This window comes from Gadus morhua, chromosome 10, assembly GCF_902167405.1.
Source record: "Gadus morhua chromosome 10, gadMor3.0, whole genome shotgun sequence".
In the NCBI taxonomy this organism is placed as follows: Eukaryota; Metazoa; Chordata; class Actinopteri; order Gadiformes; family Gadidae; genus Gadus; species Gadus morhua.
Window position 1 is genome coordinate 9,259,291 of NC_044057.1, and position 71,004 is coordinate 9,330,294.

A 71,004-nucleotide genomic window follows, 5' to 3' on the forward strand; every position below is an offset into this window, starting at 1 on the left:
TCTGGAGGTTCAGTTTGTTGGCGATGCAAGTGTAGCAGTAGCAGAGAACTGCAGGGGAAATGATGGTATGGCTGCTGAAGTGAGCGTCAAATATCAAATATTCCACGTTTTCCGAACAGGATTTGGAAATAATCCTGCAGTCCGTGCACCAGGAGTGTTTGACGTAGATGACCGTTCCACCTCCCCGGGTTTTATCGCTATCCCTAGCGCTCCGGTCCCCCCTGAAGACCGTATATCCGTCCAGTGTCACAGCCTCGTCAGGTGACTTTTCCCCAGCCATGTCTCGCAGAAACACAACAAGGTGCAATCCCGGAAGTCCTTCTGCGTGGATATCCTTCCTCCCTATGCTGGCCAAACGCCCGAGCCTTCGCTGCACTCCTCCCCATCCACCGCGTCTCCGCTACGGGCAGTTGGGTGGGAGAGCTGCCTGTTGCAAGTGTATGTGCATGGAAGAATACACGGAGTCAGGCTGAGTCTCTTAAGCATGTATTGAACGCGTTGTCACATAACAAGACTGGCACGTGTTGACTGCCCGAGTCCATACACACACAAGCCCACTAGGGGGAGCTGTCGGCTTGCATAACATTAGCCTACAACATCTCCCTTTCTTTAGTATAACAAAATACAAAACAATAACCTGGATAGTATCAGTCATTAGAACATTAGTGCTCATATCCACATATCAAAATAGTGCAATAGAAATAGTGTATAAAGACGAGACAGTAAGTCAATATGAACCAGGACCTTTGCAGAACTATAACCACAAAATAGCAGTATCAAAGCATGCACAAAACAACCGAATAAGAACATTCGAAGTAACCATCTTATTTTTATTTTTTTATTTTTTTTTAAACAATAAACCACTGTCCCGCATGTGTGTGTGTGTGTGTGTGTGTGTGTCAGCTCAGTGTATGACCTAAAGGTCAAGTCTGTCCGGAGGCTTAATATGCCTCCCGCTCCGGGAGCAGGCCTGGCCCTGTAACGCACGGCATGGTGTGGACACAGCCCGTGAGGGAGATGGCGGTGACCTCAGGGCTGATAACCTTGGAGACGTTGCAGGGCTGCTGACGACTTCCTCTGCATTGGCCCCGCCTGCATGGCCCCCGTCAGCTACACCCACGTCCACAGGCTGCTCAGGTGGCCGTCCTTCGTGAGCTGCTGGCTGTGGGGGGTCGACCTCTGCTGGTCGGAGATCGATCCTGTTGCGACGATACGCGGCTCCCTCTACGTTGACGAGATAGGACCGAGGTCCCACCTGCTGTAAGCATACACCTCTCCTCCATCGGCCCGTCCTGTCACCCGGGAGTGGTTTCATCCTGATGGGCTGGCCGACGTTCAACTCCGGCAGATCCCACGCCGATCTGTCGTAAGTCAGCTTCGTTGCTTGACGCTTCACTCTCAGCCTGTCTGTGACCCCAGTGGTGACCTGAGGCTCTAGCAGCTGGTCGGCCACAGGGAGAAGAGTTCTCAGCCTCCGTGACATCAGTCGCTGTGCTGGGCTGCTGTGCATGCCCTCAGTGGGCGTGTTCCTCCAGTGCAGAAAGGCCTTCCAGGGGTCCTCGTCGGCACGGTCTGCTTTTCTGCATAGGCTCTTCGCAATCTTCACTGCAGACTCTGCCTTGCCATTAGCCTTTGGGTGTCTCGGGGAGGACATGACATGTTCGAAGCCCCACTCCCTCGCAAACACCCGAAACTCTCCACAGTCAAACTGACCTCCACAGTCTGAAATGACCCGGTCAGGGATGCCGTACCTTGCAAACTGCGCTTTGCACCTTCTGATGGCCGTACCAGCAGACAGGTCTGGAAGTAGATCGATCTCCCAGAAGTCAGAATAGTGATCGACCATGAGCAGGAAATCCTGCCTTGCGTAGCTGAAAAGGTCCATGCTCACCAGCTGCCAGGGACGTGTGGGGAGCGGGTGTGACATCATAGTCTCCTTCTGTTGCTCGTGTGCATACTCGTTACACACTGAACACTGTTGTACATAGTCTTTGATTTCTCCCTGCATGTTTGGCCAGTAGAGAGTATCGCGGGCCCGTCTGAAACAAGCCTCACCCCCCACGTGGTTGTAGTGGATCCGTCTCAGCATCTCTGGGCGCATAGATTTCGGAATGATGACTCGCTGGCTCCTAAAAAGCACACCGTCCTGTGCGCTTATCTCATCTCTGATGGCCCAGTAATCTCTGATGGCCATGGGGCTCTCCTCTTTGTGTTCTGGCCATCCACCCAGCACGACTGACTTCAGTGTTTGAAGGCACACATCCTCCTCTGTGTGTTTCCGTATCTGTGCAAGGCGTTGGCAAGTGACGTTGAGGTAGTCTGCTTGCTGAATGGCTGCTGTGTCACACTGCTCCTGCTGCATACTGCAGACCATTTCACGTCTGTACTGAATGTCCATTCTCTGTGGTGGGGTGGGAGCCCTGCTGAGCGTGTCACTTATGTACATTTCAGGGCCTGGCTTGTACACCACTGTGAGGCAGTAGTTCTGAAGTGTAAGGAGCATGCTCTGCAGGCGCTTTGGTGCACTGAGAAGGGGCTTAGAGAAGATTGACACTAGCGGGCGGTGGTCGGTCTCTGCAGTCACATCGCCCCTCCCATATAGGTAGTAGTGGAAGCGTTGACAAGCGAATACGATGCCCAAGCACTCCTTCTCAATCTGTGCATAGTTTTGCTCGGTCTGGTTTAGCGCTCGGGAGGCGAACGCGACCGGCTGCCCCCCTTGAAGCAGGCAGCAGCCCAACCCGGTCTGACTGGAGTCACTCTGTATGGTGACTGGCTTGCTGACATCGTAATAACGTAGTACTGGCACCGCCGTGACCAGCGTCTTGATCTCCGTCATAGCAGCATCATGTTTGGGCAACCAGTGCCACGGCACCTCTTTGTCCAGCAACCTTCTCAGCGGTTCACACACCTCTGATAAGCGGGGCATGAACCTCGATAAGTAGTTGACGAAGCCGACACACCGCTGAACGCCCTTTGCATCCGTGGGGTTTGGCATGTCGAGGACCGCCCTGACCTTCTCGGGGTCAGCTTTGAGGCCCTCCGCCGACAGTACGTGGCCGTGGAAGCGGACCTCCCTCACACGAAACTGCAGCTTTTTGATGCTCAGCCTCAGCTTCACTTCCCTGCATCTTTCCATGAGAGCAATGAGGTTTGCGTCGCGGTCTTGTACAGCCTCCTCCTCTGTGTCCCCACAGCCGACCACAAGGATGTCATCCGCTATAGGCTCAATCCCTTTCAAACCGGCCAGCAGCTCATGTTGTTTCCTCTGATATAGCTCCGGTGCGACTGACACACCGAAAGGGAGCTTCAGCCATCACTTTCTACCCCACGGCGTCCAGAACGTTGTCATCAGGCTGCTCTCCTCATCCAAGCGACACTGCAGGAATGCGTCGCGCGCATCCACCAGGGTGAAGACGCGCGCCTTTGGCAGCTTGTACAGCACGTCATCTAAAGTGGGCATGAGGTAATGGGACCTCTTCAGGGCTCGGTTAAGGGGCTTAGGGTCGATGCAAAGCCTCAATTTGTCTGGCTTCTTCACTATGACTAGATTGCTTATCCAGTCTGTGGGCTCAGTGACTGTGGTTAAGTGTCCATCCTTTTCGTACTGGTCCAGCTGCGCCTTAACAGCCGCCTTGAGGGCCACCGGGACATTCCTTGGTGCGCACTGTACGGGCACAACAGTGCTGTCCAACATGAAGTGAATATCACCCGGCAGTGACTCGACTGGGCTGGTGAACACGTCATTGTAAGTGTTGATAAGACAGTCTCTGGTCAGCTCACCTGCCTTGCAGTGCTCCACTTTGTTCAGCTCTTCGGGAATGGTGAAACGCATCAGGCCCAGTCTCTCACATGTCTCCCATGAAAGCAAAGGCTTCTGGCTGGTACACACAACCTCAAAATCCAGTCTGTGTGTCTTGCCCCTGATGACACACTGTGTGCTGTACACGCCAATTGAGCTCATCCACTCACTGTTGTAAAGCCTCAGTCTGGCAAGACTTTTCTGAAGAGGAGCTTTAGGTGCCAGTCTCATCTCGTCTTTCATGCTCATCACGTTGCAGGTGGCTCCAGAGTCAAGCTGGCACCTCTGGACCCCTCTGTGGAGTGGCAGGTTTACAAACCACTTTTTCCTCTGAGTGTTCACAGCCCCCAAGCTCTCCGCCGTGTACACATCTCTCTCATCGCGGCCGTAGTCCTCCGGGTCCCCCAGCGACGGCTCATCCACAGCGTTCAACTGACGTGCTTGCTGGCCTCCTTTCATGCAAACTTTGGCAAAGTGATTAGCAGTGCTGCACAAGCGACATGTCTTTCCAAATGCGGGGCACAGGTCTCGCCCCCGTCTGTGTGGTGTGCCACAGTACTTGCATCCACCTGTGCCTCTCTGTGGCTGTGCTGATGTGCTGGCGGACTCGGATGGCCTGCCTGTAGGTCTCCGTCCTGGTCGCTGTCCATATGCTACATTGATGCTCTCCCCAGGCACAGAGCTGCTAAGTGACATGGATTTTAACTTATTGTCCAACACCTCCACTGCACGGACAATGTCAATAGCCCCCTCCAACTTAAGGTCCTTTTCTCTTAGCATGCGTCGTCTGGCGCCCTCATCAGTTATTCCCAGAACAAGCCTGTCCCTTATGAGCTCATCTCTTAAGGTACGGCCACACCAAAAGCGTTACCCGCGTATCACGCGTATAAAATCGGCAATTTTTCCATAGGGAACCATTGGTTTACACGCGTATGAGACGCGTACACGCGTTACATGCGTATAAGCAACATTTTACTCGCATTAGGGGCGTATGAGGCGCGTATATATACGCGCGTACATATACGCGCGTACATATACGCGCGTACATATACGCGCGTACGAGGAGTTCAAAAAATTGAACTTTTTACGCTCATACGCGCCGCAATAGCCAATCAGCGTTGAGCTTGACCCGACGTCACTGGCAGAGAGTAGTGAGCTTGGACAGAAGCATACGGCCGACATCTTTCTTTATTCTGTGTGGAAATAGTAACATAGTTACGCCATTAAATGCTTTTATGGAAACATTTTTAGCGAGAAATGTGCATTTTACTTTCATAATGTTCGCTCGGTGAATGTGAAGGATGTTTGGTTTGATAGTTATGACGAAGAGGGAACGCTCCGTTCACTTGCATGGACAGAGTCTCTGGTTACTAAGCAACCTCAACGTCTTGGCGGACTATATATCTGCTGATCAACACTACGAATGCTGGAAACACACCAGACAGACCATGTGAAGTTATTTAAGCCGATTATTGTTATTTATATCCGAGATTATTTAATCTAACCCGATCTAAACTCTATCACCCAAACACGGCGGCGTTTGGGTTTCCTACCTCGGACTCCAGCGCAGCCATGTCCATGGCAGCCACGGCCGGCAACTTTCTTTATTCTGGGTGGAAATAGTAACATAGTTACGCCATTAAATGCGTTTATGGAAACATTTCTAGCGAGAAATGTGCATTTTACTTTCATAAGGTTCGCTCGGTGAATGTGAAGGATGTTTGGTTTGATAGTTATGACGAAGAGTGAACGCTCCGTTCACTTGCATGGACAGAGTCTCTGATTGCTAAGCAACCTCAACGTCTTGGCGGACTATTTCTCTGCTGATCAACACTACGAATGCTGGAAACACAGCAGACACACCATGTGAAGTTATTCAACCCGATTATTATTATTTATATCCGAGATTATTTAATCTAACCCGATCCAAGCTCTATCATCCACCCAAACACGGCGGGCGTTTGGGTTTCCTTCCTCGGACTCCTAAATCCAGCGCAGCCACAGGCTGGGGGGGGGGGAGTTTTGGGCGGTCTCATCTACGCGCGTTACGCGCGTATCTGACCATTTTTGACACAAGATGGTCAAGCAACATTTTAGCTGCGTTACGCGCGTACATGGTACGCGAGGTACGCGCTTGGTGTGTTCGCGGCTTTAAAGCTCCATATTCACATGTGGCAGCTTTCTCTCTCAGTCTTGTGACAAAAGCATCCACTGACTCCCCATCCTCTTGTTTAAGGTTTCCAAAAACATACCTCTCAAAGATCACATTTTTGCTGGGTGTGAAGTATTGCCCCAGTTTGTCGAGTATCGCACCTGCGTCTTTCTGCTCTTCCTCCGTGAGTCCCAGATTGTGCTTGTAAACATGGTGGCAATCCTTCCCCATCAGCCTCCTGAGCGTTGCTGCCTGCACCGGCTTCTCTGCCTTGTCGATCCCGGTTGCAAGCAGATAATCCTCAAACTCTGAACGAAAGCTAGCCCAGTGGCAGTGAAGATCCCCAGTCATCTTCATGGGCTCCGGTGGCGGAATGTTTGAAGCCATCTTCCCCACGCGGCGCTAACGCTAACAGGCTAACTGAAACTTCTAACTACGTCTAGCAAAACCAATAAACGCACTCTGTAACATTTACAGGCAACTCAAGCCGCGAACACACCAAGCGCGTATCTCGCGTACCATGTACGCGCGTAACGCTCCTAAAATGTTGCTTGACCATTTTGTGTCAAAAATGGTCAGATACGCGCGTAACGCGCGTAGATGAGACCCCCCCCCCCCCCCCCAGCCTGTGGCTGCGCTGGATTTAGGAGTCCGAGGAAGGAAACCCAAACACCGCCGTGTTTGGGTGGATGATAGAGCTTGGATCGGGTTAGATTAAATAATCTCGGATATAAATAACAATAATCGGGTTAAATAACTTCACATGGTGTGTCTGGTGTGTTTCCAGCATTCGTAGTGTTGATCAGCAGAGAAATAGTCCGCCAAGACGTTGAGGTTGCTTAGCAATCAGAGACTCTGTCCATGCAAGTGAACGGAGCGTTCACTCTTCGTCATAACTATCAAACCAAACATCCTTCACATTCACCGAGCGAACCTTATGAAAGTAAAATGCACATTTCTCGCTAGAAATGTTTCCATAAACGCATTTATTGGCGTAACTATGTTACTATTTCCACCCAGAATAAAGAAAGTTGCCGGCCGTGGCTGCCATGGACATGGCTGCGCTGGAGTCCGAGGTAGGAAACCCAAACGCCGCCGTGTTTGGGTGATAGAGTTTAGATCGGGTTAGATTAAATAATCTCGGATATAAATAACAATAATCGTTTTAAATAACTAACCGTATGCTTCTGTCCAAGCTCACTACTCTCTGCCAGTGACGTCGGGTCAAGCTCAACGCTGATTGGCTATTGCGGCGCGTATGAGCGTTACTCGCGTAAAAAGTTCAATTTTTTGAACTCCTCGTACGCGCGTATATGTACGCGCGTATATATACGCGCCTCATACGCACCTAACGCGAGTAAAATGTTGCTTATACGCATGTAACGCTCGTACGCGTCTCATACGCGCGTAAACCAATGGTTCCCTATGGAAAAATTGCCGATTTTATACGCGTGATACGCGGGTAACGCTTTTGGTGTGGCCGTACCGATGTTCTCTGGGTTCCAAAACCACTTCTGACACCATGTTGCAAGTGTATGTGCATGGAAGAATACACGGAGTCAGGCTGAGTCTCTTAAGCATGTATTGAACGCGTTGTCACATAACAAGACTGGCACGTGTTGACTGCCCGAGTCCATACACACACAAGCCCACTAGGGGGAGCTGTCGGCTTGCATAACATCAGCCTACAACACTGCCTGCCGGTGGTTGGCATGGCGATGCGATGAGTAGCTCCGGGTAATCGCTCAACGTACTCGGGTCAAACAGGCCAGAATTACTGCGCTCTCTCCGTATCAGTAAGTTCGCCCGGTCGTATGTGATGTGTAGGGACAGTTTGATTGCCATAGTCGGCACTAAAAAGCGAGAAAAACATAAAAGACGCAACTTGACTATAGGGAGCTCCGCGACGTCGCACACAGAGGAGCGCCATCACCATGGAGACAGTGGGTGTGTTCGAAACCGCGTACTTGCTTACTGCTTACTACCTACTAAATATTTGGCTTACTTCTCGAATCCTTAAATAATGATTGAGTAATCCATTTGAGTAATCGACGTTCAGAAGACCGTCCTTACTTAACCACCTCAGATGACGTGAATCAAATGACGTGTCAATAACCTACCGGCCGGGCGCCGTTAATAAATATTATAAATAAATATATAAACGTCACATTTAACGTCACAGTACATCTTCAACCTAAGGATTTGCGGTGATATGTTAAAAACAATTATTAAACAATTATTAAAAGCACTGCTGCTGCGGCTCCCCGTTTAGCGCCATTGCTTCCACTGTTCTTTTGAATAGACGCAGTGCATTCTGGGGCAGTTGAGTACGTCTAGTAAACTGGCGATGCTTACTCAAAATCTTTCCGGAAGTAGAAGACATTCGGATACTACTCGCTTACCTAAAACTCGCTTACTACGTTCTGCATACTCAATTTGACGTCATAGTTAGTAGGAGTAGTAAGCAAGTACGCGGTTTCGAACACACCCAGTGTGTCTTGAACAGCCACAAAGGTTGCACTGTATATATATTCATATTTGTCTAAATGCATACTTGACTGTAGATAGATTTGAGTGAAGTTACCAACACAATAGATTGCTGAGTTTTAGCAGCCCATATATTGATTTAACATAAATAACGTGAATACCTTGTGCGTGTGTATTTATTGCACCTATCTGTTCTGTTTAATGTTCATTTCATATGAAAACACATGGTTATAATTACATAAATACAACAGGGTGGGGATTTCAACATGCAGCCTTCCTTGATGTATATTTTAGAACATTCTACTTTTCTTAGAACCTAACAATTATTCATAAGTAACCCTACTCCTCACCTACAAAGCTCTCCACAACCTAGCCCCCAGTTATCTCTGTGACCTCCTCCAAGAATACACTCCCTCCCGCTCCCTCCGCTCAACCTCTGCTGGACTACTATGTATCCCCACATCACGACTCACTACAATGGGTGCCCGGTCATTCAGCTGTTCAGCACCCAGGCTCTGGAACTCCCTCCCCCCACACATAAAACAATCAGACACCATTACAACCTTCAAGTCACAACTCAAAACTCACCTGTTCAAACTCGCACACGTCTAACTGATCACTGTTTTGATTGTTTTTTTGTTTTGTTTTGTCTTGTTTTTGTTTTATTTATTTCTTATTGCTTATGTTTATTTATTTTTACACAATGTCTTGTTTTGTTTTTTTTAAATAATGTATGATGACTATATGCTCTGTAAGGTGACCTTGGGTGTCTTGAAAGGCGCCTCTAAATTAAATGTATTATTATTATTATTATTATAAGTATGTACTGTCATACCTACATCTCTGACGTTTATAACAAACCAGACCGTTGGAAAATCGGTTGAAAATTGAGCAAGTTATGGTTATTTAAAAAGTACATGAATCACTACCAACACAATGTTATTGGTGAGCAGCTTACTGTGGTAAAATGGCCGCCAGTGGTGACGTTCGACTCCATTGGTCAGCACCGCGGACGAGGCTGTCACGTTAAAATTGTACCGGGGGCGAAAATTGTACCGGCCTACGTCATCAGTTGTTTACATCTTGACAACCTGCCGACAACATTCGGCTCATGTTTCCAAAAGACGAAATAACATAATACAGATAACGGATCGCTAGATAACACTTGTTTTTACTTTATATTTGTATTGTATTTAATTGTTTAATCGAGGCGATCGCGTCAAATGACGTAGGAATGTACAAGAACCTTCCTACGTCATTTGACGCGATCGCCCGTTTCCCGGCAACAGACGATCGCTTCGTCTGTTGCTATTCGATTTAAACAATTAAATACAATACAAATATAAAGTAAAAACAAGTTTTATCTAGCGATCCGTTATCTGTATTATGTTACTTTGTCTTTTGGAAACATGAGCCGAATGTTTTTTGCAACCTGCCCGGCAACAGACGATCGCGTCGTCTGTTGCCAGGCAGGTTGTCAAGATGTAAACAACTGATGACGTAGGCCGGTACAATTTTCGCCCCCGGTACAATTTTAACGTGACAAGGCCTCTAGTTAATATATATCTATGGCCACAACCATAACAGAGTGGCGACACTTCCATTGGACTCCGTTGTAGCGCCTACTTCCGGGGTATGGAGCCTCGAATAGTTCCAAACAACCATTTTACGGCGTAGGAGATCATTAATTTCCATTGCTGGCCGTCGAGTAACTTCTGAGGTAAATTGATTAAATAGCTACCTCTTTCGAATTGTCAACTGTCTATTGTATCAGAGACCCTTTATGATGCATGTACTGATATTTATTTGTAAATGCACAGCGTAATTATATATATATTTATCTTGGTAGACAACCGTTTGCCTGCTAGTTTGTTAGCTCAACTTCGCCATCTGTGAAGGTATCTCCAGGGGTAAATTGATTAAATGGCTACCTCTTTTGAATTGTCAACTGTCTAATGTATTAGAGGTCCTTTTATGATGCATATACTGATATTTATTTGAATATGCACAGCGTAATTATATATATATTTGTCTTGGTAGACGACCGATTGCCTGCTAGTTTGTGAGCTCGACTTCGCTATGTGAAGGTATCTACAACAACAATTACGAAGTTCAGTAGTGAATCTAACTTTTATTTAGCTAGTTATTTATGTTGGATTACTATGATCATTTAGGTTGATTTAAGGACGGGTTTTATGATGCGATAGCTATTAGAAATAACAGTGTTTGTTTAATTATATCCTGGAAAGGGCGATGTTCAGCACATTAAGCCCTAGATGCCGCCGCTTCAACAATGCTGATTATGATGGGTGGTGAATTTAACCTGTATGGCTTTTTCGTTTTAACTTCTTGTTGACTGAATTGTTTCTCATTCTTGGTGCCAAATTTATTCTTTTTTGTTTTACAAGAGCCCTCTCTGCTCTCCTTCTCATTAATTTTTCCTTTTCTAGTTGCCTTATTAGGTCCTCCATAGTCGCCCCATCAGTCCTTGGCAGTCTGGTCCCTGGAGCAGCTGCCCCTGTAGCAGCTGCCCCTGGATCACCTGCCCCTGGATCACCTGCCCCTGGCAAAGTGGCCCACTTGATTGCTCTCGCTGTCTCCTGTCATGTCCTTTTCATCGCTCTTGAAATCCACCTCAATTTCTCCCTCAATCTCTGTAATAATTACAAGGTAATGTTGCTGTTATATGTATTTTGCCTTTGCATTTGCAACTACTGTCATCTCCAATGTAAGAAAATTAATTAAAGCGAAACATTTCTGTAATGTGAATTAAATCATCTGCCACAATCAGAAACCAATAAAATGTATAAATGGATCTACCGGCAATTGTTAATTGGGTAGAAATGTGTAGATTATCCACATTGTGTGCAAATCCTCAGATAATCCCTGACCTCTGGTTGTTTCTTAAACTGAATGTACAAATATGAATTATGCAATCTCATTAGGAGTGTAGTCTATCCTTGAATTACATGAAATGGGGAATATTGTTAGCTGCATGGATCATACCGAAGTTTAATTTGGTGAAATATGTGTGGTCCGTTGCACTTGGTTCTGGAGGCACCCTCACAGAAGGGGGTTTCCTCCTCTTCGGCTTAGGGCGATGAATGAAAACTGTTGGTACTGCATCGGGCCTCAGCTTCAACATCCCTTCTCTTTTTGTGGCAGTGAATTAGTTCAAAGTGTACCTGTAGGTAGGCTTGTAAGATCAGTTTCCATTGCACTTCCAATATCATTGATAAGTCATAATTCTCTACACTTAGAATTATTATGCCCTTTGAAATGCTATGAAGTGTTGTGAACATTACTTACATTACATCGTTTTTGACTGTTGCTGACCCCTGTCACTTTAAGTTTTGACGGCTGACCATTGCCATCCATTTCTTCCTGCGCTCTTGGTCCTTGGGGAAGCCATACATGTGGTAACCCTTCTCGGACCGATTGGAGCATCCAAACGCTGCACAGCCAACCATGGTATGACCATTGATCTAAACCAATTTTGAATTTGCTCAGGGCTATTATAAGTATTGTAAAGGCATAAAGTATAGTATATTTGCAACGTTATATGTTAATGGTTTGCCCTAAGTATATAGTGTTCCCTGCTGTGTCCATTGTTGAATCTGTTCACACAATCGCACTCACTTGTTCGTGTCACACTAATTGTTTAATAAAAAAAAATACTATTTCATTCATCCAAGCGTAATGGGTTGTTATTCTTTAATATATTTGATACTTTGTGTGGCTCATATCTTAAAATGATCATGGTAAAACATCTTGAATACTTTGATTTCAATACAGATGTAGGGTAAAAGTTAAGGTTAAGCCAGTATGCTAACACGAACGTGAAGCTTTGCCTCAAACTTAAAAACGTATCTAAGTAATACTTATAGCTTTCAGTTGTCCCCCTACCACTCTAAATGTAAAACTGACATTAACAAATATGCAATAATGCCATAACAGTCAGACAAATACTTGTATGTGTTTTTTTCATTCATATTTACCATTCAATATTGAAATCTCTGCTGTCGTCCCATAGAATAACATTGACTGCGCGGCGTGTTTGGAACTATTGAGGCTTACATGAACCACGTGACAACCACGTGACCACCCTGTCGGCGAGATCATAGCGTGTCGCAACTCTCTATAGCTCTGGCCACAACCATCCGTTTTTGTGCCGCGTTCAACCATCTCGGAAATTAAATGTTTGTGTCAAATTAAACGGGGATAAACTATAATTTAAAGGTCGGATAATCAGGTTTTTACGATTTTATGTTCTATCTAATCTGAGCGCATTAGCAGAGCCAGCATGTTATGTTTTGTCCTTGATTGGGGGAAACAGTAGTATGTTCCGGGTTGATATGAACCCATCGTTAGCTCATGCTATCAAGCTACAGCTAAATTAAACTGTTTCCTGCGGACCTGCCAGGGATTAACCAAAGCACTGATTCAGAGAAGGGGTCGCTAATAACACTACAATGGTCTGATGGCTAACCGAGTGGTCCTAAATAGTATTTAGTGTTAACATAGTTAGTATTGGTGTTCATTTTATGTTTCTGAAACCCGCAAACTCTACGATGTAGGTCATTAAATCTGATTTGCAAAAAAAAACGATGTCAATAACCCTAAACTATGTTCATAACCCTGAACTATGGCAATAACCCAAAACTAGGTCAATGTCATGGGCAGGGGAGAGTTGTGGAACTATGATGCATCTACTCTGGGAGTTCATCCTGTCACTAGATGTAAACTGTTAACTGGTATGTAATAATTTACTACTTTACTAATTCATTATTCTATTAGTTATTTTCGTTCAATTATTGTCGTATGGCAAACATTATAACGTTATAGAACTGGTCCGAAAAAAATAATGCAAGCATTTTACCTGAATTATTTACCTTTTGAATGTATACATCTGAAAGGTAGATTGTGTAGAATATGCAATGTTTCTGCTGGACGACGACACGGCTAAGAACAGATGATAGATGAACAGTTGATAGATGAACTGATGATAGATGAACTGATGATAGATGAACTGATGAACAGATGGCAGATGAACAGATGATGGATGAACAGATCGGATACATGAACTGATGATAGATGAACAGGTGATAGATGAACAGGTGATAGATGAACTGATGAACAGATGAAAGATGAACGGGTGAACAGATGATAGATGAACAGGTGATAGATGAACAGGTGATAGATGAACGGAGGAACAGATGATAGCCTGAGGATCTGTTATTCTCCTTAACAGCAGAACTTCAGTTGGCAGATTTACATTTACATTTACATTAAGGACATTTAGCAGACGCTTTTATCTAAAGCGACTTACAATAAGTACAGCATAAGAAGTGCATCAATGTATCGGTACAGAAAGGATGTTCATAGAACCAAGTGCAAGTACAACAATCGCTAGGCTAACCAATTCCCCGTGTTACAGCCATTATAGCAGCTATTGCAGATAGTTATCCAGGTGACATGGTACAGAGTAGACTAGAGCAGGGCTATTCAACCCCCTTAACAAGTGGGCCGAAAAGGAAAACCACTGGGGGTTCATGGGCCACACAGAGTAAAACTACATGAATGAATCGCTACAAATAAATCGTACTTAAAGTAGTGTTAACTTAATATATATAGTACTACTACATGGAATAAACTTGTCAGACGCATTCCTTCCTTCACTTTTAATCGTATCATTATAAAAGATTTTGTTCTCGCATATTTTGGACACGTATTTAGAATTCAACAATGTTTGAATCATCACAAAACAGAACTACTGTACATATGAGACATTTTGAGCCACTGAGTCAGTGAGAACGATTGCACTGCCTTGTTTGCCTAGTTTGGCTCATCCTGAGACACTCATGCAGCTTCTCATAGGTCATGGAGCAACGTGCCCTTGTTCTGATGGCATTCATATGAGAAAAGCTAGACTCGCATGTATCGGTTGAGCAAAACATTGTCAGAATAAGTGATGCCAGTTACTGAATGTGGGGTACTGATACTGGCTAGTATCACCGGCTACACACGGAAACCTGATTTGCATGCAACTATGTTTCTCCTTTATTTTCTTAACTTTTTTGCATGCAACCTCTTGCGGGCCAGAAAAAAATTAAGAGGGGCCGCATTTGGCCCAAGGGCCGCTAGTTGAACAGGCCTGGACTAGAGAGCCTGGCCTGGTAGAAGGTCTCACACACACACACACGCACACACACACACACACACACACACACACACACACACACACACACACACACACACACACACACACACACACACACACACACACACACACACACACACACACACACACGTTTTGTAGGGCAGGGTGATAGTCATTATCTTGCCACAAATTGTATGTATTTTTATCAATATGCAAACTTTGGGCTGTAGCCATAAGGGAGATCTGGATTTTTTGACAACTTGCCCCTGATTCTAACACGGCTATTGCAACACAGGGCCTCTCACCATATCTCTGTCTTGATTTTATTTATTTTTTTCTATTTCCTTTAGACATGATGCCAGCAGAGGATGAGAAGGTGAGCATTAAGTGATGCCGTAGGCTGCACACTGACATTACTAGCACGTGTCTACTAGCAGAGCCATTATAGAACATGCTTCTGTGTGTCTTTATAGACATGGTAGGATTTATCTTGTCAGGTCGTACCATTTCTTTTGAGTGATTTAAGAAACATACGCAGAATTGCTTTGATTTCACAGAGGCCATGTACAAATGACAGGGAAATAATTTGACTATAATGCATGTGCTTTGAAGAAACACCTTTACATGCAATATTAGCTTGCTAGTTGTTAGTCTGCTTGCTATAGGGTTATACTATATTCTTATTCCACATATTTTGAATTCGGTATTTCTTCATTATTATGTCATTTATTTTTCCACAGATAAATGATGCTTCCACTGAGCTTGATGAACTGTCATCAAATGGTAAATAATACACAACACTCTGGTATTCACTCCAATTTGCTGAAGCCAAACCTTGGCTGCATGTATCTCAGAAAAAAAAGGTGAAGCACAACCTTTTCCAAAAAACCACAGTCACTATTGACGCCCTGGAGAACAGTGACGTAGGGTGCCTGTCTCTCCAGGTGTAACAGTAGGTTGTCTCTCTGTCCAGGTGTAACGGTATGGTCTCTGTCTGTCCAGGTGTAACGGTATGGTGTCTGTCTGTCCACTCCAGGTGTTACAGTAGGGTGTCTGTTTGTCCAGAGGTGTAACGGTATGGTGTCTGTCTGTCTGTCCAGGTGTTACAGTAGGGTGCCTGTCTGTCCAGGTGTTACAGTAGGGTGTCTGTCTGTCCAGGTGTTACAGTAGGGTGCCTGTCTGTCCAGGTGTTACAGTAGGGTGTCTGTCTGTCCAGGTGTTACAGTAGGGTGTCTTTCTGTCCAGGTGTTACAGTTGGGTGTCTGTCTGTCCAGGTGTAACGTTATGGTGTCTTTCTGTCCAGGTGTTACAGTAGGTGTCTGTCTGTCCAGGTGTAACGGTATGGTGTCTGTCTGTCCGGGTGTAATGGTATGGTGTCTGTCTGTCCAGGTGTATCAGTAGGGTGTCTGTCTGTTCAGGTGTAAGGGTAGGGTGTCTGTCTGTCCAGGTGTAACAGTAGGGTGTCTGTCTGTCCAGGTGTCTTGTCTGTCTGTCCAGGTGTTACCGTAGGATGTCTGTCTGTCCAGGTGTTACAGTAGGGTGTTTGTCTGTCCAGGTGTAACGTTATGGTGTCTTGTCTGTCTGTCCAGGTGTAACAGTAGGATATCTGTCTGTCCAGGTCCCTCTCCCCTGGGCTCCCTCTCCTGCTCCCTGCAGCGTGCCGAGGCTATGCTCAGAACCTCCCTGAACCCCAGCCTGAAGTGGCTGCTCCTACAGAACCGTCAGGATAAAGAGTCCGGGGGAGAAGAAGGGAGCTTTGTGGCCGCTCACAATCTGGTTTCCCGTTCTTCTGCTCGCGTCTCATGCCTACAGCAAGGCATGCTGGGTATGGCTGCCCAGAGGCCGCTGGTCAGGGGGGCAGAAGCTCTTCAAGTACGGATCTGTTTGTATATTTTCTCTTAATGTGTTTTTCAGGTCAGGTCTCTGCTCCTAACGTGACCCGGTTCTGTTTGTAACAGCCGTCCCTCTGCTTCTCCCAGGTCTGTGTGAGAGGCTCCTCTCCGGAGGGCTGCTTCATCCAGCAGCGCTCCTCCCCGCCCCAGCAGGCCGCCTGCAGGGCTCTGTGGAGCCTGATGGAGCAGCGCTCACAGCTGCTGTTTGTGCACGAGTATGTCAGGAGGGCCCACTCCGCTTCAGCCTATGTGTCTAAACTGGCTCTGCTGGAAGAATGCTTAGGAGGACCACAGTTCCCCCTGAATCTGGTAAAGCTGCAACAGCTGTCCCTGATCCTCACAAGTATCAATTTGTCACAATTTAAGTACCATTTCCTAATTTTTATATATTTATATATTTATTTTTTTCCGTTCTAGAAAACATGCGGCTCCTACTGTTGTCAAATGGTCCCCCTGGGCCAGGAGCTGAGGGTTCATCTAAAACACTGGTGGTGTCTCTCAGAGAAGCTCCGCTCCAACCCCTTTGTGAGGCGGGCCCTGGCTCGAAACACCAACTTCCTCGTTGAAATGAAACGCTCTCTACATGCTTTGGCTCTTCAGGCGCTGGTTTTGATGGAGAATTGTGTACATGCCATTTTGTCCAGCCTTGCTCAAACAAACATTGAAGCAATTGCAAGAGAGATGCTGGAAGATGTTCTGTCTGGTACAGCGCTTTATAACCAGGTGGTGGAAGAGTACAGTGACCTCAACAGAACCAACCCGTGGGAGTGTAGGCTGTTGCAGAGGATGTGTTATTCTGGTCTTCCTGTCCCTCAGTCGGTCCTCCACAAGGTGTCTCACCCGGCGGCGTTCCAGGTCAAAGAGCTGCTCTCGGTCCTCGCCATACATCATGCTCATACGGCGGCTGAGGAGATGCACCGTTGGGCCGCTGAGCACTACGGCCCAGAGGTCCAATCCCATCACGGAAACCCCCGGCCTTCTCAAACCCGTCTTTGTTCCCAGCGATCCGTGACTCCTGAATGGACCTGGGAACGTCTGGAGCACACCTACCTCCCGCCCCCCGGTTCACCCCCTCTGCTCCCCTCCCCCCCGTCCGCCCTCATCGTGACACCGTCATCAAGAAGATCTTTTTCACATTCCTCTCAGTATAGTTTGTCTGAGGGCCAATCAGGAAGCCAAAGCAGAGCTGAGCCCGCCCCCCGGCGTCGACACGCTGGACCTCAGAGTGCTCTGGGATCTTCAGCCCCAGAGTCCACTAAGGGACAACGTGCCCCAGGCCAAAGGAATCCTGGAGGCGGTCAGGGCGTCCGAGTGGAACCTGACCTGTACCCAGCGGCCTGTCACTGTGCTGTGGGGCCACTCTCGGCATTCTGCAAGGAGGACCGGTTCTCCCTTGAGCTTCTGTTCCAGGCCATGTTGTCCTCCGGTGATCGGCTCTCACCCCTGGGGCCACACACATCCAGGCCAGACTACGTGGCCTCGGCATCCTTCCCTCCAGTGCAGAGGACACGAGAGGAGGGGGGGGCAACATGTAGACAGATGGACTCAGTTGTCTCCCATGAATACCGGACAGAGGTGAGACCGGCACCAGACTGGTGGTTGGGCCAGGAACCAAGCTCGGAGCGAGTCCTGCAGGATCCCATCGAACCCGGACCGTCGTTAGGCCCAGAGAGTCTAGCCAGGTACACGTTCCTCATCAAGCACCAATTGAACCATTAGCAAAAGTCACTGATGCTACTGAATAACTAGGTTAGCTTTAAATTCCGACCCTATGTGTTTATAAATATATACGTATTTTTAATATTTTAATACCTTTTTCAGGTACAGTATGTAATATTGACACAAGCATTTAAAATGGGTATTTCAGATAATATTAACCATATTGGACCAGGTTGTCTTCTCCAGACTTAAAACTCAGGTGGAGGACACTAGAGAACACATTACATAATATTTTGAGACGAGCGCAATTATTCTATTTGACAATGCCAAGCAGCAACGAGACTTGAAGTCGATCAGCTAATCGTTCGCAATTTATTGAATGTTTTCAAACTAAGCAGCATCTGGTGTGGCTTCCTCCTTCATCCTTCTGGGCTGTCTCCATATTTCAAGTTGTGTAGTCAATTTGTTATATGTTGTACTTATTTGCAAGGTATCCAACTCACAAAATAAGATTTTGAGTACATTCAAAATTGTCCCTATGCCAACGGTCATCCTTCGCTCATACAGCGTACAGATGTGCCACAACATTTGGCGTAATACTTGGAGCTTTTATTACAGGCTTATTTAAAAGTGAACAAAATATGCTTGAAGCTAAATTAACTAAAAGACTAACTGATGTGTTCATTATCCACCAGTCGTTTGAATAAATAATCCAGTTCAGTTTGTCTGAGGGTTAGATTTAGGTAAGTGGAACAATAAAAAAACATTTAATTTCAATATCTTGTGTCTAGATCTGGAGCCGTGTGTCCGACAGCGCTGGAGGAGAAGGAGCCGTTCCACCGCTCCCGCTCAGTGAAGTGGTTGGACCTGAGTCACTCCTTGGTGTGTGCAGAACTGTTTGCAGTGTACCAAACTCTGCTGTGGAGAGCCTGTGGACAAGCACTGTGGCAGAACCTTCACTTTCCTCCAGGGGGCGCCGCAGGCAGCCTGAATCTGTGGAGTGATCATCAGAAACGTCGACTCCTGCACACATTGAGACATGCTTCCACAACAGGTACTAACACAAAGATGGTTGTCATGGAGAACGTACTGGAGTGTTTCCAGTGAGATGTGCTCGTGCTTTGGAAGGTGTATCCTCCATGCTAGATGAACCCTCATGCTTCTGGTCCAGGGGACCAGCAGCATGAGGCCAAAGAGCAGCTGAACCAACGGCTTTATTCACCGTCAACCTGCCGGGGCGGTTTAGCCTGTGGTCGGTTCTACTCTCTGAACCCGCCCCCTCTGCTCCTTGTTCATGGACCATTGCTTTTTCCTTTTTTCTTCTTTTAAGATTTGGTTCCTCTGGAATGCAGGGCCATGCTGGAGAAGTTCGGCCAATGTTTATTAATCCTCAACACGCACGCACACTGGGATCAAGGTAAACACACACTGGGATCAGGGTAAACACACACACACACACACACGCTCACCTCACCAATGTACACAAGACGCGTTGTTTGAGCATGTTGTGCCTGTTTTTCTTTAGGTCCCAGGCCATGTTAATTTGTTATACTGTAGACTCTAACGGTGAGACCCTACTGCTCAGCACGCACGTGTTATTCACTGCTCACGAGTGCAGCACATTGGGAGTTAGTTATTGATTTTACATTTTACATTACTCATTTTTGACTGTAAATGTATTCTAAAACACTCAAAGGTTCTGCATTCAATTCACATATTCGTCAAAAGTGTTTAAAGTATATTTAAGGTATCAAAAACGATGTTTTATATGCTTTTTTTTTTTTTTTTTTTAATCGGCCGATTAAATCGTAATCGTAATTTTTCTCTGAAAATAATCGGCACCGGCACTCAAAAATCAATATCGGTCGGGCCCTAAAACACACACACTGGGATCAGGGTAATCACACACGCACTGGGATCAGGTTAAACACACACACTGGGATCAGGTTAAACACACACACACTGGGATCAGGTTAAACACACACACACTGGGATCAGGTTAAACACACACACACTGGGATCAGGTTAAACACACACACACTGGGATCAGGTTAAACACACACACACTGGGATCAGGGTGAACACACACACACTGGGATCAGGGTGAACACACACACACACACACACACACACACACACACACACACACACACACACACACACACACACACACACACACACACACACACACACACACACACACACACACACACACACACACAGGGATCAGGGTAAACAAACAAACACACTGGGATCCGGGTAAACACACACACTGGGATAAGTGGGGTACTCCACAAAGCCGGTTTTATCACATAACCGAGTAAGCAGGCCTTGAAAACGAAATTTTCCGAATGGAACCGGTATATTTAACGTTTTCGTTCTTGCGTTCCGCAGTCAACATATCGTTCCTGAACCGGTTCGGAACGTAAAATAACGTTCGTTCTTAACGTTCCGGCAGTGTTATTGTGCCTAGTCTATTTTTGTGGTCGATAAAAGGGTGACCAGATGTGTCGCTTTGTGCGGGACAGTCCCGCATTTCCATTACTTTGTACACGTCCCGGAAATTGAGACGTTGTCCCGCATTGTTATTAGGGCTGGCCCGAATTATTAGAATATTCAAATACCCCTTTGGGAACATTTTTATTCAAAGCTTAAATCAGTATTCGGAGCTTCGTTGTTTCACTTATTTGACGTTACCAGAGCGAGGGAGGCAAACTATAAGCGACACCAAGCAGAGAAGCGAGAGAGGTGGAGGAAGAATAGATATCTTGTTTCTCTTTACTTTATAACAACATTAGCGGGATCTCGGGAGGAAAAGAAATGCTTAGTGAAATGCTAACCTTAGCTTAGTTGTTTGTTTACGTTCCCTGTACAGCGCCGCGCCAATCAACTGTGACTGGCTTGCTGCAGAGCGTGAGCGTCTTGCGAATACCCGGTCAATATAATGGATATAATATGGACACGTAAGACAATCAATATTCGGTATTTGTTATGGATTTATTGTACAAATTCCCTGAAAAGATGCACGTTCCAGAATGAATTGATAAGCTCCCGCAAGAGCTGAGATTGCAGAGGACAGCTGATTTGGTACGGAACAACAGCTGTTGGCTTCCACGGGGAAAAACTAAGTAACTCCAACTTACTTAGGCCTACTAATTAACGTTTAAAAGCTATTAAATCTTCAAAAAAATATGCAGATACTGTAAAAATCGGTTCCAGGGAGTATATAATAATAAATCTTTATTAAGGACTCAGATGGTCCACTCACATCCAACATACACACACACACATATGACGCATTAAAATACATACTCAAAAAATACAGGGATATATATGGGGATTATTAATGTTTTTGATGGTGTGTTTTTCTGGAATGAGTATTCGAATATTCGCTCGGAAAAACCAACGAGTATTCGAAGCCTGAAAAACGGCAGTAAGACTTGATTTTTGAAATAAGTGTTTTATAATCTGGCCTTTATCAAATAGCTGTGTGTAGACAGCAGTGAGGGCTGTCATCGGGGAGCGGGCGGGCTGTCTGATCATGTCAATGAAACTTGGACACAGACGCATGTTAAGGGCACGCCCACCAACAAGAAACAATGCAAAGGCGATACAGTGGACCCGGTTAATTTAGCTCACGTTACCTTTGTCGAAGATAGAGCTCAGTGCAACTGTTGCTTCCAAATCACCTCTCGCCAGGGTGGTGGTGGGAATTTGTGACAACTGAGCTTAGCTGGCGGCGAAGTGAACGCGGCAACCGGAAATATTTTTATTTTTTCATGAAATAGGCTATGCTTTTGTGAAATTGTATAGGCTATATAGAGAACGAAAAAACCCGTTATTAACCGGTTTTGGGGATTTCAGAATAACGTTTCTGTTCCGGAACAGTTGAAGACCATTTGGTTTTCGTTTCCGTTTATTGCTGTGTTCTTCCAAGAAAGGGTTCCAATCCAGGATAGCTTTTAACAGTTACTTTATTTGTTAAAGTATTTCGGTATGGTAAACTACGGAGAAAAAGGAGGTGGAAGCGTGTCTTGCACGTGCTGAGAGACTCCCAGCTGACCAAAGCTATATTAACCCTATCCGTATGGGCTGCCGAGAGTTTCTAGTTGTTTACTGGTGGCGTTGTCTGTTTTGTTTCAAATCCACGCGGCCCACAGCAGTGGGCGGTGCCGGCGTGACGTATTAGCCTCGGCTTCCTCACTTGTCTGAGGTGCTGCCTTCTGTGGATGGAGCAGCTATTGCAGCCTTCAGTAAGGTCCTGCTCCCCTTGTGGCTATATATAGTATTTACGGCTTATATATTTGGTCCTGCTTCCTAGTGGTTCTGTGAGGGTAATACAGCTTGTGTGTTTGAATCTGCTTCCTAGTGGTTCTGTGAGGGTAATACAGCTTGTGTGTTTAAATCTGCTTCCTAGAGGCTATGTGGAGGCAGCTTGTGGCGCGTTTCCACTGCAGGGTGCGGAACGGATCGGATCGCAAAGGTGCGGTTCGGGTCGCGTTTCCACCGCCAAAAGTGGGCGTGACCCGGACTTTGCCGTACCCGTTCCGGCCCCATTCTCGGGACTCCTCCGTTGCGGTACCCAAAACGAGACCAGACGCCTGAAAGGGTCCCGTGAAATTCTAGCTACACCCCCCCTCCGTTGATTGGTCGACAGAATCGTCACTTCCGTGTGACGCGGGGATAAAAACAAACAAACAGTAGCCTCGAGGTATTATTCTTTACAATTAACATGTCGCGTAAAAAGCTTGCTTGGGCGAACAAGGAGGTGGAGACGTTCGTCTGCATTATTGGGGAGGAAGACGTTGTTTACGATGTTTACGTAGCTGCCGCGGCGATCGACATCCGGCCTACCACCAAGGGTACTGTCGGCAGTGGAAACGCGTCCTCGGAACTGAGCTGGGCTATACCGCCCCCTCCCTACCGCACCTTTGCGATCCGATCCGTTCCGCACCCTGCAGTGGAAACGCGGCATTATGTTCTTAAAATACGTAACACGTTCCTCGTAAAATTCCGTTCGTTTTCGTTCCTTGAACCGGTTCGGAGCCCTGCGGGTAAGTAAACCCAGGGTTTGCGGTAACCCTAGGTTTTCCGTTCCAAAATAAACACGGTATGTTAGTTACTATAGAAACATATGCTCTGAATCAATCCTGGTCGGAGCAGGTTTTGCGCAGGTTAAGTTTGGAATATATCCCGGTTTTGGGTATTTAAACCCGCGTTCACCACAGATTTCATGTTTTCACAATGGCATGCCCTTTTGATGAGAGGCCTGTTGATATCGGAGCGCAGATTATTCGTGCAATCCACCGGGAGCGATTAATAAGACCACGGCTCGACATCTTGGCATACCGGATGACTTTTTGCTGGAGAGATATAGAGTCTCGCGCAAATCTTTAATATATTTAAATAGCCTTCTCCAGCCTTACATAGCCAACACTACCAACCGAGGACCTGGCCTCAGTTCACTCCAGACTATTTGCGTAGCCCTCCGTTTTTTGCAAATGGTAGTTTTATCTATAATGTTGGAGATGCTGAGCACATCTCAGTCCTTTCAGATGACCCATCCATGTCCGGACCAAGATTTTCATCGGCCTCCTATCATACAAAGAGCAATATTGGCTGAGTACTATGCCGAGAGGCGCTTACAACAGAAAGTATAAAATAGTCCTAACGGACTTATATCCACTGGAGAATATTCGATCGTAGCCGGCGGCTTCATTACAAGCACTAATCCATCTTGATCTGTGAAGTTGATGAATTGTCACTTTTAGGTTTTCTACCTAGTTACTAAAAAAAACATTTGGAACATATGCGCTGTGGCACGCACACGGTTTGCATGTGTTACTTCGAAGGTAAACAAAGACTCTCTGAGGAGGTACCTCCAGGTACCCCCTCCATGCCAGGGCGCCCTGAATTTATGTATATTAAAAACTCCTCCACCGGGTTCAAGACATTTTGAGGGCCAGATCCGTGCCGACTGTCGGCCTTTTCACGATTGGCTTAAAAAAAGGGCTTATTTAAATGTATACCAATACGATGGTGGGAAAAGCTTACCAGTTTGTATGTTTTTATGCTTCATTTTTACTTGATCCGCTGACCGCTTGGGAGCCATCGGAGTAGGCCTACATATTTTTTTTTAGTGGTAGGAACGTTAAGAATGCTTAACTGGGATATTTATAGATTTGTGGCTCAAATATTAAGGATCATGCTTTTGGCATGTAACTAACGCATTTACGCAGTCAGCGATCCGCTGCCAGGCTTTGGTTCTCCGGGTTGCAGATGCTTTAGCGTTCCCTTTTCTTGTGATAATGTCCTTTTCCGCGTCATAGCTCTCCAGGAGAACCTGGAGTTCCATTTCATTGAAATAAGCGGCCCGTTTCGCCATTTCAATCAGGGTTTCCATGATCCATGCATCACGTCTTTATAGGTTTGGCGTGGACGCGCATAACCCCCCGTGTTAACCAACCCTGTGTTGATTGAACTAATGCATAACCCGTGCGGTGGAACCGACAGCTCTGGTTTAGTTGGCACAGGGTCAATCAACCTAGAGTTCAGCGTTAACTCTGTGTTTGTTAAGCCTCCGTTCGTGGAATACCCCACAGGGTAAACACACTCTGGGATCAGGTTAAACACACACACTGAGATCAGGGTAAACACACTCACTGGGATCAGGGTAACCGCTCATATGAGGGGGGTGGATGACGTCCGCATCTTCTGGACGTAACGCTTGAAGTTCCAGCGATGTCCATCCCTTCAGTCCCACGATTATCTAGAAGGCAGCTTCATAAAAATAGAATGTAGTTCATTATAATCATAACATTTCAATCATTAAATAAATCAACAAAAAATCATGAAATCCCAAGTATAGCATGAATAGATGTGTCTGTCACACGGAAACAAGCGATATATATTTCAAAGGTAAGAGAATGTCTTTTTTTTTTTTCTTATTTTCAAAGCTGTTTTTCTCTCTTACCTTCTGGTTTTATTTATTTAAGTAGAAAAAATGATAAACAGAACAATTATACCTAAAATGATTTAAAATATAATGTGGAAAAGATTAAAGTGATCACAAACACCTTTCTTATTTATACCCTTATTTTATGTCAGAAGTGAGTCAGAAGTGATTGTCCGGTTGACATTGTGCTGCAGCAGCCTGCAAAGCAACACTGCAGGCTGGTGTGTAAATAACAGATTCCCAAAAACAATGTGGTCCAAAGAATCAGAACATTTACTTACTGATACTGAATCAGTATGGATTCAGCGGTGTATCACATTAATAATAGCTGCTTCTTAAATGTGTTATACAGGTAACCTGGAAATCCAGAGTTCTCGCTCACTCTGGGAACGAGCAGTATACTCACTCCACGATTCCCCTGGCCCAGAACCTTAACCAATCACATCGGTTTATCTTATATCGGCAGGGCGAAAGCGTTGCTGTTGTACCGACCGGATACGGCAAGAGTATGATCTATTGGTTAGCTCTGCTGGTCTGGATACGTCACCCCGAGTATTCTTCCGATTGGTCGTAGTGTTATCCAATTGCGTGCAGTGATATTTTCAAATGCATGCTTGGCGCTGCCCCTCGAGTTGGGCCATTTTCGTTACTTTGCCAGACCCTACAGCTTTCTAGATGAAGTTCTGGATTTCAACACCCACACACAGATATATTTTCAAAGCAACCAATGTCTCTAAATTTGGAGGAGCCAATACTTTACTGAGTTTATGAAATAATGTTCATATCTAGAAAATAATTGGTTCATCGATTTGTGTCATTTTCATGTTCGCAATCACCAAAGGTAGTTTATTTAGTGGAACGTGAAATAAAAGTAATGTTTAAGGTTGCTATGGTTCCATCTCCTAAAGTAATGAAGTGATCTAATGTCTCTATTCTCCTTCCTACAGTGTTGTGCGGTTCTTTAGGCTCAGCTCTCAAAGATAAATGTCTTCCTGGGACCACCGGAGAAAGGCCGCTCCTGATGACATCACAGGAGCAGAATGGCAGCCTGGTGATGACATCACAGGAGCAGGGGGGAAGCATGGTGATGACATCACAGGAGCAGGGGGGCATGACGGCGACAGTGAAGCACTTGTTACAGCTCTCCCCTCCTCTGCTCTCTGCTGTCCGCTGTCACCTCTCGGCTGAGGCCACAGAAACAGGTTGAGGACCCATCTCACATAGTCCCCTTCTCAGGCCCTCAGTGCTGGTTAAACATGATATGAGTTTCTGTTCCACGTTTAGACAAAAATATGTCCACCTGAAGATGTGTGCACCTCTGGTTTCTACTGAAATAACTAGCATAGCCAACTTGTTTGCTCAGAATATTGCATTTTCAGAAGTGATTCCTCTTTGCCTTTTTCAGTGACATGTATGTACTCAATGACCTGCAGTCAATTCCAGCCTACTGTTCCCTTCTCATCGCTTTACGGCGATTCGGACCGTTGTGTTTGGGGTCTAATTTGTTTCTATTGGAGCCAGCGGTTATGTCTGGTATTTCCTGACGGGCCGATCCCCTCTCGCAGGTGGGGGGGGCCCGTCCAGCCGGGCTCTCTGCAGAGCCACGGCCCACCTGGCGGTGGCGGCGGGGCAGGCCAGCCTGCTCTGGGTGATGTCCAAGTCGCATCAGTTCCTGTCTTCATGGAGCCTGGACAAGTTTCTCCTCATCACGCAGGGGGACTTAAAGGTAGCGCTGTTGGGCTCTTCTATGTGTTGGAGTTGTTTTCATCAACTCAACCCCTCAAGAGGCATTAATCCCAAACAAAAATAATCTATCCTTGGTGTTTTTGAGTTAAGAACGAACTGTTGGTGTGTGTGTGCAGGTTCTACGTGTGTCTTTAGAAAGGCTTTTACAACAAATGGAGACCCTGATGGTTGAGGGAGCCCCTCATCTCTACCGTCACCACCGAGTCCTCTTGAGACGGCAGATTGTCGCCGTACGGAGCTGTGTCTCTGAGCTGCAGGTGAGGCAATACGAGCGGCTGGACCACGATTAATCAGAACATAGTGTAGCTCTCTGTCATCTTATACAATTAACCAGAACATAGCACGCGCACAAGCACACATTGCACGTCAAGACAAAGGCAGCGACACATACACGGAAGCACACACACATGCACGCCCACAAACATAACGGCTCCACCATCAGCACACGCGCAGTTAAGGACACAACGCACACGCACACAGACGCACACGCACACACCGCAGCGACACTCACCCAGGTAAGATGTTATGTTTTTAAACATAACGGCTCCGCCGTCGACAAACTCTCCCAAGTAACACGTTCTGTATATAGACTGTAGAAATTGCGATAAAAGGAGGGAAGAGACAATTTCTCACCTCGACAAGCAACGGCGGTTCATTCATTTTGTCATATAAAAACCCTGAAATTCAAACATTGCACCGACCGGGATATCAACACATTAGTCACGGAATCTTAAAGAGACAGTGTCCCTATAACACTGAACGAAAACATGTCAATAACACAGTATGGTGAATTATGTCTATAGAGTCCACCACAAGACTACACTTTGTTGCACAAATGTAATATTTCTCCTCTCCTTGAGCCTCCCGAAATGTCTTCACACTTTGTTGCTCAAACTTAAAAGGGTAGTTCAGAATTTGGAAATAGGGCCGCTTCCCAAGTTAGCCTTGGTGTTCTTTATCATTGGAGACAGTTTAACACATTTCATTCAGTCCCTTCTAGTTGCAGAGTTCGCTCGTGCTAGGCTAGTGCACGGCAAAAATGCTTATAAAACAGTCTTACCCACTCCACAGTACACCCGAGGTAAATCAATTATAAACATGAAACATGTTAAACTGTCTCCAATGATAAAGAACACCAAGGCTAATTTGGGAATCAGGCCCTATGTCCAAAATTCCTAACTACCCCTTTAATGTTACTCTACTCCTTGAGCCTCCCCAAATGTCTTGCGATATTGATATCCCCCCTGCGGACTGCGTTAGTTGTTTTATTTATTTTATTTTTTGTGTGTATGCTATGTGTGAATGTAGGCTACTGCTGCCTGTCTTGGACACTGGAAGAGAAGTTTAATCTCAATGATGATTATTATTTTCCACTAAGCAATAGTAGTTGGCTTGCATTTTCGAATGTCAATACACTTTTCAGCCCTGAATAACAGTAAAAGCTATTTAATAATTGATTTACACTTTCCATTGAACAATTACTCGTTACCATAAATTGACCAACTTTATAATGTAATCAAATACTCACACACTAGCTGCTTTCAGACACGCGTTTAAGTCTTGATATTCTCCTGATGGGCCTTATGTGTGAACAGCATATCATGACATTTGTACCCTGAACATTTCCTGAATAATACTACCCCTGAGGTAGTATTTTCTCAGTAGGAAATGTAAATTAATTTACATTTACATTTAGGGCATTTAGCAGACGCTTTTATCCAAAGCGTCATAAGAAGTGCATCCAGGATGTTCATAGAACCAAGTGCAAGTACAACAATCGCTAGACTAACCAATTCCCCGTGTTACAACAATGATAGCAGCTACTGCAGTTGCTACACAGTTAAGTACTATAATACAATACAATACAGTGTACAATGATGGCCAGAAGGGGGAGGGTGGCTATGCAGTGTCGAGGTGGACTCTGAACAGGTGAGTCTTGAGTCTTTTTCGGAAGATAGTGAGCGGTCTTGAGAGCGGCAGGGAGCTCGTTCCACCACTGAGGTCCCAAAACCGAGAAAAGTTGTGACTTTGCTGAACGGCCTTTGCTAGCTCTTAGCGATGGCGGTACCAGACGTCCAGCTGAGGTAGTTGAGCGGAGGGATCGAGCTGGGGTGTGTGGCTTTAGCAATGCTTGGAGGTAGGCAGGGGCAGTTCCATCGACTGCCTTGTATGCCAGTACCATCGTCTTAAATTTGATGCGAGCTACTACAGGGAGCCAGTGGAGGTTCCGGAAGAGGGGGGTCACATGGGAGAACTTCGGTAGGTTGAACACGAGGTGCGCTGCCGCATTCTGGATGCGCTACAAAGGTTTAATCGCAGGGACAGGAAGTCCAGCCAGGAGTGTGCAGTAGTCGAGGCAGGAGATGACCAGTGATTGGACTAGAAGCTGAGCTGCTTCCCTTGTGAGGAAGGGCCAGATTCTGCGGTTGTTGTAAAGTGCAAATCTGCAGGATCGGGCCACCGCAGTGATGTTTGCGGTGCAGCATAACTGATTGTCCAATGCCACACAGAGGTTTCTGGCAGTTGGAGAGGGAGATACAGTGATGTTCTTAACGGTGACCAGTAAGTCCATGTGTGGGCAATCAGGGCTTTATCAGATGAGGGAAAAGAGAGAAATAGCTGAGTGTCTTCAGCATAGCAGTGATAGGAAAGGCTGTGTGATGCAATTACCGAGCCCGGAGATCTTGTATATAGGGGGAACAGAAGAGGCCCCAGTACAGAGCCTTGAGGGACACCAGTTTCAAGCGTGCAAGGTTTGGACAAGGAGCCATTCCATGTCACTTGATAGGTGCGGTTCGTCAGGTAGGATGTGAACCAGGAAAGAGCAGATTCAGCGATGCCAAGTTCGGCAAGAGTGGCAAGGAGGATCTGATGGTTCACCGTGTCAAATGCTGCGGACAGGTCGAGGAGAATGAGAACCGATGAGAGGGACGAGGCTCTGGCTGCACGGAGGGACTCAGTCACCGCGAGGAGAGCCGTCTCAGTGGAGTGTGCCTTCTTGAAACCTGACTGGTGAGGGTCAAGGAGGTTGTTAGATGAGAGATCGGAGGACAGTTGGTTAGCAACGGCACGTTCCAGTGTGTTAGACAGGAATGAAAGAAGAGATACCGGTCTGTAGTTCTGGATGTCGGTGGTATTAAGAGTTATTTTTTTGAGGAGAGGCTTTATTCTGGCAGTCTTGAAAGACGCTGGAACAATGCCTGAAGTGAGGGGGAAGTTGATAATTTAGGAGAGAAATGGCAGGATCTCACTTGAGACATCCAGGAGGAGAGAGGAGGGGATAGCGTCAAGGGGGCAGGTGGTGGCATGGTTAGATGTTATTATTTTGTTGACCTCGTCAGAGGTGAGCGGTCTAAATTGGGTAAAGACAGAGGAGGGGATGGGAGGAGGGAGAATGGAGGCAGGGATAAAAGAGGAGCTAATGTCCTTCACTTTCTGGGTAAAGTAGGTAACAAAGTCATCAGCAGTGAGGCAGGAAGGAGGTGGGGGTGAGGGAGGGTTGAGGAGGGACGAGAACAGGGCAAACTGTTTCCTGGGGTTTGAGGCAGAGGAGTTGATTTTGTTCCGGTAGAAGGCAGATTTGGTTGTTGACACACAAGAGGTGAAATCTGAAAGAAGGAAAAGATAGTGAGATAGATCATTAGGACAGTCTGATCTCTTCCATTTCCTCTCAGCTGCTCGCAACTTTGTTCTACAAGTCTGCAGAGGATGGGACAGCCAAGGCGGGGGGGGGGTGAGGATCGCGCTGCTCTGGAATGGAAGGGACAGAGGGAATCCAAGGAGGAGGAGAGGGAGGATAGCAGGCCCCATCTGTAGATAGTTGAGAGAATCGTTCGATAGAAGGTAGTGAAGACAGAACAGTAGAGGCAAACGTAGAGGGAGAGAGGGATTTGAGGTTACGGTGAGTGGTGACAATGTGGGGACTAGAGAGGAGGGGGGAGAGGATTTCAAGGGGAGAGAAAAATCAACAAAGTGATGGTCAGACACGGGGAGCGGGGTAACGGAGAGAGCATAGGTGCCGCAGGACCTGGTGAATATTAGGTCAAGCTGGTTCCCGGCCCTGGGTGTGGGAGGAGAAGGGGATAGTGTTAAGTCTAAGGTGGCGAAAAAGTTGGTTAGTTCAGGTGAGTGCAACTTCTCTGGCAGGATGTTGAAGTCCCAGAGGATAACGAGTGGGGTGCCATCCTCAGGAAAGCAGCTGAGGAGGGCATCCATCTCGTCGTAGAAGTCACGGAGGGGACCTGGAGGATGGTAGATCACCACAATGGAGAGCTTGATATGTGAATGATGTGTGAATGAGGAGTAGAAGGTCAGTATTTCTCACCACTCCAGTGGGCGTGTTGATGATGCTTCTGCATGTCATTGAGTGGCCCCCTAAATGATAATCAGCCTGTTTGCCTTTTGTTTGCTGAATGGTTAAAAAATATTTAAATGTTGGCACTGCTTTTAATCGTCGTTTGTGGTGAACAAATGTTATACGGTGTAAAATTATAGCAAAATTTTTCATATATTATGCGCTCAGAAATTTGTTACATTATCGACTGGGATTTCCACATTATTGCTATGGGTTTGATTACAACTAGAGAAAACTTGAGTAATAATAATGGATTTAATTTATATAGCGCTTTTGTAGACGCTCAAAGACATAGGCTTTACAGTGAAGGGGAGGACCTCACTAAACACCACCAGTGTGTAGCACCCACTTGGGTGATGCACGGCAGCCAGTCTGCGCCAGAATGCTCACCACACACCAGCTTGAGGTGTAGAGTGAGGGAATTAATGACTCGGCCAATTATACAGGAGGATGATTAGGTGACCAGATTGAATGAGCCTTGTTGGGCAGTTATAGCCAGGATACCGGGGAATCCCCTACTCTTTGCGATAAGTGCCCTGGGATCTTTTATGACCTCAGTGAGTCAGGACCTCGGTTTTACATTACTCCGAAGGACTGCGCCTTCCACAGCACAGTGTCCCCGTCACTGCAATTGGGAATCAGGTTTGATGTTAAGGCCAGAGGGATGAGTGCCACCTATTGGCCACCACCCGACACCACTTGCATTACCTGGTATTCCAAGGCGGTCCAGCATCCGAGTACTAACCAGGCCCGACCATGCTGCTTCCCAGATAAGACGAGATCGGGTGTTTTCATGGAGGTGTGGCAGCATGAAATAATTGAATAATAATAAATATTTCATTAAAAATGGTTACTAACAGTAATTTCATGTTATTTCGTTATGTGTAAAACTGTTAAAATGCATAATTTGGTTAGGTAAAAATTATAAAGGGTAATTTTCTATGTTTTCAGATTTTACGTTATGACATCAGCGTGTAGGTATTACGTAATTCCTTTAGGTATTACGTAATTCCTTTAGGTATTACGGTAACGTCATTCAGTTTGGAGTCCGACGTTGATGGAAGCTACTGTTTTTTGACCGTGCGTTAGACGATGATTTTGACTTGTATTTTGTTTTGAACCTGTTTGAAGTAAACCTTTAAAACGAGGGAACATTGTCGCATCTTTCCGCTCGGGTTGCTGTTGGTTGATTCCAACAAGAGGTACTGAGGACGAGTTTTGAGACGGAGTGCCGCTACATATTTGGTATCTTTTCTTCGGGGTAACCATGAGCCATGTATCCATCAGGCGTTCTCTTCCGTGGCTTTGAAGATTTTCTCCTGTGGCTGCAAGCAGATATCAGGGGAGCTGTTTGAGCAGAGCATGCCCTCCGCCAAACACTGGAGACTGAACTATAGAACAGGTAAACAGATAAAACACTGGAGACTGACCTATAGAACAGGTAAACAGATAAAACACTGGAGACTGACCTATAGAACAGGTAAACAGATAAAAAACCGGAGACTAACCTATAGAACATTGAAACAGATAAAACACTGGAGACTGAACTATAGACTTAGACCTGTGCTGTGTCTGAAATCGCGCACTTCTATACTTACACTTTTTTGAGTGGACTTTGCGCAAAAGCTGAGCGTGTGCCAAAACAGTGCACTTGAAGTACCTCGGTGGCGCATTCAAAACAATCTAAAACTTGAGTGTGGACCGATGGACACTCTCCACCCTCAACGGCAGCCATCTTGTCTACGTAGCGGAGGGGGCGGGAATTTCAAATTTGAAAATGGAGGAAATTTTTTGAGTCTCAACATCAGTATAAAAAATAAAAAAATAAAAATATTTGCAGTTGATTAGTACTATACAGCGCTAAAATAAATACAGATAAAATCGATAGAAATAGATTGATGGTAATTGAAATTGATAGCTATTAAAATGATGGGGGAATTTTGGAAATGATCAAGCAGAAAAAGAAATAGCCTACTGTAGTGCCGAGAGACGGGAGTCGGAGGCGGAGTATCCAGCACTGAGTTTTAAAGAACACAACACAATAAACAGTACATTCGAAAAGCCAAACCGGAATGAACTGGACGGTCGTTCCGTCTGCTAAAAGGGTAGTCTCAACGGCCAGCGCGGGGCGCGGCGCAAGCGGACGTCCCCGCCTATCCCAGGAAACGGTCTCAGGCCTACCCCCGAAGTCCACCACCAGGCACTTGTCGCTGTGGCACAAAACCCTGAACGGGCCATCGTAAGGAGGGCGTAGGGGACCACGGTGGGCGTCGTGGCGAATGAAGACATAGTCCACCGCGCGTAGATCGGGGGGCATGCGCAAAGTGGGAGTGCCGTGTTGCGACGTGGGAACGGGCGCGAAAACCTTGGCGGTTTCCAGGAGGGAGGAACGTTGTCTGGACACCGACCATGGAACCGAGGCGTCAGGAATAAAATCCCCTGGCACACGTAGGGCCTGCCCGTAGACCAGCTCCGCCGATGAGGACTGCAGGTCCTCCTTAGGGGTGCACCTGAGGCCAAGCATTATCCATGGCAGCCTATCTACCCAGTCGCCGTCCTTCAAGCTGGCCCGTAGGGCTGCCTTCATGGAACGGTGGAAACTTTCGCACAAGCCGTTTGCCTGCGGATGATAGGCGGTAGTGCGGTGCAGCTTGACCCCCAACCCCTCAGCCACCGCGTTCCAAAGTTCCGAGGTTAACTGCGGGCCCCGGTCCGAGGAGAGGTCTGCAGAGTCCCAAAGCGTGCGACCCACGTGCCGATGAACACGCGCGCCACGTCAGAAGCAGACGTCGAGGAGAGGGGAACAGCTTCAGGCCAGCGGGTCGTCCTGTCGACCATGGTGAAGAGGTAGGTAAACCCGTGAGTGGAGGGAAGCGGTCCCACCAGGTCGACGTTGACGTGGTCGAACCTCCTCTCGGTAACCGTATACTCTCCTAGGGGGGCCTTAATATGGCGGTGCACCTTGGACCGTTGACAGTCTACGCATGAGCTGACCCAAGCACTAACGTCCTTTCTAAGCCCCTGCCACACAAACCTCTGGGAAACCAATTTCACAGAGGGCTTTAGGCCATGCAATGCCTCAAAAACGGGCCGGCGCCAGGTCACCGGGACCAGCAGTCGAGGCTGGATTGTGGAGACGTCGCACCATAGCCTCACGTCCGAGCTGCCAACCGCAACTTCTTCCAGGCGCAAACCCGTGTCCGAATCCCTCAAGGCCTGACCCCATGGTCGGAGGCCTGGTCCAAGCTCATGCGAACGAAATCCAGGCACAGTTGGACGGCTCCGATGACTGTTCTTGAGAGGCAGTCTGCGACCACGTTGGACTTGCCAGCAATGTGTCGGATGTCCGTGGTGTACTCGAAGACGTACACAAGCTGATGCTGCTGGCGTCATGCAGAATGTTAGAGGCTTGTGGTCCACGAAAGCCGCAAAACTCTCGTCCTTCCAGGAGGAACCGGAAAAGCCAGAGTCCAAGGAGTTCCCTGTCGAACGCGCTGTATTTGTGCTCCCTGGGGGCCAACTGGCGACTGAAAAAGGCGAGCGGCTGCCAGGCACCATCGACCCATTGTTCGTGCACCGTGCCGACGGCATAGTCAGACGCGTCGGTGGTGATGGCGATGGGGACATTATGCGACGGATGGGCCAACATGGCGGCTTGGCCCAAGGCGGCCTTCATGGCCTCGAACGCCTTCTCCCTCTCCGCCATCCAGTCGACAGCCTGGCCAGGGGACTTGTCCTTAAGAGCCCCCGTACAGCGGGCGCATGACGTGAGCCGCCTGGCGGATGAACCGGTGGTAAAACGTCACCATCCCCAGGAATTCTCGGAGCGCCCGAGCTGTGTGCGGGCGGGGGAAAGCAGAAATCGCCTCCACCTTCGACGGAAGAGGGGCGGCCCCATCTTTGTTAATGAGATGCCCCAGGAAGTGGATAGAGGACAACCCGAACAGGCACTTCGCCGGGTTGATGATTAGTCCGTGCTGGTCGAGCCTCATGCAGAGATCGCGTAGGTGACCCTGGTGCTCCTTTTTGGAAGAGCTGGCGACCAGGATGTCGTCCAAATAAACGAAAACGAAGGGCATCTCCCTGAGCGCCGAGTCCATTAACCGCTGGAAGGTCTGAGCTGCGTTTTTGAGTATGAACGGCATACGCAGGAACTCGAATAACCCGAAAGGTGACTCTACCGCCGTCTTGGCGATGTCCGAGGGATGCACTGGCACCTTGTGGTAACCGCGCACCAGGTCCACCTTTGAGAAGACCCACTTGCCCGCCAGTGTGCTGAGAAGTCCTGGATGTGCGGGATTGGGTAGCGGTCGGGCGTGGTAGCGTCGTTCAGGCGGCGGTAATCCCCACAAGGTCGCCACCCGCCGTCTGGCTTGGGAACGATGTGGAGGGGTGAGGCCCAGGGGCTGTCTGAGCGGCGGATGATGCCCAGGCACTCCATGTTGGCGAACTCCGAACTAGCGACCTTCAGCCTGTCGGGGTTAAGTCGTCTGGCCCTATTGTAGACGGGTGGGCCCTTGGTGTCTATATGATGCTCTACACCATGTTTCGCCGGGACCGCGGAAAAGGTAGGTCGGGTTATACCGGGGAACTCCCTGAGCAGGCGTAGATATTCGTCCCCCTCTTAGAGGGAGCTGGAGTGCCCGCCGTAAGCCGCTCGACCGCGGGCACATGCAAACGAGGAGAACGTCCGTGCGCCCACCAGGTGTTTTTGACGTCTACCAGCAGTTTGTGCGCACAAAGGAAATCCGCGCCGAGGAGGGTAAAGGAGATATCGGCCGTGAAAAAATCACACCTGAATCGCTGGCCTCCAAAGCACAGGTCCGCAGTCTTTGTACCATACGTGCGGATGGGTGTGTCGTTAGCGGACCTCAACTGTGGACCGTGGACGCCAGGCGCGTTGTCCTCCACCGTAGCCGGCAGGACGCTCCTCTGAGCGCCGGTGTCGCAAAGAAACTTGCGGCCGGAGAGTGTGTCCCGGATGAACAATAGCCGGGTAGACGTGCCTGCACTCACGGCCACTAATGAGCGCAAGCCTTGGCGTTTCCCGTCGGTTTGAAGTTGCACGGGGACCGGCACCTCTATGCCTTAGCGCCAAAACGCGCGTGAAAATAGCACATACCTGTGCTGGCACGGCCTTCGGCGGCCACTGGTGCTCTGTTGGCTAGCCTGTCATTGTCCGGGGGGTGGGCACTGCGTGTTGGGGCTAGCACTTCGGGTGCGTAACTCTGAGCAGCCAGGAAAAACCGGTCGGCTTCCTCTGCCAACGCGCGTGGCTCGGTAATCCTCGTGCCGTCCGGACCTGCGGTGGCATGTGTTGGAGGAACAGCTCCATGAAGAGGAAGTTAGGTTCTTCCGCACCCAGCAAGTTGAGCATCATCTCCATATGCTCAGAGGGTTTGCTGTCCCCGAGGCCCCGAATAGCCAACAACCGTTTGGCCCGCTCTGACTACGACAGCCCAAAAGTCTTCAAGAGGAAGGCTTTGAGGTCCCTGTACTTGCCGTGGTCCGGGGGATTCGCCATGAAATTCGCCGCCCGGGTCGCAGTGGATCTCCCCAGTGCCGACACGATGTGGTAGTAGCGTGCAGTGTCGTCCGTGACGTCACGGATGGCGAACCGCGCCTCCGTCTGTGCGAACCACGTCTTCGATGAAAACTTCCAGAACTCCGGCAACTTGATAAAAGCGTTATTCGCCATGTTCGTTTTGGTCCCTGAAGCTTCAGCGAGACCTACGTCGGGGTCACCAGTGGAGTGCCGAGAGATGGGAGTCGGAGGCGGAGTATCCAGCACTGAGTTTTAATGAACACAACACAATAAACAGTACATTCGAAAAGCCAAACCGGACTGAACTGGACGGTCGTTCCGTCTGCTAAAAGGGTCCGTGCTAAACACGCCCCCCACCCATAGTTCTGTGGGTGAATTATGTTAACCACCACACTACCACCGAAGAAGAACCGTCAAACTGCAAACTCATTTCCGGTAGGTGCGCGAAGGCTGTTCTGAGTTCACTGTAGAAATGAGAGCACTGCGCCTATAAGTGTATTGTAGGGATAATGAAGTGCACTTACGTAGGCGCGCGATTTCAGACATTAGACTTTTTTTTTTATTGTCATTCAATAATTGCACCAGTGCACATATTAAACGAAATTTACGGGTAGAACACTTATTTTTAATGGTTAAGTCCAGCAGAAGTTTTCAAATCAGCTAACTAAAATCAAAGAGGAATTAGACCGACGCTTTACGGGTCATGGAACCTGATCACTGAGCACATCGACGGCGCTTTGGGTTGGAGAAATGGGCTGTGAACATTCGATTAGTAGTCTGAGCGTTAGGAATGGAATATTGTCTGGAGTAATTGTAGACTGTGAGCTCACCATTAAACAGCAGTCTTTTTCTGTAGTCACTGAATCATTAATTTAGACTAGTATTTAACAGTAGAGTAACTGAATAATTTATTTACACTAGTATTTAACAGTAGAGTCACTGAATCATTCAATTACACTAGTATTTAACAGGAGTCACTGAATCATTAATTTACCGTAGTATTTAGTTAAAGAGTAACTGAATAATTAATTTTCACTAGTATTTAACAGAGTATCTGAATCATTCATTTGTCTGTTTCTTTATTCTCAAGCTCCGTATTAAGTTGTATTTTTATTCCTGACTCTAGAATTTCCCAGCAGCCCCAGCGAATACATGTTGTTTGCAGCTCAGAGTGTGATTGGTCAGGTCCTGGAGGGCGTGGCTCCGCTGTCAGACGACGCCCGCGTCCAGACCCTCAGCATCACCATGACGGCCTTCGTGGAGGCCTGGATGGAGCACATCCTCAAACACAAGATCAGGTTCAGGTAAGTCAGTGTTTGTGATGGGGTCCTATCGGCCGCAGACTGTTGGAGAGGATCCTGGAGCGGCTGGAAGTTCAAACAGTCGGATTTATTGAAGATTCTGATTTCAGTGAGACTGAAGGAACAAATGTTACATCTAGAAGGTTCCACTAATATTTCAGGGCCTATGGTGACATACAAGGCGTTCTTTGTGGAATTGTACAACTTAGTGTTTGACTCTGCAGCAGCTAGGCTTGGTTGGCCCTGGGGTTTAATGGATGAGAGCATGAAGGGAGTTCACCTCCCTGTAGCCTCACCATGTCATCATGTCATTACCACAGCCCAGAGCGCCTTCCATGTTGGATGATTTAGTTTTTTAGGGAACAGCCGAATATCTTGCGGCCGTGGTTTATTCATTCTGAAGTGTTTATACACTGGACTGCACCTGACTGAAGAAGACTGTTTTCGGGGGCTAGTTATGTAAGGAATAATGTATAGAACGCCGGTCATTATCGGGAAAATAAGCCCTGACAGGGCGAACCGGACAGGGAGCTTATTTTTGAAAATGACCAGTGTTCTATACATTATCCCGCTTACTACACGACTACTTGTCAAAACTAAAAAATAACTCGACACGGTTTCTCTTTTTACAATTTATTTTTTGCTATTTGTAGTGTTGATCAGCAGAGAAATTGTTCGCCAAAGACGTTGAACCCTTCAGATCAGCTGACGTCGCTTGGCAACAGGAAAAACGCTTGGGTGAGGGGGGGGCGCAGGAACCCTGCAGGGACCGAGTTAGGCCAGGGGTCTGTTCTTCTAAAGCCCTTCCCTCGGTGGGGGGCCCTTCAGAAGGGCTTTACCATCCCTATCACAGGAGCCAGTCTACACACTGTTGATTTGATACCTTACAGCTGACCAGTGCTGGCTGAGCTTGTGTTTGATGAAGCTTCCATATGATGGAGGCTGGTTCTTTACATGCAGGGAGAGCGACCTGTAGGGCCAGATCTGAGCTGGGCGGTTTTGAGACTATGAACATGGTTCTGTAGTTCTCTTCAATTACCTCTGTGCTCTTTGTTTGTACTCGACAGTCATGAGTTCTTCCTGACCTTGTTCCTTCTGTTGTTCAGCGTCCAGGGAGCGCTCCAGCTGAAGCAGGACTTTGACTGCATCAGAGGATTCCTTCAGTCCGACGAGTTCAGTCCGTCAGCTGACCTTCTCCACCTCCGGTAGAACCTAGTTCTCCTCCTCTGTGGTTTTTTTGATGTCCTTACTCAAACCAAGCAGTGCCCAAACATCATATTAAAGGGTAATTCCGGTGTAAAATGGATTTGGGATATCTTTTCTATGATAACGAATTGAAACGTTCGTTTTGGAGCACAAAAAACTCGGATGCTTTCTTCAGTTGGCTGTTTATAGCCGATTCTATCAAAACGCTATAAACTGGTTATGGTAAAAACAAAATCGCAATTTTAAACCACTTAAAAGGCTTAAAGTAGCCCGACACTTGTCCTTAAAAAGGACATTTTATACACACCATCAGCAGATCACCCGTCAACGCCATTTTGTTTTTAAGACTCCATAAGTAGATTGGCGAACACAGAGCTTGCGTGTTGCTGACGGATGTCACAATATCTGTGTTCGTCAATCTACCTATCGAGTCTTAAAAACAATGTTTTTTGTGCTCCAAAACGAACGTTTCAACTCGTTATCATACAAAACATATCCCAAATCCATTTTACACCGGAATTACCCTTTAATGATGTAACTTGATTCATGACCTGGTTAAACATGGGAATACTGTGTGTCCATGGCTGCTGTTTCTTGTGAAGGGTATTCCAGCAGATGGACTCAGCAGTCATCTGTCTACTACAGCAGCCTCAGCCAAAGCCTTATCTCCAGTCCCGCTGCTGGGAGCCCTTCAGACGATGCTGTGAGTATGAATATATACAGAAGCGTCATCATTTGAATATAAATGTAACATTGGTCAAGAGCTCAATTGTGTCAATGTGTTGGAACATGTTGTGTGTGCCTCTCCAGGCCCGACCACACGCAGTGGCAGTAGCATCGATGTGGCCATAGGGGCCAGTATAACCAACCTAGAGAACATGGAAGGGGAGGTGTTGAACCATTCCAGCTCCTCCCCCCTGACTCCCGTCGCCCCCCAAGCCCCTCCCCTCTCTCCCAGCCAGACTTACCTCGCTCCCAGGTAGCTGCAGTTAACAATCCACTCTAACAATGCTATAACATGGAAAACTGTACTATTCTTCAACCATTATGCCCCCGAAGAATATATTAGTTCTGCTTATGGCGCATTTCCACCGGAGTGTGTGGGTTGGTTCAGTCTGCAAAGGTGCGGCATGGGTCGGGTTTCCACCGCAAAAAGTGGGCAAGATCCGGACTGAGCTATATTGAGCCGTACTCCTCCGTTGGGGTACTGAGACGGCTGAAAGGGTTCCGGCAAGTTCGAACTAGACGGGCCGTCCGTCGATTGGTCGACAGAATCTAACTTCCGTGTGATAGGGGGATAATAACAAACAAACACATTACTCGCGAGGTATTTCTGGACAACGGCAAAAGCTTCGTTTATTGAAGAAAATGTTGCGCAAAAGTTCGGCGAGCCTAGCGAGTCCGGTAGACCCACTAGGGTCGTATGAGATCGTAAAATATGAATTGGTTTCAATGGAGAGAAAGAAATTATTCTCTGGTCCCAGTCTTTATATGCCCTGGATTACACATGTTGTTAGTGGATTGAAATTAAAAAAAATCATGGAAAGAGAACAAAAAGAAAAATTGCGAAGAAGTTTGATAATGTTAGGTTTTGTGTGAGGCCGCTTTGTGAACTACAGCTCTTCGCTGCTCTCAACGCGAATGCTATACGTCACCACCACTCGGGTACAGACATGGCGATCTCACTGCTCCACTTCTTTCCAAGGGGAGGATAACGGCATCGAAAGAGTTGAAAACCATTATATAAGGGGTATGTGTAGATTTTCAGTTATGCCGATGGAGAGATTGTCGGTCTTGTCCACGCCAGTCGCAGGGAGCGTGACGTCATATACGAGATGTGTTGTTTTGGTGCGCTCACATCGCTGGAAATTATGGGGAAAACATTTTTGCGGCGTCGGATAGCTTGCGTGAACGACGCCTCATGACGCTGTTATGATTCTACTTCCGTTTGGCAACTCGGGCCAAATTTCGATAAGAGTTGCCCAGTTGGTGACGTATGGTTTACTAGTGACGCGCAGGAACATGGCGGAACATGTACGTTTTACGCAATATAAAAGAATCATCCATCATATCACATACTTTACTATTGATTGACGTCAATAGTAAAGTTGTACTTTTAGATTCTCAACTGGCTGTTTCTCAAGTGCACATGAACAGTCGCTGTCGGGAACATTCGTAAGCGCGAGCGTCATCACTGGCGAGCCGTTATCACCAGGAGCGTGAACGCGCCTTTCCATGTCATTGTGTCACGCAAAAAATTATCATTTAAATCCACAATCAACATGGGGGTCTACCGGAAGGGGCGGACTTAGGAGCTCACTGAGGTCGCAATGTTTACGTAGCTGCTACGGCTATCGCCAAACGGCTTAAACCTCTCCCTACCATAAGGGTACCGTCGGCGGTGGAAACGCGAGCCGTAACTGAGCTGGGCTATAGGCATACCGCTGTACCCTCACTACTGGGCTGAGGCGTGCTGGGTCCAATGCGTACCCACCGGTGGAAAGGGAGCATTACTTACAAAACTACTGAACTAATGGTAGAACAAGAAACGGTACGGTCATGGGCATTGTTGGGATAGTTCACTTTCTACGTGAACTAGTTCAAAGTGCAGTTCAAATTTTTAAATTTTTAAAATGAACTAGTTCAGTTTCAGAAGCGTTCATAATTCAACATTTTGAAGTTCCAAAAAATGAACTTTTTTTTTCAATATGTTGCTGTGAGCTATTTTTTTCCGGTATTTTGATCATTGAGCCCACTTCTTGGTTTGTCTAGGATGAAATTGAGTGGTTGAATCAAGCATCGTAGCGAGATACAGTTTCTATCGTGTTTTATTGCACATTTAGCGCATTTTGTAAATCCCATTGATTTCTGTTCGAAGACTCATTGCTCGTTGGCCGGAAGCGGAAAGGGGGGGTGTTCACATTTGGTTGTAGTCTTTTCCCTCGGTACTAGCCCTACTGTTGAGTTGGAGAACCGAGCGAAAAGACTACAACCAAACGTAAACAGCCCCCATTTCCATTTCCGGCCAACAAGCAATGATTATAGGAGGTATTCTAGTCCGCTGAGCTATGAGCCAGAGGGCTAAAGTTATGGATTGTACATATTTATAATTCGAAATTTGTCTCAGCCTTTATACCACAGATACTCTAGGGTCAATAGCATATAACCGTGTTGTCTGATTACAATTTGATTCATTTTTCACAATTTAACAGATCTCGTTTTGAAGAATAATCACTGCGCCATTCGTTTCAATGGGAATCGGGACGTCTATACTTTCAACATAAAGTGTATTTATATTTTTTAATTTGTCCCAGCCTTTACACCACAGACACTATAGGGTCTATAGCAGGGGTCGGCAACCTTTGTGACTTGGAGTGCCAGTTTGAAATTTTCTTCTCATCTAGTGTGCCATTATCAACAATAACGCAAAGTTAAATTATGTCACATTTTTTTAATTTTTTTCAATATACCTGGAATTTGATTCTCAACAATAACAGTATCTGTATTCTTAACAAAATAGCCACATCAACATTTCAAAGACTGAAAAACAGCTACACATTTGAACTAAAACTAGTGTAAGCTGAAGCAACATCAAATTATCAGATGCCTACCAGACAGTCAGTGTGATCCCTGGCCCTGCTTTGCTTGACTGAGCTCTGTGGCTTGTAGTTAGTTAGGCCTACTTTGAGTTGCAAACATGCCTCAGAGTGCTCCGTTGTTAACCTCCTTAATAAATTCGCCATCTGTAAACGGCTTCCCATGCTTTGCAATGCAATGCGCAATGCGATAACTTGCTTCTGTCCCGTGATCTTTAGCAGTGGTAAACCTTGAAGGAGCAAGCTTGTTTTTCATATCTGGACACAGCACCTTTGACTAATTTGTCTGCTTGGTCTTTGAAGGTCTTCTCGTGCTTCGTCTCAAAATGACGCTTAACACTTGACGTTCTGCACACAACATTCTCACAGCATAAAGTGCACACAGCACGGTCCTTCACAAATACAAAACCAAACTCTTGTGTCCAGCAGCACTGGAATGGCCTAGTTTTAGCTGCAGCGGGTGTGGCCATTGTTCACAATATCACGCTCTGTCATTAATTTATGTCAGCACGAAGACAGCGGACAGTGCGCTTGAATTTCAGACAATTTGATCTGAAATTCTCCCGCTGCAACCTGACCAATGGCCACACTCCAACATCAAATCCAGTGTTGTCCTCAGGGTCCTAGTGCCGGTGTCACGTTAAAATTGTACCGGGGGCGAAAATTGTACCGGCCTACGTCATCGTTTGTTTACATCCTGACAACCTGCCCGGCAACAGACGACGCGATGCAGAAAACATGTTTCCAAACGACAAAATAACATAATACAGATAGCGGATCGCTATTTGTATTATGATAGATAGCGATAAAACTTGTTTTTACTTTATATTTGTATTGTATTTAATTGTTTAATCGAAACAATAAAAAAAATTGCCCGCGAAACGGGCGATCGCGTCAAATGACAAATGTTTTGCCCGCGAAACGGGCGATCGCGTCAAATGACGCGTCAAATGACGCGTCAAATGACGTAGGAAGGTTCTTGAAACATAATACAGATAACGGATCGCTAGATAACACTTGTTTTTACTTTATATTTGTATTGTATTGAATTGTTTTACTTGTTTGTCTTGTCACGCTCAATGAAGGAGTGCAATGAACGAGCATGACAGTTCGCGAATGTTCAAGAACCTTCCTACGTCATTTGACGCGATTGCCCGTTTCGCGGGCAAAACATTTGTCATTTGACGCGATCGCCCGTTTCGCGGGCAAATTTTTTTATTCTTTCGATTAAACAATTAAATACAATACAAATATAAAGTAAAAACAAGTGTTATCGCTATCTATCATAATACAGATAGCGATCCGCTATCTGTATTATGTTATTTCGTCGTTTGGAAACATGTTTTCTGCATCGCGTCGTCTGTTGCCGGGCAGGTTGTCAGGATGTAAACAAACGATGACGTAGGCCGGTACAATTTTCGCCCCCGGTACAATTTTAACGTGACACCGGCAGACAAAAGCCAGCTTTTTTTTTATTTAAACGGGACAGATAAAGTGAGTATCGTAATAACACTAAGGTGCCGTGCCAGTGTTTATTCTGCGGCGTGGCACGTGTGCCATAGGTTGCCGACCCCTGGTCTATAGCATATAACCACATTTTCTGATTAGTTTAATGTAACAGTAAGCTGACAACACCGCAACTGCAAATTAACCACACGGAGATAACCATGGCAACCGGTCAAACAAATGTTTTCATTCTGCGCGCGCATCCGCTGTGTTGATAAAAAAAGAACCCCCCAATTGAACGAAGTTAAACCGAGTGCACGTGCCGTTCACAGACACCAGAATGAACGAGTTCACAGTAACGTTCAGGCAGTAATACAGTACGTGCAGTTCACGTTCGCCCAAAATGTGAACGAGTTCATGAACTATCGTTCAATGAACGCGTTCAGGCACAACACTGGTCATAGGAGCCAGGAGCTAGTTTGAGTCTTTCTTTATTGGTTTTAAATTTAATCCTGCATTGTAATTTAACGTATGTTCAAATCTTGTGATTGGTCTTTTGTTTATATGGTCCCTAATGTTTTTTTTTTTTTTTTTTTTCAGTTTAGCTTTAGGCGCGGTTCAGCAGGAATGGTTAGACTTGAGAATCCACAACAGCGTCTCCCGATGGCGGCTACCAGGACTGCAGTGCCTCTCCAAATCCGAACACTAAATTAGCAGCCTGTCCAAAATCCCCCCCCCCCCCCCCCAATAAATACCTCATGTCTTGGTGTTGCAGAAAATATCCACTTGCACTCTTGGGTTTTTCTGAGCACGAAAAAAAAAACACCCTTTTCTTCCTGGTGTAAATGTATCGAGAGATACAGGTGAGAAGTGTAAATCATTTAGTTTAGGAGGAATGAGCATAGTTCCTGTTTCGGCTGATCCAGTACTGCATTGTTTGTAGTAGGGATAGGCTCCTAATTATACACTGTTCCTATTCTATTGCTTTTTATAGAAGTGTCAGCTTTTCTTTACTAGTATGTGAATGCAACATGTGTACATTTTATATAGCATATCTTAATACTTTATACATACTGTGATACAGCTGTGTCCACATATACATATAATACAAACACCACAAGCCTTATGTTAATGAACCTGCACTGGTCAGTCAATCAGCACTCATTAAATCTAATGAGCTTCATGCTCATACACACAGGGCTCACCAATAGCCAAACGTACAAAAGCTACTGATTACTTAATGAACAGGTTAAATACATGGCTCAAAACTGCTCCAGACAAAAGTGTGGCGAGCATGGCTGGATGAGAAAAGCAATCCCCAGACCTAGTCAAGCTAGCTAGACTAACCTAACTATCTTCTGAGACATACCGGGCTCGAGGCTAACATGCCCCCTCCCCAGGGTAGCCTCTCCGCTGACTAATCTCTCCAGGGAGTGTGAAAACAAGTTCTAACAAACAGGCCAAAACAACCATGCTCACTTCCTTAAATTAGAGCAACTGACCTCCATGAAAAGCAAGAGTGAGTCTTCCAGCCATACTTCCCCAGCACTGACTAAAGTACATTCAAAAGTGCAGCAAAGTTTGCAATCGCCAATGCCAGACATATAGAAACAGACAAAATGAGTTCCATCAAGGAACTTCACAATTTCAAAATTTGCGGCTCAAGTCAGCAATTAAATGTGCAAAGAAGCCAAGTTGGTCCACAAAAGTGCAGATAAAGCCACACAGCTTTGGGCAGTGGACTACCCTGAACATATACAACAGTACAACATTATTCTTAATGGGAATAATAACCAGACTTCAATATAAGAACAATGTGCAAATGCAAACAAAACTGGGACTGCTGGCAATAAGGTGTTCATCAGGGTCAAGGTGATCAAAGATCTTTAAACGCAATGGGCCAATTACAGTGCTGCTAATGACTGAGCAGCCAAACAAGTAGCCATGAAAGTGGGTTCCACTCCCACTTGACAAAATGGCTACTGCAAAGAGGTGAACAAAGATGAATACAAAGTGACTTGACAAATTTGAGACCCCCACCACTTACAAATATCATCTGATCTATGGAGTGACTACATCCCACATACAAGGGTCACAAGACAATTTACTGTCAAAACAAACAGTAATACACAAGTGGCTCAACAAAAATGGACTGCAACTACCACGACACAAAGGGACACAATGTAGTTACCACTACAAACAAATGTTGCCAACTTACTCTAAAGTTGAAACCAAACGTGACCCAACAATGTGGAGTGCAAGCACCACAAAAGAGTCCACTACCAGTTACTGCACACAAAAGTCTTCCTCAGTTAACAATCTTACACACATGCACTCACTTCATGGATATTCTATCCCGGACGAGCCCCCAATTTGTTACGCCCCACTTCTAGTTGGCCGTAAAAGGGCTAACAACAAACCACCCTTGACCCCAAATGTCAAAGGACACCTTTTACAAAAACCCAACCAGTGGGATTTATTTACATAAACATGAAAAGGACACAACATTAAGATATACAACAAAGTCCAAAACATAAAGACAATACAAAAGAGGTGGCCCGACCAGCCAGCAGTCCCATGACCAAAAGCATCCCCATGGGAAGGGGAATCTGTCGCCTTTAACTCCGGTCCTGACGAGCGGTCCAGGTGCTCCTAATCAGCTGCACTGATGCAGCACACCTGAGCATGGGCTGAGACATGTCAACAGAACAGGGACAAACAAAGCAAGCCCCCTTTTGAGGATGAACTGTGCACGTTTAACTTGATTGTGCCCCTGCACCACCCAAAGACCAATGCACTGCCACTGCAAGGCCAGTGGGGTGTAGAGGGCGTAACAGACCACCTTCTATAAATTATGAATTTAGCTGTTGTTGGACAATGGAGACAGTTGATCAATGTTAGGACATTGAAGAGCGGGTCTGCATGTTCTAGTAGGATCAATGCTCATTTTCATTTTCTCTTGAAGGCCAAGAGCAACCCAGAGACAGTACATAAAGCAGGCATTAGATGCATAAACTCCTCGAGGTATATGACTATTGTACGGGGAATAGCCCCCCTGGTGTCCCGCCTCCCCCCACCAGGGGGCGCCCTCCTTACAGCGTATTCCCAGAATGCAAAGCGAGCCGCATACCGCTTCTATTAAAGCTTCAGACTTCCGTCGGATCCTTCCATTCCTTCTCAATGTGGTGGAGTGACTTCATGCTCTTGGTAAGATTCCTATTGTGTTATATTTAAATGAATTGGTGGTGTTGGTTCTGTTGTGTTAGAATAAGACTATTTGATTATAACTTGGTTCTGCTCTTACTTTTGCTATATGTGCAATGTGTATATATATAAAGTAGGCCACGTGCGGGAAGTATTGTACAAATGTCAGAGAATCGAGTAATTTAATTTCTGATCTTGAGGACTTTATTCATAATAAAGGGAGAGCTTGAGAAGTTTATTCTGTTGGCTTTAAATAAAATGGCATGAATCTGCCGAGGCTAGCCCACTAAGGGTTAGTCCGGTACAGGCCTCACCATGCGGGCCCCCACCGACCAACACTCAAGTCAGCTGCCCGGGTCATAGTGCTCGGCTCAGTGTTACAGTGCTGGAAGAGGAAGCCCTGTAACCGCGACGGTTCTGCCGCCTCTGTTTTAGAGCTGGCTCTGCCGAAACGTTGCAAGGTTCGACCCAACGAGAGTGGCCTGATCCGATACCCCGCTGGTCAGGCCTAGTGTCGGGTCACACATCCCTAACCCTTTAGCATGTGCGCATGAAAAGAAAGTCACTAATATTCGGTCAGTTTAAACTATACGATTGTTTTTGAATTCCATCTAGTCATTGTAACGTTTCGAGCCGAACCATTCATATGAATGTGCCTCGCTAACTCCTGTTTTCCCCTCAATGCAGGCATGATGTCGAAGTTTGCTTTTCCAATGGTAATTCGACATGTCCGTCCCAGTACATTAATACTTCAATTTAAGCAGAATTGATATGCTGTGATGATTGCAAAAAAACACATCATGCTGACTAATACTGTGGTGACTATTTTCCCTGAGCATATTGATGAATGTCTGCATGGGATATTACTTAATTCATTTATAACTCAAATCTTTCTTTCTTATCAGGTTATCCCGATACTGGTGTTGCTTCAGGACCTGATGGTTGGCTGAGGGTTGCCTGTGGGGTCTTGATGAGACTAATTTGTGCAGGTAAAGAGGACTACAGTCTAGATAAAAGCGCTAAATAAATTCAATGTATTATTATTATATAATGCTATACATTTAAAACCCAGTGAGTACTCTCATGGCTTGAGTATTTGCTTGGCTGTGGAATCCAAGCTTGGGAGAATAACCTCAGGGCTTTAGTAGTACTCATCTACCAGGACCTGACTAAGCGCTGAAACAACCGCTCTAACACCACTCTATCTCCAACAGGCTGCCAATCTGCTCTGCTAAGATGCCAATCAACGGCCCAAAGACGTCAACCAAAGCAGGTACATGTGGGAAATGAGCACCAATTGTTTCAGTAGTTAGCTCTTGCTCCTTGAAAACCCAATTTGTATACTGCCATGGCCTGAGTATTCGCTCGGCTGTGGAATCCAAACATTGGGAGAGAAAGCTCGGGGCTTTGGCACAGATTCAGTAGCACCCATCTACCATGACCTGACTAAGCCCTGAAACAACCAGACTAGTAACTGTTAAGTTTGGAACATGTGGTGCATTTGGCCTTGTTCTAAAACCAACTTATTTCCAACAGGCTGTCATCTGCTGCGCTGGTTCTTTTGCTTCAACCAGTTGACCAAGGAGGTCATGGTAGACGACATGATGGGTCACTGTGTATAGCGGACTGCAAAGTTAATTACTTGATTGCAGGCGTAATGCCCCAAAGACCACCAGAATCAGGTAAATGTTAAGATGGTCAGCATGTCGCTTCAGCATTAAACTGTTGTTCAAACCCAGTGAGTACTCTCATGGCTTGAGTATTTGCTTGGCTGTGGAATCCAAGCTTGGGAGAATAACCTCAGGGCTTTAGTAGTACTCATCTACCAGGACCTGACTAAGCGCTGAAGCAACCGCTCTAACACCACTCTATCTCCAACAGGCTGCCAATCTGCTCTGCTAAGATGCCAATCAACGGCCCAAAGACGTCAACCAAAGCAGGTACATGTGGGAAATGAGCACCAATTGTTTCAGTAGTTAGCTCTTGCTCCTTGAAAACCCAATTTGTATACTGCCATGGCCTGAGTATTCGCTCGGCTGTGGAATCCAAACATTGGGAGAGAAAGCTCGGGGCTTTGGCACAGATTCAGTAGCACCCATCTACCATGACCTGACTAAGCCCTGAAACAACCAGACTAGTAACTGTTAAGTTTGGAACATGTGGTGCATTTGGCCTTGTTCTAAAACCAACTTATTTCCAACAGGCTGTCATCTGCTGCGCTGGTTCTTTTGCTTCAACCAGTTGACCAAGGAGGTCATGGTAGACGACATGATGGGTCACTGTGTATAGCGGACTGCAAAGTTAATTACTTGATTGCAGGCGTAATGCCCCAAAGACCACCAGAATCAGGTAAATGTTAAGATGGTCAGCATGTCGCTTCAGCATTAAACTGTTGTTCAAACCCAGTGAGTACTCTCATGGCATGAGCATTCGCTCGGCTGTGGAATCCAAACATTGGGAGAGAAAGCTCGGGGCTTTGGCACAGATTCAGTAGCACCCATCTACCATGACCTGACTAAGCCCTGAAACAACCAGACTAGTAACTGTTAAGTTTGGAACATGTGATGCATTTGGCCTTGTTCTAAAACCAACTTATTTCCAACAGGCTGTCATCTGCTGCGCTGGTTCTTTTGCTTCAACCTGTTGACCAAGGAGGTCATGGTAGACGACATGATGGGTCACTGTGTATAGCGGACTGCAAGGTTAATTCCTTGATTGCAGGCGTAATGCCCCAAAGACCACCAGAATCAGGTAAATGTTAAGATGGTCAGCATGTCACTTCAGCATTAAACTGTTGTTCAAACCCAGTGAGTACTCTCATGGCATGAGCATTCGCTCGGCTGTGGAATCCAAGCATTGGGAGAGAAACCTCAGGGCTTTGGCACAGATTCAGTAGCACTCATCTTCCAGGACCTGACTAAGCCCTGAAACATCCTGACTAGTACCAGTGTTAAGTTGACTGTAGCGACCTGTGTTTGTGAAGTTCCACTTTCTTAACGATGATCTTGTGTTTTATTGCAGGTGTGGAATGACTCTTGCTCCTGGGACTTCTCTGGAATATATTCCAGGTTCCTATTAATTCATGCTCTGTTGAAATAAAAATGTTTTAACTTGAGTCTTAATTTTGTCACTCTACTGGTAGTGTTTTGGTCATTGGGCAAACCAAATAATTAAAGGTGACGAAGCAGGCAATGATCTGACATGGATAGAGCCATTAATTCCATTGGCTTTACAACAAGTTAACGTGACCAATGGCTTCAATACACAAGTCACTGGGACGAGGGTCCTCAAGCTGGGCTCTTTGTGTGTGTGGATCGTGTTCGACTATTGCAAGTGATTTTCTCCACGAGGGTGTAATCAGTTTAGCTCAAGGAGATGTGGTCTCCTGGCAATAAATGCTTCACAGTGGGTCTGATCTGCTTTATATCCGGTCACCCGGGGGAATATTTGATTGGGCACCCTCATGTCGTCAACATGGGAACTTGAAGTAATCTAAAACTTAAACTGTTACGGTTTCGATCTATCCGGTTTCGGAGTAAAAGACGGAGTCAAGCGAAACCGAGTAGATCTGTAGAAACGCTGTAGTACACATGCCAGGCCCATATTGGGCGCTGCTTCTGCTACAGAAATCCAGAAGGAAAATAAATAAGAGGCGAGCATGCGCATAAAGTGAGACTCCGCGGGCTTAAGTCATTGGCAAGTGGGTCGAGGGGTGGGGTGATGTCATGGTTTACGGTTTCAGCAGAGAAACCCGGAAGTGCTCTTGATGCGTTCTTAAATTGGCCGAAATATCGAGCCTGCATCGATGGTGACTTGTGTGGACTTGGGACCGTTAAATATCCTAGGATGTATTTCGTATTCCTGTTTTAATGTATCAGTGTGTAAGCTATAAAATAGGCTATATAGGAACATTTTAAAAGTATAACAAAGATGAAGGCCTATTCAACATATTTACATGCTATTTTAGAATGAAAGGAGTTTTGTTTTATATAATTTGTTTATTGTATAAGTCGCTGATGGAGGAAACCCATCACAACGGAATTCCCGGTCGGATCCATCTGATCGTGTGTGTGTGTGTGTGTGTGTTCTATTCTCGCTCGTTCGTAATTCTTATATCAATAGCCATACTCTCCAATAATATAATAGGCTATATATGAAAATTGAGAAACGACAATCTCATACAATCTTTTTCAAGCCACTGATTGTTTATATGTAGGGTACAGCTGGCTTGCCGTGTGAATACGGATAACTTTTCATTTATATTCATTCAAAATATTAATATAGCCTACTATTTTAAAACTAAAGAAGCTGGTGTTTATAATTTGTTTATATTGTTCAGTAGTTATATGCCTACATCATGAGGCCGTAGCATGTCCCCAGGATAGGCGCATACTTCCGCAATCCACCAGTGCTCAGAGGCCAAGCCTGGTATTGCAGCTGTTTAAGCTGGCTGTGGACGGGGGTCCGTCATATCATGTGGCCCAGAAGTAGATATCGCCGTCCACTCCAATACAAGTGGGGAACGGTGTATAAAGTACTCAAAAGCCATACTTAAGTAAAAGTACAGATACCTTACTGGAAAATTACTTAAGTAAAAGTAAAAGTCACCTTTTAGAATAGTACTTAAGTAAAAGTATTAAAGTATCTGATCTTTACTGTACTTAAGTATCAAAAGTACTTTTCTGATATTAAATGTACTTAAGTACTGAAAGTGAAAGTACAAGTAACTGCTGTTAATAAAAAAGCAAAGGGTCAGAATTTTGAGAATAATGGAGTTTATTTCAACTAACACAAACACAATAGGCAAAACTCCACAAGGCCATAAACACTTCCGGTCCAACCTACCTCCAGGACCTCCTCACCGCTCATTTTAAATCAAGGACACTCAAACCTCCTTGCAGTGTTAGTGTTAGTGTGCTATACAAATTAAATTAATTATTTATCATTATTAAAACAGCACCGAAAGTGTGTGTGTGTGTGTCTGTGCGTGTGTGTGCGTGCGTGTGGGTGCGTGCGTGTGTGTGTGTGCGCTGGTACACGTTACTTAAAGCCTATGGTGCAGGTTAACCGGAAGTTTCGATTAATGGGTACATAAAGCACTCAAAATATGTACCGCATTCATGAAATGTCTCCAAAATTGCGTTAAAGTCCAGTTTTTGTCGTTTTTTGTGGTAACGGGTGTTTTCTAACGTCGTTCGGTGGTGACGTCACGGTAGGGAGTCGTGGTGGAAGGTAGCCTCAGCCTAGTACTAGAACTATGGCGTCTAACTGGGATGAGGAAGAGGTGGCAAGAACCACAAATTACATTTATGATGGCCCACAGCCGTATAATTTCGAGCCTGTTAGACGTGAGGGGGCGAATGAGGAATTGCCGAGGATTGATGGCCGTCAAAGCCAATTAAATTCATGGTCAGAGGAGAATGGGTGGAGAGTTGGTGAGGTGTCCTGGTGAGTTGCTATCATTTAGCAATGCAGCAACGAGCGCTTGAGCTATCCCCCCTCCCCGGATAAACCCTACGATTAGTTATCCCACGTTTTGATGGTTGCCTAATAGCTCCAGTAACTACCGGTACATATTTTGCCTAGTCTTTATTTCTAAGCTTTTACATATTCCTCCGGTGAAAGTGTTGTTGCAAACGTACCCGGTAGCCGCCGATCACGTAGGCTGGTCATGAATTCAGCGGTGATTATTTTCGATTCTACTCCTCGTGATTGATTGTCATTGACACCATCAGGGTACCGCTTACAGAGAGAGGGAGAGTAGTAAGCGTGTCTGTGTCGCTGTGTTTGGCAGGTGTTTGTGTGGGCGGTGCCGTCCTATGGAATCTGTGGTGGAGAGCTTGTGCTGTAGGGAAGTGAGTGCGTTTTGGTCGCTGGTCGAGAAGCTCAGCCCAAGACCAGCAGATGTGACATGCCTCACTCAGCATCCAGGATTTGATGCATGCTGCCTGAATCCGTTTGTGCTTAAGATAGCGTACACACATTTCAAGCAGGATCATGGTCCCCTTCAAGCCAGCACGCACGAGTATGTTAATTGTTTGTTACTTTAGCATTCTTTTTATAGAGTCCTATGAACCAACTTAAACAGTTATAGGCGACTAGAGATGTGTTGCATAGACAATAAACATGCATGCAATTTTTTTATTTTCCAACCTATTTCCCTAGGCAATACCAGTACACTGCATACAGGCAGGCTATACGATGGGCTTATGGAGTTCTTGGCCTGCATATAAGGAAGCCTCTACCCTCCTGTCTGGTTTCAGCCATCAGGCAACAATTTCAGAGTGGTGACCAGACCTATCATGGCTTTCAATGGCCTCGTTTGGATGAAGAATAAAAACCATATTGGCACGTACAACATGAATACAATTATTTTTCAGTTCAAGAATTAACTCATGCTAGTTGTGTTGCGATCGCTCAACCGCCTTTAAAATGTTATAAAATACACAGAACATGTGAATTCATATAAAAACAGTTTATTAGGTCATCCCAAGTAATAGGGATCGATTACTGAAAAAAGGGACAGGTTGAAAGGCCTGATATAGTAAACAAATCAAGAAAAAAAGGGTTAGGCACAAAGAAACCAACATAAAATAATCTTGCAATAGTGTGGTCTTACCTGAGGGTCAGTACTCACACAGCACATTCTCTCACTCACTCACGGACACATACATGCAATGATATCACATAGAGCAGACGCATAGTGATCCAAGAGAAAAGCGCACACAGAGGTCCCTTTCGGATTCTTACAATTCTTACTTTTTATGAATTATGGGGCAAATGGAGCTGTAATGGAATGATTTGTGCACACAACTAAGTAAAAAACCCAAGTAATAAAAACAAAACATGCGACATGCAGTGAGGCGGTAACCATGGTGATGCTGATAAAGGAATGAATGGGTTACAGCCAAAAGTAACCAAGAGATAATGTTAGTCGACAGATGTTAGGGTCAGCGCAAGGGGTTAAAATGTAAGGTTATAATAAACTTCCTGGAACAATCAAAAAACCCAAGCAATAAACAGCACACAAAGAGAAAACAAAACATGCGGCATACAGAAAACCACCACCAAATAAAATAACATATACTTACTATATACATTTATACATACTCACAACTAAATGATTGGCCTGTGTGGGAAAACTATGCTAATTAAATTTTTTGTAGCGTGACTGCTGGGCTAGATAGAGGCTGACGGCCTCCTCCTTGGGAATTTGTTCGAAGGATTTGGCGATGGGGGCGGGTGCACAGGCTGACAAATTGGCGCTAACCTCTTGAAGAGCCTTGGGTGAATCCATGTAGCTCTCCCGAAGAGCCTCGATTAATGACGTTGCATAACCTGCAGACATAATAATGATAAAATACTGTATAAAGATCGATGTCACAGATGTCTTGTGCGCAAATGTCAAAATATGATAGAACTGCATGACACTGCCTACCGTATGAGGCCTTCTCTTTGATGGGCACAACTACCCAGGCACCTTTTCTGAAACGTGGATATCGCACGCTATACCTCTCCAAACCATCGCTTCTTCGTGCGGTCTCTCTGTTCGCATTATGGTTGTAATGCAGCGCCGCTAAGAGAAGCCTACAGAATAACACATTTGAGAACACTTTCGAAACCTGGTGTATGTATGATCAAATACGGCATTGTTATTCCATTGGACAGCACTGACCTGCTATACATGCCCTGGTATGAAAACCCAGTGTGCTTGGGTGCGAAGTGCAGGATCAGGGAGTGGAAGGCTTCAAGGGAGTAAGTCTGGTGCTGCGGAGACAGCTGTCGAACATCCTTCAGTAAGGATGTCCTTGTGATGATACCCTCCAGTTTTACTGCTGCCATTGAGCCTGCAAGAGACCAAGATAGGTAGGCACACACACAGCAGACATACAAATAGACAGATATTTTTTCTCCAGTGGAAACACATGAAATTGTCCTGCATATGAATTACAGCAAACATATTTACAGTAAACAGAATGTTATGAAATCCCCAGAGTATGAAATAATGATTTAAATGGAAACCCTGTAGAGCATTCATAATGCCACATACTGTGTACTGTACCTGGTTCCAGCCACTCTTTATCTCGTTGATCCCCCTCCAGAGGGGCATGAGCGCAACTGGAGAAGGCAGGGGTGTCATGGTCGTGGATGTCCTGAATGTGATTCACCAAGCTTCTCCATTTGGCCTCCATCACTCCTGGATTGCCATCAGGGGTTGAGGCTGCAGTCCAGTACAGGTGGTTTACTATGGCTGGCCTCCACAACTGTAGTTGTTCACACTGTCTGTCTTTTGAGGCTGTATCCAAGGCCTTCCCCAGACCTGGTTTAGAACAAATGGTATTAATCGAAATGCAATAAAAAAAAACTGCTTAAACTTTCCAACAATGGATACATACTTTTCCCAATGTGCCAGACATCAAAATAATGCTGTGTCCCTTCAGGGCACAGCTCTTCTCTCACCCATTTGGCAACCTAAGGAGTAAAGAGCAAACTTTTGTGGATGCTTGCACTGTCTGGCCCTCAGTGCATCAGCAAAGCACAAATGTCCAGCCTCAGTGAAATTCATAAATCTACATTATTTTTCTTTTTGTAAATACCTGGCGATGTCTGTCTGTGATGAGGGTTGACAAATGCAGGTCGTTCCGCCTCAGCAAGCCGATGCTGCGCTTGAGCCCCTCCATCTCACACCAAGAGCTGTTCGGGACCTCTGAGCTCTGCAACATAATATAAGTGTAAGTGTAGCCCTATGCATGGTTGTACACGTGTGGAAAAGTGCTATATTAAGATGCAGTCCATTTAACAAATTGCAGAGAGTTCATTTCTTTCTGTCTAATAACATCAGGCTTACCTGAACAAGCTGAACATCAACCACCTTGTTTACTCTGTCCTCTATCAATGTGTAGGAGCCGTACTTTGCACAGTGCCCTGGAGAATCTGACCTGGGGATAATTAGAAATTAAAATTATGTTTCAAGTTTAATTTAAGTTTAATAACCAGTGTCTGTAAAGACAATCCACCATGACATCTGCAAATGTAAACTAAAGCCGCCCTGCATGATAACAAATAAAAAAAAAATGTGCAACTGGTCTATGAGCTCTCGCACAAACAAAGTGTGGAGAACAGTATTAGGATACAAAATTAACAATGACATGAGATTATTAAAGTTCATACCCCTTAGTGGCCGCTAGCATAGAATCAACAAATTCTGCTTTACCTGCAGTCACCAGCAACAACTAGGCCTCCATCCATTGCCTTGAGGTCACTAAAATTCTTGGCCTGCTCGTTCTGCCAGGCCTGAATGATGACGGGGATGGTGTAACGGCGCTGATGGCGAAAGAAAGTGCTTGCGCTGAAGGCCAAACAGGGTCATCATCCGTAATGTCTGGGTGGCCAAACATCCAGAGAAATGGATGGCCCCGCTTAAAAGGAGGTTACAGGTTGGCATATTCCTGTTTAGGATCGGCTGGTTTTGCCAGAAACGCTGGTAGCCACATGCACAGACCTAGATATTTAGAAAAAAAAAAACATGACAATCAGTGTATAACACTCAAATATGATGGCATCATAAACCCACAGACTAAAGCAAGCCTGGTACATACATTGTAAATTAACTGGAAAGACTAATTTGAAAAAGAAGCAACGTCAGCACCAACCAAGCTAGCCATTATAAATCCACAAGATATTAGACTGTTATAGCAACTAATGTGGATAGGAGGATGTACTGATCACTTGCAATGAGCAATGTGGGCAGACAGTCAGGGCTATTCGATTTTAGTAAGATATTCTGATTTTCTAAATCAGATATGGCCTGCAGTGTAAACAAAACCCTACCTGCTCTATTTTAACAAATGTTCCTTCCTGCTGCACGATTCTACTATCTGACTTCTCACAACAGGCCGGACAGATGGCAAACAGGGCCATGAGCTCCTCTTGGCAAACAATGAATTTGTCAATGCCACTACAACAAAAAAGAGGGGGGGGGGGTGTCAGTCAAACTACAGATGCACGAAAATGAAAATTCAAAGTTGGTCTATGTTGGCTTTAAATTATCTCACTTTTGGTGGGGGTCACAAGTTTGAGATGGCTCCTCACACAACACCTCCTCATCCTCCTCAGACATCTGGTCTCCTGGTACCCATGATGCATCACTGATGACACAGAGATCATCTTCTCCATCCGTTGGGTCAGGACTAGTGAGGGGGGTGGAAGTTTGTGTCCCTATGCTGACCATCTTGGGCTTCAGGTTCACTTGTACAGCTGTGGCAGAGTCAATAAACATACCCAAACAGATGACAATCATGGCAAATCTAAGCGGTTATGTTTTGATCTAGGTTATGTATTAATTTTAGCAATGTGTTTGGAAATTTCCTGCATGCATATAATTTGGCAACGTATGTTTTAGACAGCATATCAACCACTAAAAAAATAACAAGATTTACCGTGAGACCTTCCAAGGGGCTTCAAAATACATTGTGTCCCAGTGTCACAAGTGGAGTAGGGCAAGGGGTCCTCTACCGTAGCAGCATTGACACCGTCCGTGGTCTCACACGGTGAGGCATCTGTCAACATCTTGCGTAAATAAATTAGCGTCAGCGACACAGTCACGTCTAAATACATATGAAAGAGGACCGTAATAGTCACTTTCCATCAGGAAAAGGGCAATTAAATCCATCAACTAAATAGAACACACACACACTGTTGTGAAAGTCGCTTGATGAGCGCCACTGATCCAAACACTAGCCATGGCGCTTTCTAGTTAGATATGACAAGCTTTTGGACATTTACTTCAGGACAATTTTGTTTTGGTTCATATTCATGAATCACGAAATGTTCTTTTCTAATGTCAGACTGATCATGAGTCATGAAGGTAGTGGAGGCGGTGTCAAAGGGAATACGGTATGTAGTATACACAGGGCTAGCTAACGCACAGCTTGTAAACATTACCATGGGGCTTACCATAGCCAGCTCTCGCTTGCGGCTGGCGGCACTGATCTTGGTGCCTCTCGGTCTCGGGGCAGGGCAGGCAGAGAGATGCGTGTGCACAGAAGGCACGGCGTTCAGAATAAGCTGTGCCAGCCTCTTTAACCCGAGAGATACCATCCTGATATCCCCTTGGTCGTAATCTTCCTCCGTGAAATGAGCGCTGCAGACCTTGGAGTTCTTAGTGACCGAGGGAATAGAAAAATCTGCCCGTCTAACGCGGACAAACTCTACCCACTGTCTGAGGGTTGCCTTGTCCTTCGGAAAGGCATGGACCATGTGTCCTGTTCTGCTAGAATTATTACACCCAGCACAAACACAGTTGTACACCATTCTAAAGCTACACCTACCTACCCACCTACCTAACTCGCTATGCTACACCTACCTACCCACCTACCTACCTAACTCGCTATGCTATGCTATCTGTCTCCCTATCTCTCGGTCTATATCTATATCGGTCTATATATCTATCTATTCTGTCTATCTATATGTCTATCCATCTATCTATCTAGGCTATCTATATATGTATCTATGTATTTATCTCTTACTTATCTGTCTCTTATCTCTCTCGTACTCTCTACTCTCAATGGGTCTCGAAGGGCTACGTCTGTCGTCTCCCTACCGTGACGTCATGCAACGGTTTCCGGGAGAAATGAAAAGCTATCGCAAACCGCTCCAATATGACCCACTTTTTCGTATTAAATTCCGTTTTGTGATACCCAACCACATTAAATACAATAGGTAACCATTAAAATGCTTATTACCAACAAGCAAATGGCGCAAATCCGAAAAAAATAAAACCTGGACCATGGCCTTTAATATTGATTTTGGTGTCATCCAGGATCGCGGATTTTCGGAAAACTTAAGTCCCTGCCCAAAAAGGGTATTTAAATTAGCTTTGTAGCAAAAATGGCACAATACAGCGTATTGAAGTGTATAAGATAGTGTTGTAATACTGCGTGTACAAACCAGCCTGATACAAATAGTAGAATTTTGATAGCCCTTGCCCTCGTCCTAGCCATGCATTTGTGTGTTGACAGTCGTAGGAGTTTTGATCGACGTAGCAACAGTAACTAAGCAAGGGGGCTTGGCGAACGTGCGCTGGGACAGCTGATTCGCCAAACAGGCTCGCAGTCTGTGTTCTACCACAGTCCCCAACGTTATTCTCATAACGACGCTGAAGTTGGCATCCGATTCGCAGCATCCGATTCAGCAGCTGGTCCACTTTAAATCGGTCCTGATTGAAAACCACTACACCTAGACTCTTCAAATCTGGACTAGATTATCACAGTGAGGCTATACATTATAATAAACAGTTACAGATTTGTGAAACCTTTTTTCTATTTGTGAAAATGCAATACAGGCTAATTTTAATGCTTTTTAGGGGTCCAGACTGCATTAGAACGGGTCCTGATTGAAAACCACTACACCTAGACTCTTCAAATCTAGACTAAATTATCACAGTGAGGCTATACATTATGTAAAACATAGTTTCAGATTTGTGAAACCTTTACCCTATTTGTGAAAATGCAATAAAGGCACATTTTAATGCTTTTTAGGGGTCCAGACCGCATTAGAACTGATACTGATTAAAAACCACTACACCTAGACTCTTCAAATCTGGACTAAATTATCACAGTGAGGCTATACATTATGTAAAACATAGTTTCAGATTTGTGAAACCTTTAACCTATTTGTGAAAATGCAATGCGGTCTGGACCCCTAAAAAGCATTCAAATAAGCCTGTATTGCATTTTCACAAATAGGGTAAAGGTTTCACAAATCTGAAACTATGTTTTACATAATGTATAGCCTCACTGTGATAATGTAGTCCAGATTTGAAGAGTCTAGGTGTAGTGGTTTTCAATCAGGACCGATTTGAAGATACTAAGTGGTTTTCAAGCCGAATCGGATGCTGCAAATCGGATGCCAACTTCAGCGTCGTATTCTCATATCTCTCATGATTCATTTTTTTTTTTCTAAAGATGAGTTGATTTTGTAACGAGTAACGAAGGCTTCAAGGGAAATGTATCGGAGTAAAAGTATCCGTTTTCTTCGCAAAATGTAGCAAAGTAAAAGTACAGAGAAATATAAGTAGTAAAGTAAAGTACAAATATCCAAAAAAAACTACTTAAGTACAGTAACGAAGTATTTCTACTTCGCTACTATACAACACTGGGAACAGGATTGTGTCTCCGCAAAAAATGTCTGGATATCAATCTGTAGTAGTAGACACTCAATGAAGTGCGCATAGCAGCCGGTAGGGGGAACGCTACATAAAGGAGGCAGGTCTCCCCGGTGCTCTGTCTCTCTGCGCTCAATTGCATGCATGACTTCCGGTCCGAAGTGTTGTCTCGCGGCGGAGCGCTTGAGCTGCCGTGCCCCGCTATTAGCGTGCGCTACTCCCGTTGGCCTGCGTTGGTACCGCATGTAGCTGTAGGCCCCTCCCCCCTGTTATCGTCAGTGTGCCGCTAATCGAGTCAACAGATGAGGGACGGCTACTGAGCAACCTGAACGGCTGAACCCTGCTGCTTTGTCTTATATTTCGTCTGCAGTTTCAATTACAGCGCCGTCCGCTGTTGTGTTTACAGCTTTGCCTGTTGTCCTTGTGTATAGCGCTGTTTGTTGTCTGTTGCCTACAGCGTTGCAACAGATTTGGCTTTGTGTTACCACGGCCGGAACCGTTACAGCCATTTTCATAAGTGTGCCGCCTTGGCCATTGGGTTTGTTTTGCTTTGAAGATAGTTTGTTTATTTACTTTCTTTTCTGTTTTTGAGCAAAGGATATTTTGTTTGGATTGATTGTTTGCCCCGTTTTTGTTTCGTATTAGTTTTGTTTTATTGTGTTTTGATTCTTGTCTGTTTTACTTTACAGAGGTCTGTGGTGGTGGCGGTGTCCCTTTTCTTCCTATGTGCTGTGCTTCCCTGGGATTTGTGTTTGTGTGTGTGATTATCATTTACCCGGGTGTTTTATATTATTTAATTTTTAACTGTGGTTCACAGTTCAAACTGTGAACCACGTCTCCTGCCATTAGAGTCAACTTACTTGCGTGTCCTAAATTAAATCTTTGGGTGAAAGTCCCAAGGTGGCGTTGTCTGCAACCTCCTGAACACGGGCTGTGCTTGGTGTGGTCCCTAACGTGACCTCGCCCCACGCCCGCTTCTACCCTCGCCCTGCCACAAATCAAAGGCTCATAATTATATTTCTACCCTGTTCTAAAGAAAATGTAAGTTTCTTCTTTTCAAAACGCCTCCTCAAGCGTTTTATTAGCAGTTTATGTTGGGTGGGCAGCTGAAAGGAGTCGTACTGAAACATACGGCTCCTTGCTATGGACCTATTTTGAACGGACTAGGTCACGTGTCTTGGCCCCATAACGCGGAAGCAAATCGCTCCTGTATGTTACCCTGCGCCACTGAGCAGTTTGTATAGGAATGAATGGGCGGCCATTTTCCAGTCTGTGGTCCATCCTTTATTATGTCCATGGGTAACATACAGGAGCGATTTGCTTCCGCGTTATGGGGCCAAGACACGTGACCTAGTCCGTGACGTACCGGATGCAGAGATCTTCTTCTTCTTCTAGTTTAGTGGAGGATCATAGTTTTTCCCCATATACCGCCACCTACTGGACTACTACACAGGAGTTTGTGACAAGGACGTTGGCAAATGATACTTTAAATCATAAAAATAAATTCAAAGAAAAAACCAAACTAACGAAACAAAATAAAACAAACAAACAAAAGAAATGAATAAATAAAAAATATACATACTTAAGGTTAAATTCTTCTAATTAGGTTAGTATCTTTTAGCTAATTTATCAGCAATTTCATTGCCATATATTCCATGGTGGGCTGGAATCCAACAGAACTGAATAACTAAACCAAGGCTTATAATATTTAAAAGAAGATGCTTTACCTCTATCACCAAATCTTCACGTATTGAATTATCTGGTATAAAACTTAGTATCTACAACCCATCTAAGAGCGGTTATTATTGTGGCCATCTCGATTGAGTATACTGATAAAGTCACCCACTCTATATCCATATCCTTTTTCAAATTCTGGAATATATATGCCAATACCACATTGTCACCAACTTAGTATCTACAACCCATCTAAGAGCGGTTATTATTGTGGCCATCTCGATTGAGTATACTGATAAAGTCACCCACTCTATATCCATATCCTTTTTCAAATTCTGGAATATATATGCCAATACCACATTGACACCATTCTATGATAGCTGATAACCAAGGTACACACTGTCATACTATAATCAAGAGGACATACAGGCAGTTCAAATAAAAAGAGATAGAACTTTATTGATCTGGAAACTTCATAAATATGTAAGATTGCTCCATATAATACCATAGTAACATAGTAAACGTATGTAGGCCTAAAAAAATCAGTTCAATGTTATTGCTTAAGAAATAGATTCCTTCCAACTAACTATTTACGAAAAATGCAATCAATAATTTATATAAAAGTAAATGTTTACGCATCGACCAGCAACGAAGTTGGAGTAGCCTACCCAAATAATGAATTGTAATACACCAACATTGTCAACTGTCATAGCTAACCATAACCCTGTCATACATAGCTAAACAAGCAAATGAAAATGAAATACCTACCAACGCAACTGAAATGTTAATACGTGCCTGTTACAGCTATTTCAATGATATGTGTGTTATATATCCGTGTTCAACGCCATTCATGTTAAGTAAAAGGAAAAATCTCAGACTTTGGAAGTTAATGGAGTTAATTCGGAATTTAATTTAATTCGGAAGTTAATGGAGCCGTGCACTTCAAAATAGGTCCATAGCAAGGAGCCGTTTGTTTCAGTACGACTCCTTTCAGCTGCCCACCCAACATAAACTGCTAATAAAACGCTTGAGGAGGCGTTTTGAAAAGACAAAACTTAAAAAAAAATTAGAACAGGGTAGAAATATAATTATGAGCCTTTGATTGATATCCAGACATTTTTTGCGGAGACACAATCCTGTTCCCCACGTATTGGAGTGTACGGCGATATCTACTTCTGGGCCACATGAAATGACGGACCCCCGTCCACAGCCAGCTTAAACAGCTGCAATACCAGGCTTGGCCTCTGAGCACTGGTGTATTGCGGAAGTATGCGCCTATCCTGGGGGCCTGATGTTACCCTGCGCCACTGAGCAGTTTGTATAGCTAGGAATGAATGGGCGGCCATTTTCCAGTCTGTGGTCCATCCTTTATTATGTCCATGGGCCGTAGCACAGTTAACAGACGAGCTGAGCTGGTGACGTCATCGAGTCCGGCCTATCTCACAACTTCCTGGTTCGGCGTTCGATTTGAGTAGGGGTCAGACATAAGCTGTGTTCGAAATCGTTCCCTATCCACTCACTCACTATTCCCTATATAGTGTTCATGATATAGTGCATTATTTAGGGAACGAACAAACGAGAATTCGGACACTACGGCCGTTTCTCAATTCCTAGCACGCGTAGGCATACTACGGACTCGATGACGTGCAAGCACGTACTTGGCAAGTCCGTACTTCAAGCAGACTTGCGAGCACGCGAGTCACCACCTCTGCTCGTCCGTTAACTGTGCTACGGCCTCATTTAGGCATATACTACTGAACAATATAAACAAATGATATAAAACAAAATCCCAGCCTCTTTCATTTTCAAATAGTAGGCTATGTAAATATTCTGAATGAATAAAAATTGAAAAGATATGCGTGTCCTGTCATGTGTATGAGCTATACACACACGACTTTATATATATTTAAGCAATAGATCACGCCAGGCTGTGGTATGTGCTCATTATACCACTGTGCGTTGTCCGGCCCGACGCGCAGCGGAGGGCCGGCGACCCCCTTCACAGTGGTATAATGAGCACATGCCACTGACTGAAGTGATCTATTGCTTTTATACAACGGTTACTATTATGGCGAAACGAAAGTCATAGACACACTACATTTAAAAAGAAACCAAGAAAGTCAAAATAGCCGTTTTATTAAAGAATACAAAAAAGTAGTCCCTCCTGGCTGCCGCTATGCATCGACGGTCGCTATGCAACACGCTTTAGCGTCCCTCCGAGAGAAGGCTCCGATAGAGCGGTTCGCCGGCGATTTATCCTATGGAGCAGTTCACTCGCCATGTGCCTAAGCTTTTGTTAGTCTCTCCATCGCCTTGCTCACTCCCGAAGTAACAACATTTACACGCTCTCCATCATCCAACATATGTTTAATTTACTTTGTAACTGTTTCTACTTCCAGGCGCGGAGTGATATGAAAACTTTCACAAAATGATCGGGCGTCATAGCAGTTATGTATACGCTCATTATACAACAGTTGGGAACCAATCAGATCGCTGGATTTAGGTCCCCCGTTGTATAAATATTTATATATTATCTTATATTATTATTATATTATATAAATATATATATAAGTTAAGAGTAACTTAAGCTACAGTTGTGCGTCTTCTCCATATTGTCCGCCATCGTACTGCTGCGAGTGCGAAATGCATCCTGGGATTTATAGCGGTTGCAAGTACACACGAGCCACCTCCGATGCATGCTCGGTGAAACGGCGAGATCGAGCAGGGTTTTCTATGGCAAGCCATCCCCGCCATAAAAACGGCATCATTTAGACGCGTATCACCTTCATTACGCCGTACAGCGCTTTTGTGCACATCACAACGCCGTAAAATACGGCGTATCTCTAGTATGCTAATAATCTCCGCCCTTCTTTTCTCTCACCCAATGCATTTGAAGTGTTTGCGCCCAATCGCTGAACAAGACAAGCAGACCAAATCAGTTCAACACAGATCTCCTCTCATTTGGCGTTAGTTGTAGCGTCATATTCGTATAGATATATATATATTAGTAAATGCAGTTTCAACGTTGTGATAACCGTGGTTCAGACGCTTGCTATGTAGGGAAGAGGTTGTCGGATCGAATCCATTTATTGTCAGATTTGTGCTTTTGTCAGATGGTCACGCTTTTATGATCGCAATGCTTTTTAGTCCGCAAGCCAGACCTCCTGTGTTATAAGTTCCAAATTCAGTGCCTTTTTAGTCAGCCAGCCAGATCATCTAGGTGTCTTGTTACACGCTTTATAAGTTAATTATATTTAAATTATTACAGCCATGGAGCCTTTATTTTCGCCGATTTATCGTAACATCCTCTCTTGTTCAATCGATATAAATACACAGTGGAAAGGAGTGAGAGGGAGCCATAGAGAGAGACACTGATGAACTGGGGAGCCATGCTCTAACAACGTTCAGAGGCTTGTAAACAGTGTACTGAGTCTGACACGGTGCTTAAATGGGCTCTGGAGACGCAGGAATGTTGTTGGATTCAACTATTTGTGCATGGAAGCAAAAACATATCTCCCCATCAAGGCCAACAGCAGAGTAGCCTACGAAAAGAATAGACTGATATATGAATGCTCCAAATATTAAAACCCGATTGATTAGGCCTATGCCGATAATATCAGTCCTAATCCTGAACGCACCGTGCGTACATTTTTCACGGCATTTTCCCCGACAGACAGACAGACACTTTATTTACCCCAAACTAACTTTCATAATCCAGCAGGTTACACAATACAAATAACTCTTACACAAATACAGACAGCCTATACAGTAGGCTAATACAGCGCCCACCTCAGCAAAAGGTAAAATGTAAAAAGAAGATATTAGCTACATTTAAAATACAGATGCTGTAGCCTACATAAAAATACAGATGCCACATGAAATATGAAAATAGGATGCAATGTATAAATATGCAAAACTAGGATATAACTAGGCTATAATGAGAATACTTGGTTAACTTACATCTGTGCAATGACTATCCTCCTAAATTAAATTAGTTAGATGGAAAGATTTTTGTCTATGGAATGATCCTGTCACTTTACTGCCACACATTGTGTGTGTCAGTAAAGTGATGAGGTAGGAGAATTCGTGTATGGTTCGTTCTTTGAATATTCCGATTTATAACAAAATCAGAAAAAACAATTAACAGGATTGTATTTTGGTTTTTCTGATTTGGTTTTGAAGCTGAAAAAGGGCAAAAGGAATAAACAAATAAACGGCATTTGATTTTGTGTTTGTGTGTTGGTTTTTAAAACCCGAAACAGAAAAACAAATAGGGCCTACAAAAATAGATACATTTATAGTTATAGGCTACACCAGAAGGCAGAACGCAGCGAAGAAAAAAGAGCCAACCACCTAAACCAGCAATAGACTGTCTAATTATATTTAGCCTTAGTTATGGCCGCACTTGAACCTTATGGTGATTTTATTCGTGAACTATTTGACACTGGAAAGACACGACGCGATCAGTAGGCCTACCGCTCTAAAGCATTCTGGTGCCCCGAAGTACTCCGTTATGATGGTGAGGAGGTTATGTGTGGAGCACAACCTTCGAAGAAGAAATCTAGTTTCGCCGGCTCCCATGGGAAACAATAAAGCTGCCCATTGTAGAATGCGAGAGACTCGATGGAACGTTTGAAACGTCTTTATATGTATTATTATTATTTATTTTTAAACAACCTCTTGCCTACAGAGCAAGCGTCTCTATCGATTGGGCCACGGCCACGGTGACCACACTGTAGGAACTGGATTTACTAATATATATCGATATGACGCTACAACTAACAACAAATGAGAGGAGAACTCCTCAAAGCAGATCTGTGCTAAACTGATTTGGTCTGCTTGTCTTGTTCAGCGATTGGGCGCAAACACTTCAAATGCATTGGCTGAGAGAAAAGAAGGGCAGAGATTATTAGCATACTAGAGAGACGCTGTATTTTACGGCGTTGTGATGTGCACAAAAGCGCCGTATTTTACGCGCGGTTTGATGTGCACAAAAGCGCCGTATTTTACGCGCGCTCTTGAAAGGCTTAATTGCGGCGTAAAAAGCGGCGCTTTTTTGCGCATGACGGCGTAAAATACAGCGTTTTTCTACCTTTTACGGCGTTTTTTACGGCGTTTTTTACGGCGTAATGAAGGTGATACGCGTCTAAATGATGCCGTTTTCTGGCGGGGATGGCTTGCCATACTCCACACACCAAAAAACTCCGCCCCCATTATTCCGGATGTACTAGCCCACACCGGCGCCGACTAGCTGCGCGGCAGCGTTCCGCGCCGCGCCGCCCAACTACTCTTCGAGCCAATGTTCTATTCCCTAGCGTCGCCGCCGCAATTTTCCGTCTCGTAAACGGTCGTTGCCATTTGAAATGAATTGCGTCCGATCTTGAATTCCGAATGCTTCGTGAACGGAATTAAAACATGGCGGACGTAGAGGAGCCAGGACCTGCAGCAGGTCATTTGGAGTCAGTTAAAAACAGCACAGGGTGGAATGTTAAATGATCCAGAGCTGCCAACTTTTCAAAAAACCTTGGAGTGAGATTTTGTCGGGGGTACCCCTGACAACGCAGGCTCAGATTTGAGGGAATTTTATATAATTGGATGTTGAACCCATGTTGTACCCTGCATTTTGGTGGTTTGTGGGTAGGCCCCAAGCCATTGATAGGGGCGGCTCACTGGAGATGGGCAATACTGGTTACATTATGTGAAGCAAAGACATAGCTGAAGGTCCATCCCAAGGAAATTTTGGATCAAGTAGATGTGATTTCTTTCATTATAGTGGATTTTTGGGTGGTCTGCTAAAGATGTGCAATACCTGAACTTATTCTGATTCATGTTTGGCATCAGGACTTGTAGGGCCTAGTCTGGAGTTGGACATTAAACCAGAAAACTATTGTTGTGCCTAAATGACTGCCTATGTGTCACAATATAGCCTTATTCATAGACCAGTAATTTGACCTAGGTAGGTTGATTGATATTTTGACCACAACAATGGTATTAAACAAATTCTGAACTGAAACCTAACCTATGTTGTGAATAATTGTATTCTTAAGAGCACTTATTGATTTATGTTCAGCCAAAAACGACAAGATTAGTTAGGGAGATAAATGATTCTTCATTCAAAGCCTCCCACCACATGGTCCATTAGAAACAGTGCTTAAACAGTACAACTTTTTCAAGCAATAAAAGATGAATGCATTACAAAAATAACAAAAAATGAAGTCATCCGTATCAGATGCAGATCAGAAGTTAGTCCTCGTCTATGATCTGTGGGCACGGTTATACTGGCCTGTGGCCTTCTTGGAGGCCTTGAGGACATCTGAGGGGGGCTCCCATTTGAAACAGGGCTCCAGGTCGGCCATCTTTATGGTCATTATTGAGGACAGGGTGCCATCCAGTGCTAGGCTGTTTCTGGTCTTTGTTTTGTTCAGTCCCACAACTGAAAACACCCACTCAGCGTCTGCGTTGGAATGGGGCAACACCAGGACCAGCTTGGCAACGGCAGCAAGCCTCTGAAATTCGTTGGCTCCTGTCACCTATGGAAAATGCATCAAGAACACAATGGAAAAACATACCTTGATTTTTTTACTGATTAAAACTGTAAGTATACTGTAGGTTGATCCATTAACACAGTTCAGATAAAAATATGCAAAATTTGGAAAATGCATGACAATATATACATGCGACAAGCAAAACAGCCAAGCCACAGCTGCCAAATGGAAACACAAAAAAATAAATGTTTTGCCTTATGTTTCCGGGTTGCCATTTCAGCCCAGAAGCTTTCCATTTCAGTTTCATCCTGCAGGGATATCATTGGCATGGTCTGATAACTTAGAAACTCCTCACCCAGAAGGTCATGCTCCTCTGGACCATGGTATGGGAGGAGATGGGGAAACCTATTTATGAAAGTAGTTACAAGTTGTTAGGTATATTGTCATCAACCAACAGCAGTTCATACGCATCTTTGAGGAGAAGCCATATAAGAATAGCTCATGTTTAGGAGTGAACATATATCATCATAAAAAGCAGGATATTTTAGCTAAGATGATAGACAATAATTAGAGGGAAAGAAAACAAACCTTTCAACAAAGTACAGGACAGCTCCGATGTCACTTTCAGCCCTCTGCCGTACGTCTACAAATTTTGAATGTTTGAGCAGTGGCTCTTTCAGTGGCAGCTTCTTTAGTGCATAGGCCACAGCACTTGTCAGGAAACATACCACAGCTTCATGGAATGAATCCACCTGCTGTGGTGTGATGTCACCCTCGTCAAGTAGCCTGTTGAGTTTAGCCCTGGTTGTGAACCCAATGTTCAACTTTCTTCCTGTTAGAGATACAGCATACCATGTTAACGTAAATGGTTTAACATGCTGATGCTGCAATATCAGCTAGACATATAGGGCAAGAAATCCAACCAGAAGCCCACTGTTAATGGAAGGACTACCACACACCTTAATAGGTTTCTACTCATGAAGTGACAAAATGCTAGGTACAAGGCTACGTGTCACATGTTATTGATCACATAGCACAGTGTTTGATCATAATAATAGTCAATCACTAACCTGGCAAATGGTTTGCCGTCTCCCCAAAGGCAATGTCACCAGGCTCCTCAAGGCCCTGCAGAGCTGCTGGAACAATGAACTTTGAACAAAGCTTGCGTACAAATTTCTCCATCTATAACAGACATTTACAAAATAGTGGGTGAAACATGTTTTAGAAGATCCCTGCAGATATCAGCAAGACACAGAATAGAAAAACTGCAAAATCCAATCCCACCTCATCATACAACATAAATATTGATGACCGCTCTCTTTGAAGAAGCAAGTTGAAAGTAGTGAAAGTTGGAACGGTGGATTGAAAGAACAGCAGGTACACTTCTGTCATGGGGTCAGTGAACGTCTGCACAAGCCTCTTGAACCTGGCCTGGTTTTCATCTTGAATCAATCAATAAATAACACAAAACAAGAGGTTATCAATAATACAAGTATGTGACTAACAATCCATGTAGTTGCTGCATAATGAAATAGATAAATGATCTATACCAGCAGATTTGAAGTAGCTGGCCAGAGGTTCATAAAGCCTCAGGATCCTGGTCACACAGCGTTCAAGGCTTAGCCAACGAACCGAGACATGGAGGAGGACCTCCATGTACTCCGCTTCATGGAGCTCACAAAACTCTGTTCCAGACATTTAATTCCATATCATTTATTTTCTACAGCTCAGCATTTCAATATTACATTTAATAGTATCAAACATGCATACCTCTCAGGTATCCTTTCCGATTTGTGCTACCCTTGAACCAGTAACCGATGTCCACTATCATGTCCTCCAAATCAAAATGTGACACCTGCAATTAATCAAATCATAATCAGTCAATGCATGTAATTAGGATTAAAATAAAAAGTTACATGTAAAGACCTTAACTCACTTTAAAAAATCCCACTCCTGCAGCTTTGGCGGTGTTATGTGCCACATGACAAGGACAACCATGAATATAGGTGTTGGGATGCTTTTGGAGGACCCTAGAGGCAATGGAATTACGTGATCCAACGTTCACAGCTGCATTATCGACTGAGAGACCAATGCAGTTCTCCCAAGGAATGTCATGCTCCTCTAAGGCGGTGCTCATTTTGGTGAAGATCTCACTTGCTGTCCCACATCTCGTCC

At 45.2% G+C, this 71,004-nt stretch overlaps 3 protein-coding genes and 2 long non-coding RNA genes across 16 annotated transcripts; 2 read left to right on the forward strand and 3 right to left on the reverse strand.

The window, feature by feature from the left end:
* Positions 1–12,537: 12,537 nt before the first annotated feature.
* On the forward strand, positions 12,538–50,627 carry ccdc142 (coiled-coil domain containing 142). 12 transcript variants are annotated; one of them, XM_030367638.1, is made up of 27 exons: positions 12,538–12,680; positions 13,108–13,195; positions 14,952–14,977; positions 15,342–15,384; positions 16,220–16,473; positions 16,581–16,802; positions 16,911–18,175; positions 18,944–19,206; positions 19,483–19,569; positions 26,055–26,309; positions 26,673–26,833; positions 26,970–27,110; positions 32,495–32,609; positions 37,879–38,056; positions 39,160–39,258; positions 39,862–39,962; positions 40,070–40,238; positions 44,902–47,508; positions 47,941–48,080; positions 48,193–48,323; positions 48,411–48,494; positions 48,720–48,778; positions 49,042–49,187; positions 49,387–49,445; positions 49,709–49,854; positions 50,111–50,256; positions 50,527–50,627. In XM_030367638.1, exons 2-18 carry the CDS (start codon positions 13,117–13,119, stop codon positions 45,008–45,010), a joined length of 3,567 nt encoding a protein of 1,188 aa, XP_030223498.1. In that variant the 5' UTR covers positions 12,538–12,680; positions 13,108–13,116; the 3' UTR covers positions 45,011–47,508; positions 47,941–48,080; positions 48,193–48,323; positions 48,411–48,494; positions 48,720–48,778; positions 49,042–49,187; positions 49,387–49,445; positions 49,709–49,854; positions 50,111–50,256; positions 50,527–50,627. The 12 variants fall into 12 exon arrangements, with proteins under 12 accessions (XP_030223498.1, XP_030223492.1, XP_030223496.1 ...); XM_030367632.1 differs by having other exon boundaries at positions 48,193–48,221; XM_030367634.1 differs by having other exon boundaries at positions 12,572–12,693; positions 48,193–48,221.
* LOC115551997 (uncharacterized) lies at positions 18,501–25,526 on the reverse strand. Its single transcript, XR_003978264.1, has 3 exons — positions 25,389–25,526; positions 24,816–24,932; positions 18,501–19,145 (listed from the first exon to the last, which is right to left on the reverse strand). It is a non-coding gene; the product is annotated as an uncharacterized LOC115551997 (long non-coding RNA).
* Positions 50,628–52,482: 1,855 nt separating the features above from the next.
* LOC115551999 (uncharacterized) lies at positions 52,483–53,860 on the forward strand. Its single transcript, XR_003978266.1, has 3 exons — positions 52,483–52,953; positions 53,300–53,530; positions 53,671–53,860. It is a non-coding gene; the product is annotated as an uncharacterized LOC115551999 (long non-coding RNA).
* Positions 53,861–54,646: 786 nt separating this feature from the next.
* LOC115551994 (uncharacterized) lies at positions 54,647–56,220 on the reverse strand. The gene is made up of 6 exons (XM_030367668.1): positions 56,103–56,220; positions 55,902–55,977; positions 55,568–55,825; positions 55,181–55,352; positions 54,944–55,092; positions 54,647–54,843 (listed from the first exon to the last, which is right to left on the reverse strand). The coding sequence occupies exons 1-6, from the start codon at positions 56,184–56,186 to the stop codon at positions 54,653–54,655; spliced, it is 930 nt and encodes a 309-aa protein (XP_030223528.1). The 5' UTR covers positions 56,187–56,220; the 3' UTR covers positions 54,647–54,652.
* An 11,655-nt stretch (positions 56,221–67,875) lies between these two features.
* On the reverse strand, positions 67,876–70,591 carry LOC115551995 (uncharacterized). Its single transcript, XM_030367669.1, has 5 exons — positions 70,380–70,591; positions 70,114–70,271; positions 69,900–70,011; positions 69,418–69,661; positions 67,876–69,234 (listed from the first exon to the last, which is right to left on the reverse strand). Exons 1-5 carry the CDS (start codon positions 70,525–70,527, stop codon positions 68,973–68,975), a joined length of 924 nt encoding a protein of 307 aa, XP_030223529.1. The 5' UTR covers positions 70,528–70,591; the 3' UTR covers positions 67,876–68,972.
* Positions 70,592–71,004: the final 413 nt, after the last annotated feature.

Excerpts from the sequence above, each read along its gene's own strand:
- ccdc142 (XM_030367638.1), top strand. The coding sequence starts at position 13,117 with ATGGGCAGGGGAGAGTTGTGGAACTATGATGCATCTACTCTGGGAGTT. Across the intron at positions 15,385-16,219 it reads TGATGAACTGTCATCAAATG|GTCCCTCTCCCCTGGGCTCC; the intron begins GTAAATAATACA and ends CTGTCTGTCCAG. Across the intron at positions 39,259-39,861 it reads GCTGACCTTCTCCACCTCCG|GGTATTCCAGCAGATGGACT; the intron begins GTAGAACCTAGT and ends TTTCTTGTGAAG.
- LOC115551994 (XM_030367668.1), bottom strand. The coding sequence starts at position 56,186 with ATGGAGGGGCTCAAGCGCAGCATCGGCTTGCTGAGGCGGAACGACCTG. Across the intron at positions 55,978-56,102 it reads TCACAGACAGACATCGCCAG|GTTGCCAAATGGGTGAGAGA; the intron begins GTATTTACAAAA and ends TTTACTCCTTAG. Across the intron at positions 55,826-55,901 it reads TGTCTGGCACATTGGGAAAA|GTCTGGGGAAGGCCTTGGAT; the intron begins GTATGTATCCAT and ends GTTCTAAACCAG.
- LOC115551995 (XM_030367669.1), bottom strand. The coding sequence starts at position 70,527 with ATGTCTGGAACAGAGTTTTGTGAGCTCCATGAAGCGGAGTACATGGAG. Across the intron at positions 70,272-70,379 it reads CAGCTACTTCAAATCTGCTG|ATGAAAACCAGGCCAGGTTC; the intron begins GTATAGATCATT and ends GATTGATTCAAG. Across the intron at positions 69,662-69,899 it reads GACGGCAAACCATTTGCCAG|GAAGAAAGTTGAACATTGGG; the intron begins GTTAGTGATTGA and ends TATCTCTAACAG.